Source organism: Glycine soja, chromosome 1 (assembly GCF_004193775.1).
Source record: "Glycine soja cultivar W05 chromosome 1, ASM419377v2, whole genome shotgun sequence".
Classification (NCBI taxonomy): Eukaryota; Viridiplantae; Streptophyta; class Magnoliopsida; order Fabales; family Fabaceae; genus Glycine; species Glycine soja.
In genome coordinates this window covers 23,575,586-23,647,674 of record NC_041002.1, presented here as the reverse complement: position 1 = coordinate 23,647,674, position 72,089 = coordinate 23,575,586, and the positions used below count along the sequence as shown (strand labels likewise).

Sequence of the window (72,089 nt, the reverse complement as noted above, 5' to 3'; positions counted from 1 at the left end):
GGGCATTTATGAAATGATTTCTTTTTCTCAAAAAGAAATTACCCTTATTTAGCCATTATCGTTCCCATTCATGAGCTTCTAGTCGGCTACTGTGAATGGATTTGTTTTCCCCTTTGACATGATGAGTCCAACTCTTTGGGATGTCCAATGAATCTTGGGACTTCTCGTTTGGGGAGAAGAGTTACCCACTTTAAATGATTTAGCTAAAGAAGAGCTCGACATCACTTACTCTCTGGCTGATAATGGGTTTGGCACCTTTATTAATGTTAATGTGAAAAAGGTTGGCCCTGTTACTAATGTCTAACATGTTGCATTCCTTATCTACTACTATAGTAGACATTTTGATTGCACATCTGTTAGAGCCATTGTAGGTGAGTATGCTTCATAAAGGTCTACATGAGATTCTAACAACATCATGGCATGCTCAATTATCTATTAACCTAACTATGTTAGGCTCTTCGATGAATGTTGTAGCTCATCACATGTATTCTATGCCCCTTTATCCATACCTAGCTATTGACTATGGTAAACAATTGTGATTGTTTACACATCATATGTGGATTGATGGATTTCTCATAATCGGTGTCGTTGCTCATGCAACTATTTTTATGGTAAGAGACTATGATCCGACTATTTGATACAACAATCTATTAGATCATGTCCTTAGACATCACGATGCAATCATATTACACTTTAACTAGGTATGTATATTTTTAGGCTTTCACATTTTGGTTTGTATATTCATAATGATACCATGAGCGCTTTAGGGTGTCCTCAAGATATGTTTTTAGATACTGCTATACAATTACAACCAGTCTTTGTTCAATGGATTCAAAATACCCATGCTTTAGCACTATGCACAACATGTTTGGCAAGAAAGTTGCCATAGGTCCCTATTTTCTTGCACCTTTTTACGATTCTCTTTTTGGCATGATTACCAAAATGAATACATGCCAAAACATTGGTCGGGGGGCAACCCTTTTTGGTTCCTTCAACTCTGGTTTGCTAGATATTTTCCTGAATTCACGGCTCTAACTAAAGAATTGACTAAGGTTGCTTAGGAGGACTGCAAAAATTGTTTCTTGTGTCATTTCTTGAACCATACTTCTTTCATCCGCAAGACTACAACTAAATATATTCAAAACATTTTGAATATGTGAACTTGACCAGTCATAAGCTTTGGCCCGCCTTTGGTCAATTTCAGGACTGAACGATAGGTAGTCATGAATGGCCAAAGGCCTAATACTGGTTCTGAACATCGAAAGGAAACTCTTGGTTGGGGAAGTTTCCTTTTGGCGAGGCACCTGCTATATGGCATCAAGCCTTCTTCCAAAAACAACATACCCAATATTGAAGCATACATACCTCAATGCTTTGCTCGCCAATTCTTACTTAATCAAAATATTCCCTAATCTTTTGTGATTATTACTATAGACAATTCTCGACCTACATTGGATGACGTTGAATTGCTTACTTAAGCTGTTGAAACAAGGGAATAAAATGCAATACATCACAATAGAAGGAGGATTGAATAATATATTAGATAAACTTAGTATTCTTTAAACAAGTTTTCAGAAAGCTGTCATTCAGTGACAAAACCTAAGTTTTCACAAAGATGCTATGGACTATTGTCCAATGTTTAATAAAATAGTAGTCCAAAATACAATTTAATATAAAACTTGTTTGCCAAGTTGTGTCAATAATAAATCTTAAGAAATACTCAGAAAAGTTAAAGGAGAGTAGTAAAAACATTCAATTTATACTGGTTCACTCAATTTAGAGTTATGTCCAATTTTCCCTTACAAAACTATAAAGGGTTCCACTAATCAATGTTTGATTACAATATGTATTATGACCTGTCACTCTTGACTTTACAAGTATTTTCTAGGCCATTACTGGCACAACCCTTAGACTCCCCTTGAATCTAAGAACACTCAAGTATTGTTTTATCACTAAGCCATTTTTGGCTTTCTCAAACAATAGTTTGTAGAATCACAGATTCTATCACTCAAAGAATGCGTTTACAATGAAGTAATCCTTAGTACAGTGACTTTGCTAAGCACAAGATAGATTCAATAAGCACTGTGTTTCACTTAGTAGTATTTCTATTTCAATTCTTTCTCACTTCTTCTTAATGTTTGAATATTATTCATCAACCTTGAGTGAGGCTTTGATGTGCTTTTTAAAGGAGAAGGATAGTTGAATCAAAGTGGAATCTTGTGCATTCAATTTCTGACCGTTGTTGAACTTGTTCTTTTGGTGCTAGCTAAGAATAAATGTAATTGCCAAAGTCATAACATGTATGATATGTTCTCCTCAACAAGAATGATTGTGAATCAATTCTTTCTAAATCTTTCCTTCGCATTCTAGTTTCAAATTTTAGCCATTTGTAAAAGGAAAAATAATATCATTTCACATATTATATTTTGTATAATCAAATCCTTACATAAAATGGAATGAATGGATCATTCTCAAATAATATATCAGATTCATTTTAAGAATTGAGAGTAGTTGAATGCTGAGAAACATTTAGTATAAAGCAAGTTCCAATGGACGATGATAAAGTCCACTTAAGACTTAGAAGGATCTTACCATATTGGCTTTAATTGATAATTCACGTTCACTTACAAATAAATCATTAGTCATCATAAAGTTATATCTTTTTCCATCAAAACCAAATAAGGAATTGCTAAGGTTAGTCAATTTGACTTTCTTGGTCTGCGTTTTGACATTATCAACACACATTTATTAATACTACTTCTGTAGAAAATCAAATCTATTCCTCCTTTATCCAAACTGAAATGAAGGAAAACCATTGCTTTGAAGGATAAAGATGATGCTGAAAAGGTACCTTTCTATTTCTATCAACTCCTCTCCTTATCTACAAACTTCTTATATTTATTCATTAAATTTTTAGAAGAACATTTATGTCAAGACTATAGCTTCAGATGTTACAAAAAATGAAGAAGAGAAGAATGATGATTTCATGCAAAATCTTCCTCATGTTGATTTTGAAGCCAGTGGCAAATCCACACCTTCTCTTCATATCCCCATTTCAACTGCACCCATTTCACAAGTTCCTCCTCAACCTTCAGCAACAATGACTCCCTCTTATTCGACTATTCCTGATACTTTTGATGAATAGGTAGTTCAATACTTCATGTCGCCACCTAGTACTCCCTTCGTGCCGATTGACACTTCACCAATTCAAGCCCACAGGGATCATTTTAAGCAAGCTCTAGAACAAGACATTCTCACTGCGAGGATGAAGTGAAATCTCTAAGGATGTCCCTTTTGAAAATTTCTCATTCTTCTAATCTTTTGGCATCTTAGAAGGATGTATTCTCTGTTATAGTAAGGAAGTTAACCGAATAGTTTTCAATCATGTTAAACATAAATGCAAACATAATTCAACTTCCTTTAACCTCAAACATCTCATAGGTCTTCAAAATTAGAAAAGTGAGTATTTTGCCACTTTCAAAAGGATGAACGAAGAAAGAACTCAATAGAAAAATGAACAAACTCGACTTAACCAAAGGGTTGTCGAATTAACTACCACTCTTGAACAAATTAAGAAGGAGTTGGCCAAAATCAATCCTCATATTTAAGAAATAAATGTTAAGCTCAATGCTTTAATTGATTAACACACCTATCTCTTCAAACAAATGACTTGTAGAAGCATACTTAATATGAGGTTTTGATGATGCCACAAGATAAACGCTTCTCAAGTTTAATCTAAGTCAAGGACTCGAAAATTCAAGATAAATGATGAAGTTAGTCCTTAGAGTCTTAGACAACATTCTTTACTTGATGATGCAAAAGGTTTGGCCAAAGGACATTTTTCAAAAAGCTTTTTGAAATTTCAAAAATATGGTATTTACTCTCTGGTAATCGATTACCAGTGGCCAAAGTAGTTTCTAAAATGTTCTTAAAATTTTGAATTTGATTTTAAAAGCCTGTAATCGATTACACAAGACTTGTAATCGATTACCAGAAATTTTAAATGTTTTATAACAGTCTTTGAAAATTTGAATTTAAATTTCAAAGCTTGTAATCGGTTACAACTTGTGTGTAAAGAGTCACAACTTAAAATTCAAATTTCAAGTCTAAAGAGTCACAACTCTTTAGAAAAATAATTTTGTAATCAATTACACCATTTTAATAATCAATTATCAGTAAGGAATTTTCAAAAATAACTCCCAACAGTCACATCTATTCAAATGTTTTTGAATGGCCATCAAAGGCTTATATATAGGTGACTTGGGACACAAAATTTCTCAAGAGTTTTTACTGCACAAAGAGTCTCATCCTCTCAAAAACTAAATTATCTTATCCTCTAAAACATTCTTTGGCCAAACACTTGCAAATTCAATAAGGAATCTTGAGTGATCTTCAATTGTTATATCTTTATCTTAAAAGAGAGAATTCTTCTTCTTCCTCTTCTTATTCAAAGAGATTGATTAAGGGACCGAGAGTCTCTTGAGTTGTAAAAAATTCTGAACACAAGAGAAGGGTTGTCCCTATGTGGTTCAAACTTTGTAAAAAACATTTTACAAGATAGTGGAAATCTCAAGCGGGTTGCTTAGGAACTGGACATAGGCACATGACGTGGCCGAACCAATATAAAAACTGAGTTTGCATTCTCTCTTCCCTTAAACTTCTTTTATTTATTATCATTTATCTTTTGCTTTAAAGAAGTTTACTTTGAATTATCTTTTGAGTAATTCATATTAAGGGTAAATTTTTAATTCAAGAAGAGAGTTAAAATTTTAATTGGGGAATAGTCGATATCTTAATTCAACCCCCCCTTCTTAAAGATATTTGAGACCACTTGTCTAACAAGTGGTATCAGAACTTCATTCTTGTATGAACTTTAGAAGCTTAAAAAATAATGGCCTCATCAAATTATTTATTTCCTGAAGGAAATTCTATAAATAGGCCTCCTATTTTTAATGGCGTCGGTTACCATAATTGGAAAACCTGCATGCAAATTTTTATAGAGACAATAGATCTGAATATCTGGGAAGCAATAGAAATTGGGCTCTACATTCCCACTATAGTGGTAGGAAATATAACCATAGAAAAACCTAGGGAAGAATGGAGTGAGGAAGAAAAGAGATTAGTTCAATATAATTTAAAAGCCAAAAATATAATTACATCTGCTTTAGGAATGAATGAGTACTTTAGGGTATCAAATTATAAAAGTGCAAAAGATATGTGGGATACCCTACAAGTAACACATGAAGGTACAACAGATGTAAAAAGATATAGGATAAATAAAATGATTCATGAATATGAATTATTTAGAATGAATCCAAATGAAACCATACAAGACATGCAAAAGAGGTTCACTCATATAATTAATCATCTTACATCTTTAGGAAAAATCTTTCCAAATGAAGATCTTATAAATAAAGTTTTGAGATGCTTAAGCAGGGAATGACAACCTAAGGTAACAATCATTACTGAATCACGAGATCTATCTAACATGTCTCTTGCCACTTTGTTTGGAAAGTTACAGGAACATGAAATGGAATTAATGAGATTGAATCAACATGAAGAAAATGATAAGAAGAAAGGAATCGCTCTTAAAGCTTCATCTTCAATCCAAAAAGAGAGTGATAAGGAGGACACAATTGAAATAGAAGAAGATGATGATCTTAGTCTATTTGTAAAAAGATTCAACAAATTGTTGAGAGTAAAAGGAAATCAAAGAAGATCAAACTTTAAACTAAAGAAAATGACAGAAGATTCATCCTCTACTCTAAGATGTTATGAATGCAATCAACCTGGACATCTGAGGGTTGATTGCCCAATCTTCAAGAAAAGAAAGCTTTTAATGAAAAGAAGGCAAAAAAGGCCTACATTACATGGGATGACAATGATATGGACTCATCTAAAGATTCAGAAAACGAAGTTGTAAACCTGAGTCTAATGGCCAAGAGTTATGAAAGCGATGAAAAGGTAACATCTTCTAATAACAACTTATCCATTTCATTTGATGAATTACAAGATACATTTGCTTATTTGCATAAAGAATCAATTAAACTTGCAAAACTAGTTTCATCTTCTAAGAAAATAATTTCATACTTAGAAAAAAAAGTTTTAAAATTAAATAAAGAATTAGAAAATCTCAAAACTGAAGTTATAACTTTAAGATCAAATGATACAATTCATTCTTCTACCATGCATGATAATATAAAAATATCTAATTCATGTAATTGTTGTAACAAGTACATAGAAGACATTAAAGATTTGAAAAACTCTCTTGCAAAATTTTCCATTGGTAAAAGTAACTTAGACGTTATATTAGGAAAGCAAAGATATGTCTTTAATAAGGCAGGATTAGGATATAAGCCTAATAAACAACAAAAATTTTATAAAAATTTCTTTGCATCCACACAAAAATATAGTTCTCCTTTCTTAACTTGTTTTTATTGTGGAAAGAAAGGTCATGGTACTTCTACATGCTACTTTAAGAAAAATAGTAACAATATTAAAATGATATGGGTCCCAAAAGGATCTCTTGTTAAAACTAACACACAAGGACCCAATAAAGTTTGGGTACCTAAGTCTCAAATATGATTATATAGGTATCCTTAAAGAAGAAATAATACATAGATAGTAGATGCTCTAAACATATGACGAGAGATGCATCAAAGTTCACTCATATCTCTCCCAAGAAAAGCGGACATATAACTTATGACGACAACAATAAAGGTAGAATTCTTGGAGTTGGAAAAATAGGCACAAAATCATCTTCCTCCATTGAGAATGTTCTACTTGTTGAAGGTCTTAAACACAGTTTACTTAGTGTCAGTCAATTATGTGATAAAGGCTATCTGGTATCACTTGATTCTAATAAATGTGTTATTGAAAATGAGCATGATAGGAATATAAAGCATATAGTTATAGAATAAATAATGTTTACATGATAGATTTAAATCAAAAACAAAATCATGATCAATGTTTTCTCAGTAAGGATGATGATCCATGGTTATGACATAGAAGGATTGCCCACATAAATATGGAACATTTAAATAAATTGATTTCAAAAGATTTAGTTATTGGTTTACCAAGACTCAAATTTGAAAAAGATAGATAATGTGATGCATGTCAGAAAGGAAAACAAGTAAGGGTTTCATTTAAATTTAATAATATTGTTTCAACAACTCAACCCTTACAATTGTTGCATATGGATCTATTTGGTCCTTCTAGAACTATGAGTTTTGGAGGGAATTATTATGCTCTTGTTATTGTTGATGATTACTCTAGATATACATGAACATTATTTATTACTTATAAAAGTGATGCATTTCATGCATTCAAGAAACTTGCCAAAGTTATTCAAAATAAGAAAAATCTTAAAATTGCATCTATTAGGAGTGATCATGGAGTGAATTTGAAAACAAAGATTTTGAATTATTTTGTGATAAACATGACATTGAGCATAATTTTTCTGTAACCAGAACTCTTCAACAAAATGGAGTTGTTGAGAGAAAAAATAGATCCTTAGAAGAAATTGCTAGAACTTTACTAAATTATACTTTTCTTCCAAAATATTTTTGGACTGAAACCGTAAATACTGCATGTTATATCATGAATAGAGCTTTAATAAGACCAATCTTGAAGAAAACACCATGAGTTATATAATGGAAGAAAACCTAACATTTCACATCTTAATGTTTTTGGATGTAAATGTTTTATGCTAAACAATGGTAAAGATAATCTAGAAAATTTTGATGCTAAATCTAATGAAGGTATTTTTCTTGGTTATTCATTGTAAAGTAAAACATTTAAAATATATAATAAAAGAATCATGATTATTGAAGAATCCATTCATGTTTCTTTTGATGAATCTAATGCTATTTTGCCAAGAAAAGATGTACTAGATGATATTTCAGAATCATTAGAAGAAATGCATATTCATGGAGAAAATCACAAAGGAAAAGGAGGATGGAAACAATGAAGATTCTCAAATTGATGAAATCAAAACAAATGATGATCTTCCAAGATAATGGAGAGCTTCTAGATATCATCCTCTTGACAATATCATTGGTGATATATCAAAAAGGATAATCACTTTTGTTTCTATGATTGAACCTAAAAATTTGAAAGAAGTCATAATTGATGAACATTGGATAATAGCTATGCAGGAAGAGTTAAACCAATTTGAAAGAAAAAATGTTTGGGAATTAGTTGAGAAACCTGGAAACTACCCAGTTATTGGAACAAAATGGGTGTTTAGAAATAAGTTAGATGAAAATGACATAGTTATTAGAAATAAGGCTAGGTTAGTAGCCAAAGGATATAATCAGGAAGAGGGGATAGACTATGAGGAAGCATATGCTCCAGTTTCTTTAGGGAGAGATTTTGTAAAGATATCAGCAAGCTGATTCTTTGTATCAATAAATTCTAGAACACAATCTCCCTTTTGAACATGGTCTCTTAAGAAATGATGTCTTATTTCTATATGTTTAGTTCTTGAGTGCTAAACAGGATTCTTGGATAGATTTATAGCACTCGTGGTATCACATCTTATAGGAATATGATCAAGTAATATTCCATAATCAGAAAGTTGTTACTTCATCCAAAGAATTTGAGAACAACAACTGCCAATAGAAATGTATTTCGCTTCCGCAGTAGATAAAACAACACTATTTTATTTCTTACTATGCCAAGAGACTAGAGCAGAACCAATGAAATGACAAGTTCCACTAATGCTCTTTCTATCAGTTTTAGAACCGGCAAAGTCAGAATTAGAATAACACTAAGATGGAATTTTTAGGATACCATAAACCTATATTCATAGTGTTTAACAAATATCTTATAATTTTCTTAACAACACTAAGATGTGATTGTTTGGGATTTGATTGAAATCTAGCACACATACACACTAAACATTATATCTGGTCTGCTAGCAGATAAATAAAGAAGTGATCCGATCATACCTCGATATTGCTTAATGTCTATTGACTGATCGGTTTCATCTTTATCCAAATAACAAGCAGTATTCATTGGTGTAGCCATATGCTTAGCATTCTCCATCCCAAATCTGTGAATCAATTCCTTGCAATACTTTGATTGATTAACAAATATTCCATTCTTGGTTTGCTTGATATGCAACCCAAGAAAAAATTTAGTTCTCTCATCATTGATATTTCAAATTCACTTTGCATGTCTTGAGAGAATTCTTTGCATAAAGATTCATCAGTAGATCCAAAGATAATATCATCAACGTAGATTTAAACTAATAAAATATCATTTAATTTCCTCTTAATGAAAAGAGTAGTATCCACTTTACCTCTAGAGAAATTCTTTTCTAAGAAGAACTTACTCAAACGCTCATACCAAGCCTTAGGGGCTTGTTTTAAGCCATATAAAGTCTTTTTTAATTTAAAAACATGGTTAGGTTTATCTTAGTTTTCAAATCCAGGGGGTTGATCTACATATACTTCCTCTTGGATAAAGTCATTTAAGAATGCACTCTATACATCTATTTGATAAAGCTTAAAATCCATTATGGATGCATAGGCTAATAGTATTCTAATGGATGCATAAGCCAATAGTATTCTAATGGCTCAAAATTTGTTCTATAATTAGTGTCTATTCTAGACCAATCTTAGTTCTGAAATTTCAATTGAAAAGTAGTGTGAAAACAAGTGCCAAAATTAGAGGTTTTTGAGTCTTTTTTTTTACTCTACTCTAGAGTCATTCTAGGTTTCTCTTTGAGTCCTAGCTTACTTTTATGTGTTTTTCATTGCTTTAATCGTTGAATAATCCTTGAAAATTTGTCTTGTTAAAACTTTATTGGTTTAGTTTTCATTTCATTTTTTTCTCTTTATTTATTATTTGTCTCTTTGTTTCCTTTTTTGTGAAATTGGAAATGAAAATCGGTTCCATCAATTGAAGAATTTGAGTCAAGAAGCAAGGAGTCAACCACCTTAAGAGCTATTGGACTAAGAAGTACTCCAAATTCAGTGAAACACCAAACAGAGAACAACCACCAAAACTAAGGACTTTATGTAATTTTGCAATTGATAATTTACTTGTAATTGGACACTTGTACATTTACCTTCATTGCTTTCAAAGTTTGTAACAAAAAAGTCTTTCATTGGAAGTGTGTTGGGAGCCTCCAATAGGTTACCTTACTTTCATTTGTATGTAATAATTTTAGACAATTTTTTCTTAAGATATGTTTTGTTGGGAACCTTAAATGTGATCATCCGAACACTCTTAGGATCCGTCTAGTTTACATTTCTTGCACTTTAATTTCTTGTTTACTTTCATAGCTTATTTTCTTTACTAGTCATGCCTAGTTTATCTTGTTATTGCATAATACTTTTTTCTTTCTTATCACGCTTATCTTGAATTCTTTTGAACCTTAGCTTTTACCTTTTGCAAACCCCGAACAAGAAAGAACCACAACTTAGGAACCAACATGAGTCATCATTCATCTAGCGTTAATGGTGAGATTACTAGTCATAAGGACCCTCTATCTAGAATATTAGATGAATTGAGTTCCCTCAAGTTATGGAAAGAAAAACTAGAAAGAAAAGAAAGGGTAAAAATAAGTCAAGATGAAAGGGAACAAATAAGGGAAGAAGAAAGAAGGAAAATACTAAGAGTTAAGAAAAAAAAACATGTCTCTTATAGTAGTCATGATTCATGCAAGAGCCTATGTGAAAAACTTGATAACTATTATGGAGGAAGGCATATGTCATCCTAGACCTTACTCTTATAGGAGAGAAAAGGAAAGAAAGCCTCAAGAGACTAACATTAACCTCCATACTTTCATGGAAATGACAATATAGAGACTTATTTAGATTGAAAAATAAAGATTGAACAACTCTTTGTTTGTGTCATATCCTAATTTCGTCCGGGGATAATTACTTGATGACATGCAACCTTTGGTTAGCCGCTTTGAGATACTTGGCGTCCTTTGTTGCACAATAAATGAAGTCCCGAGACGTGTCAGAAATCAAAAGGAAGCAGGCTCGCGCGATCCGTGAAGTTCCGTGATGTGGCGGAAATCGAAAAGATGTGTTTTTGCGTGATCCGTGAGTTTCCGTAACTTCTTCGAAAGCTAAAAAAGAGTAAATACATAATCCGTAAGGATTCGTAACCTTGCGGAAGGACAATAAGTATCGTTACGAAATTCGTAAAGTTTCGTAACGTTACGGAAAAAGAATTACCAAAAAAATAGAAGGGGGGTGCATTTAGTAAAAAGGGGGGTACAAATAACAATCTAACCCACTTGGGCCTTCCAGATCCTTCCTCCAGAAGGTTGTTGCTTCTGGAGGAAGCAACCTTGCTCGCCTGGGCGAGCTGGGTGGCAAGCTTCTCCCCTATTTTGCTATAAATAGGGGGAGAAGTGAAGAAGAAAAGGGTTCAGCCTTCTTGGCACTTCTCTCTCTCTCGAAATTGCTGAGGAAAATTATTTCCGTGAAGAAAATCCAAGCCGAGGCGCTTCCGTAATGTTTCCGTGAGTAATTACGCGAAGATTCTCGACCGTTCTTCAACATTCATCGTTCGTTCTTCGTTTTCTTCAGTCTTCAACGGGTAAGTACTTCAAACCGAGCTTTTCAATTCATTCTATGTACCCGTGGTGGTCCACATTTTGTTTCATGTATTTTTATTCTCGTTTTCATTTACTTTTTATACCCCCTTTTGTCATGCTTAAGCCATTTATTTAAGTCATTTCTCGCCTAATCTAAAAATAAAATAAATTTCCACCGATCGTTTGAATTGTATCATCCGTTAATTTCGGTTAAAATGAATTCTGACCGTTCGGTCGTGCTGTAACCACGTTGGAAATAAAAAAAGAGGTAAAATAATAATATAATAATCAAAAAATACATTTTTAAGTAAAGTAAAGCGAAAAATCAATCGGACGTTTTCTCTTTGGGATTTCTCATTCTTAAGTGAATTGACTAATAACTAAAGTGAAACTAAGGCTAAAATCAACTCGCCTAGTCAAGCTCGTCCACAAAAATAGAGTTTTGAAAGTTTATCATTTCAGTTTCTTAAAATGGATCATTTTTAAGGTCCTTTAAAATGGATCATTTTGTTTGGTATTTGTACCCCCCTTTTTACTAAATGCACCCCCCTTCTATTTTTTTGGTAATTGTTTTTCCATAACGTTACGAAACTTTACGAATTTCGTAATGATACTTATTTTCCTTCCGCAAGGTTACGAATCCTTACGGATTATGTATTTACTCTATTTTAGCTTTCAAAGAAGTTACGGAAACTCACGGATCGCGCAAAAACACATCTTTTCGATTTCCGCCACATCACGGAACTTCACGGATCGCGCGAGCCTGCTTCCTTTTGATTTCTGACACGTCTCGGGACTTCATTTATTGTGCAACAAAGGACGCCAAGTATCTCAAAGCAGCTAACCAAAGGTTGCATGTCATCAAGTAATTATCCCCGGACGAAATTAGGGTATGACAGTTGCCCCTCTTTACTTACCTCTCATCGGAGATAAGAGGAAAGCAAAGATAGGACACTGATTTCGTCCGTCCTGCCCTTTCCGTGATGACGACTCTCGTCTCTACTCCTTTTTTCTTCTGCACAAAACAAAATACAAACAACAACAAGAACAACAAACATAATATACATATACACATATTTGGCGACGGAACAGATCCGGAAAACAACAGAATAACGTGTTTCCCAGTCACCAGAGGCTTCGCGCTTGATAATGGAGGACACATGAACAGCGCTAGGCAATAACATTCATGGGGCTCCGAAAAAGGTGGAGAATGGAGGATTGCCTTGAGGGTCCGCACTTAGGCAATCATGAAACACAGCTCCAAACTCGAAAGTGGAGGACACATGAACAGCGCTAGGCAATAACATTCATGGGGCTCCGAAAAAGGGTGAGAATGGAGGATTGCCTTGAGGGTCCTCACTTAGACAATCATGAAACACAGCTCCAAACTCGAAAATGGAGGACACATGAACAGCGCTAGGCAATAACATTCATGGGGCTCCAAAAAAGGGTGAGAATGGAGGATTGCCTTGAGGGTCCTCACTTAGGCAATCATGAAACACAGCTCCAAACTCGAAAATGGAGGACACATGAACAGCGCTAGGCAATAACATTCATGGGGCTCCGAAAAAGGGTGAGAATGGAGGATTGCCTTGAGGGTCCTCACTTAGGCAATCATGAAACACAGCTCCAATCTCAAAAGTGGAGGACACATGAACAGCGCTAGGCAATAACATTCACGGGGCTCCGAAAAAGGGTGAGAATGGAAGATTGCCTTGAGGGTCCTCACTTGGGCAATCATGAAACACAGCTCCAAACTCGAAAGTGGAGGACACATGAACAGCGCTAGGCAATAACATTCACGGGGCTCCGAAAAAGGGTGAGAATGGAGGATTGCCTTGAAGGTCCTCACTTAGGCTATCATGAAACACAACTCCAAACTCGAAAATGGAGGACACATGAACAGTGCTAGGCAATAACATTCATGGGGCTCCGAAAAAGGGTGAGAATGGAGGATTGCCTTGAGGGTCCTCACTTAGGCAATCATGAAACACAGCTCCAAACTCGAAAGTGGAGGACACATGAACAACGCTAGGCAATAACATTCACGGGGCTCCGAAAAAGGGTGAGAATGGAGGATTGCCTTGAGGGTCCTCACTTAGGCAATCATGAAACATAGCTCCAAACTCGAAAGTGGAGGACACATGAACAGCGCTAGGCAATAACATTCATGGGGCTCCGAAAAAAGGTGAGAATCGAGGATTGCCTTGAGGGTCCTCACTTAGGCAATCATGAAACACAGCTCCAAACTCGAAAGTGGAGGACACATGAACAACGCTAGGCAATAACATTCACGGGGCTCCGAAAATGGGTGAGAATGGAGGATTGGCTTGAGGGTCCTCACTTGGGCAATCATGAAACACAGCTCCAAACTCGAAAATGGAGGACACATGAACAGCGCTAGGCAATAACATTCATAGGGCTCCAAAAAAGAGTGGGCAGGACCGAACAGTCCACTGGGTTTTTCCATCTAAAAGGAAAACATGCTTTTTGCAAAGAAAAATAAATCATTCGTGAGAGCACCACATCTTAGAGAAACAATATACTTGTGCCAAGGGTAATCTTCCTTGTAACCGAGAATGAAGGGCAGGATGTCAACTTTTAGCTTTTAAATGAACATGCGGAGGAAACATCGGACTAAGTTGAAAATAAATCACTCATAGTGTATAAAACTCACACAGGCAAGTGTTTTATCCTATTCCCAAACCATAACCGCACCATGACTTTATTTTGCAAACGACTTCCTATTGAATCAAAGATCAAACGTACGATCACGGACCAATAGGAATTTCTCGAGGGTAGTGTTTTTTGGAGAGGAAGCTGGGTGTTTCGGTCTTTTCCCCTTTGTTCATGTGAGGTGGGATATTGCCAGTCGAAAAATGATTTCGAGTGGCAATCTGACTTGAAGAATTCTTGCCCTCTTTCCTTCATTGATCGAGAATTGCTTCTTTTCCCTTTTCACTTCCTTTCGATCTTTGATCGGGAATCCTTCCTTTTCTTTCTTTTGTTCTTTTGTTCTATACACATTTTCCTTTTACATACATGTATAAATAAAAACATTTTTCTTTTCTTTATGAACATGACTTTTATTCACAACGCTTCTTTCTTTTTATTAGGATTTTTGGTTCATTTTGTTTTTAGGACGACGTTCCTAAATGAAAAACTACACGGTTCCGAAATTCCAACAAACACTATTGATAACGATGAAACAAGTACCGACGTAACAACTCAAACAATATGTATGTACAAAACAAAAGTCAACACATGAAACAAACATTAGTCCCTTAGTCAAACAAAAATATATAACAGGAAAAATAGAAACAAAAAGAAATATGGATCAAGGGATCTACCAATCATGTGGCCCCGCTCCCTCCTAAGAAATCAAGAAAATCAGTCATCTCCTCGTCCTCGCGGGCCTCATCTGCCTCGTCGGGAGCCTCTGCTGGTGCCTCCGCCGACGCCTCTCCTGCCCGGGCCTCAGGCCAATCTCCAGGCCATGCGACCTCTGCCCTGAACTGGTCTGGGGTAGTTTTACAAGATAACGCTTATCTTAACGCAAAAAGGTCAAGGTGATTCGGCCGGCAGTCTCCCGACATTATCTTGTAAAACTAACTTCTGAATGTTTGTTCTCGCAGGAGATGGCCCCGAGGAAACTGGCCTCAAAAAGATCCAGGAAGGATAAAGCGGCCGAAGGAACCAGTTCCGCTCCCGAGTATGACAGTCATCGCTTTAGGAGCGCTGAACACCAGCAGCGCTTCGAGGCCATCAAGGGATGGTCATTTCTCCGGGAGCGACGTGTCCAGCTCAGGGACGATGAGTATACAGATTTCCAGGAAGAGATAGTTCGTCGACGGTGGGCATCACTGGTCACCCCCATGGCCAAGTTCGATCCAGACATAGTCCTCCAACTTTATGCCAATGCTTGGCCTACAGAGGAGGGCGTGCGAGATATGAGGTCCTGGGTGTGGGGTCAGTGGATCCCGTTTGATGCAGATGCTATAGGCCAGTTCCTGGGATACCCTTTAGTGTTGGAAGAGGGCCAGGAGTGCGAGTATGGCCAGAGGAGGAACCGGTCCGATGGTTTCGAGGAGGAGGCCATCGTTCAGTTGCTATGTATACCGGGGCAGGATTTTGCCCGGACTGCTGCCGGGAGACTGGTGCGGATCATGCACACCAATATGACCACCCTGACTCAGATCTGGATGACTTTGCTGCTCAGCAACATTCAGCCCAACGACCATAATTCCGACCTCCCCCTGCCGAAGTGTCAGCTGGTGTACGCCATCCTGACGCGGATGAGCATTCACGTGGCTCAGTTAATCGCTGATGCCATCTATATATTTGCAGGTATGGCGCCTACCAGGCACCCTTTGGACCCGGATAAGTCCAACAGGGCCCTGGGATTTCCCGCCTTGATCACACGACTCTGCCAGTCGTTCGGAGTCCCTATCGCACCTAGCAAGGTGATTCGGCCGCCCATCACCTGAGCTTTTATTGAGAAGTATTGCACACAGAGATAGGCCCAGGGGGATGCTCCGCAGGCCGCAGACGCGCCGCCACCTCATCAGGCTGGTCCAGCCGGATCGTTTGATACGGAGCAGTATTTGTGGCATTTGGTTCGCCAGCAGGCGGCCAACCACTGAGCACATGTACAGACCCATGATTGTCTTTATCAGATGAGTCTCAGCCTGCAGAGCCAGGGCTTTACTTCTTTTCCGTGCCCTACTCCGGACCAGTTCAGGGCAGAGGTCGCATGGCCTGGAGATTGGCCTGAGGCCCGGGCAGGAGAGGCACCAGCAGAGGCTCCCGACGAGGCAGATGAGGCCCGCGAGGACGAGGAGATGACCGATTTACTGGATTTCTTAGGAGGGAGCGGGGCCACATGATTGGGAGATTCCTTGATCCATATTTCCATTTGTTTTTTCTGTTACATATCATCTTATTTTTGTTTGACTAAGGGACTAACGTTTGTTTCATGTTTTGACTTTTGTTTTGTACATACATATCGTTTGAGTTGTTACGTCAGTACTTGTTTCATTGTTGTCAATGGTGTTTGTTGAAATTCCGGAACGTGTAGAGTTTTTCATTTAGGAACGTCGTCCTAAAAATAAAATGAACCAAAAATCCTAATAAAAAGAAAGAAACGTTGTGAATAAAAGTCATGTTCATAAAGAAAAGAAAAAAGTTTTTTATCTATACATATATGTAAAAGGAAAATGTGTATAGAAGGTCTTTGTGTGTAAATGATACGTGGAAAGGAATTCTTGTGTGTGTGAGCAACGAGTGTATATGAAGAAACTTTTGTGTGAACTATAAGTGTGTGTTGGGAAAAATGAAAAATCTTTGAATGTAAATAGGGTTTGTATATAGACCGTGTGACGTAAAGAGAAGAGTTCTAATGCGTGTACAGAAAAAGTTTGTCATGTATAAAAATATAGATGTACAAAGAAATGTTTTCCTCATAAAGGACCACAGGTGTATAGTTTTAGTGAACATATATAAAAATAAAACAAAAAGTAAAGAGAAAGAAAGACCGCGAAGGTCGACATGTTATAGTTAAGAAGCATAAATCATTCGTAAATAGCAAACGTATCTTCTGGAAACAAGGGACTGATGCTAAGAGTTTATTTTCCGGAATGAACCGAGATAAGGATGGATGAATTCATTGAACTGATGAAAGAACATAACTTGGAAACGTTGGGTTTGTCTGTGTAAATTCCCAACCGTAGTATCACAATGCCATAAACGGGATGCTTGAGGGCCCACCTGGCTGTAGCCATGACTAATTTTGCACGTTGTTTTCAAATCATCATTGTCACGCGTGCCTTATGGAATAATAGGGGAGTTCGGCCCGAGACCGACACCTTGACACCCAAATTTGTTTTGCCCCAGATATCAAGATTGGGTTCCCACGATAAAAGACCCCATTGAAACACAACCTTAGACCTTTTTGAACCTTGGCCTGTAAAAAAGGAATCCTCATTCCTTCTCCCGAAGCAAAGGACAGCGGAATCTCCTCAAGGGAGAGCGAATAGAATGCTAAAACCCGATTTTCCAAAGAAAGGGATAGGGAAGGAGAAGTGAAAAGAAAGAAAAGGAGAAATAGAAAGAAAGAGAAAGAAAAGGATGAAAATAAAGAAAAGAACAATAAAAAGGGAAAGAAAGAGAAAGAAAAGGATGAAAATAAAGAAAAGAACAATAAAAAGGGAAAGAAAGAGAAGGATTCTCGATCAAAGGTCGAAAGGAAGTAAAAATGGAAAAGAAGCAATTCTCAATCAAAAAAAAAAAAAAGAAAGGGAATGGAAGATATTCAGACCAGATAAATTTTCGATAAGGTAAGTGATTGCCGGCAAAGGAAAACCCATTTTTGGTGTCTCTTCCTTTCAGATTGACATTCAAAGGTCATTCTTGACTGGCAATATCCCACCCCACATGAACAAAGAGGAAAAGACCGAAACACCCAGCTTCCTCTCCAAAAAACACTATCCTCAAGAAAATACTATTGGTCCGTGATCGTACGTTTGATCTTTGATTCTATAGGAAATCGTGTGCAAAATGAAGTCATGGTGCAGTTATGGTTTGGGAATAGGATAAAACACTTGCCTATGTGAGTTTTATACACTACGAGTGATTCATATTCAGCTTAGCCTGATGTTTCCACTGCATGTTCATTTAAAAGCTAAAAGTTGACATCCTGCCCTTCATTCTTGGTTACAAGGAAGATTACCCTTAGCACAAGTATATTGTTTCTCTAAGATGTGGTGCTCTCGCGAATGATTTATTTTTCTTTGCAAAAAGCATGTTTTCCTTTTAGGTGGAAAAACCCGATGGACCGTTCGGTCCTGCCCCTTTTTTCGGAGCCCCATGAATTGCGTTTTCGTTCATGCGTCCTCCACTTTCGAGTTTGGAGTTGTGTTTCATGATTGCCTAAGTGCGGACCCTCAGGGCAATCCTCCATTCTCCCCTTTTTTCGGAGCCCATGAATTGCGTTTTCGTTCATGTGTCCTCCACTTTCGAGTTTGGAGCTGTGTTTCATGATTGCCTACGTGCGGACCCTCAAGGCAATCCCCCATTCTCCCCTTTTTTCGGAGCCTATGAATTGCGTTTTCGTTCATGCATCCTCCACTTTCGAGTTTGGAGCTGTGTTTCATGATTGCCTAAGTGCGGACCCTCAAGGCAATCCTCCATTCTCCCCTTTTTTTCGGAGCCCCATGAATGTTATTGCCTAGCGTTGTTCATGTGTCCTCCATTTTCGAGTTTGGAGCTGTGTTTCATGATTGCCTAAGTACGGACCCTCAAGACAATCCTCCATTCTCCCCTTTTTTCGGAGCCCATGAATTGTGTTTTCGTTCATGTGTCCTCCACTTTCGAGTTTGGAGCTGTATTTCATGATTGCCTAAGTGCAGACCCTCAAGGTAATCCTCCATTCTCCCCTTTTTTCGGAGCCCATGAATTGCGTTTTCGTTCATGCGTCCTCCACTTTCGAGTTTGGACTTGTGTTTCATGATTGCCTAAGTGCAGACCCTCAAGGCAATCCTCCATTCTCACCCTTTTTCGGAGCCCCATGAATGTTATTGTCTAGCGCTGTTCATGTGTCCTCCATTTTCGAGTTTGGAGTTGTGTTTCATGATTTCCTAAGTGAGGACCCTCAAGGCAATCCTCCATTCTCACCCTTTTTTCGGAGCCCATGAATTGCGTTTTTGTTCATGTGTCCTCCACTTTCGAGTTTGGACCTGTGTTTCATGATTGCCTAAGTGCAAACCATCAAGGCAATCCTCCATTCTCCCCTTTTTTCGGAGCCCATGAATTGCGTTTTTGTTCATGCGTCCTCCACTTTTGAGTTTGGAGCTTTGTTTCATGATTGCCTAAGTGCGGACCCTCAAGGAAATCCTCCATTCTCCCCTTTTTTTCGGAGCCCCATGAATGTTATTGCCTAGAGCTGTTCACGTGTCCTCCATTTTCGAGTTTGGAGCTGTGTTTCATGATTGCCTAAGTACGGACCCTCAATGCAATCCTTCATTCTCCCCTTTTTTCGAAGCCCATGAATTGCGTTTTCGTTCATGCGTCCTCCACTTTCGAGTTTGGAGTTGTGTTTCATGATTGCCTAAGTGCGGACCCTCAAGGCAATCCTCCATTCTCTCCCTTTTTTTGGAGCCCATGAATTGCGTTTTCGTTCAAGTGTCCTCCACTTTCGATTTTGGAGTTGTGTTTCATGATTGCTTAAGTGCGGACCCTCAAAGCAATCCTCCATTCTCCCCCTTTTTTTTCGGAGCCCATGAATTGCATTTTCGTTCATGCGTCCTCCACTTTCGAGTTTGGAGCTGTGTTTCATGATTGCCTAAGTGAGGACCCTCAAGGAAATCCTCCATTCTCACCCTTTTTCGGAGCCCCATGAATGTTATTGTCTAGCGCTGTTCATGTGTCCTCCATTTTCGAGTTTGGAGCTGTGTTTCATGATTGCCTAAGTGAGGACCCTCAAGGCAATCCTCCATTCTCACCCTTTTTCGGAGCCCCATGAATGTTATTGTCTAGCGTTGTTCATGTGTCCTCCATTTTCGAGTTTGGAGCTGTGTTTCATGATTGCCTAAGTGAGGACCCTCAAGGCAATCCTCCATTCTCACCCTTTTTCGGAGCCCCATGAATGTTATTGCCTAGCGCTGTTCATGTGTCCTCCATTTTTGAGTTTGGAGCTGTGTTTCATGATTGCCTAAGTGAGGACCCTCAAGGCAATCCTCCATTGTCACCCTTTTTCGGAGCTGTTCATGTGTCCTCCACTTTCGAGTTTGGAGCTGTGTTTCATAATTGCCTAAGTGAGGACCCTCAAGGCAATCCTTCATTCTCACCCTTTTTCGGAGCCCCATGAATGTTATTGCCTTGCGCTGTTCATGTGTCCTCCACTTTCGAGTTTGGAGCTGTGTTTCATGATTGCCTAAGTGAGGACCCTCAAGGCAATCCTCCATTCTCACCCTTTTTCGGAGCCCCATGAATGTTATTGCCTAGCGCTGTTCATGTGTCCTCCACTTTCGAGTTTGGAGCTGTGTTTCATGATTTCCTAAGTGAGGACCCTCAAGGCAATCCTCCATTTTCCACCTTTTTCGGAGCCCCATGAATGTTATTGCCTAGCGCTGTTCATGTGTCCTCCACTTTCGAGTTTGGAGCTGTGTTTCATGATTGCCTAAGTGCGGACCCTCAAGGCAATCCTCCATTTTCCACCTTTTTCGGAGCCCCATGAATGTTATTGCCTAGCACTGTTCATGTGTCCTCCATTATCAAGCGCGAAGCCTCTGGTGACTGGGAAACACGTTATTCTGTTGTTTTCCGGATCAGTTCCTTCGCCAAATATGTATATATGTATATTATGTTTGTTGTTCTTGTTGTTGTTTGTATTTTGTTTTGTGCAGAAGAAAAAAGAAGGAGTAGAGACGAGAGTCGTCATCACGAAAAGGGCAGGACGGACGAAATCAGTGTCCTATCTTTGCTTTCCTCTTATCTCCGATGAGAGGTAAGTAAAGAGGGGCAACTGTCATACCCTAATTTCGTCCAGGGATAATTACTTGATGACATGCAACCTTTGGTTAGCCGCTTTGAGATACTTGGCGTCCTTTGTTGCACAATAAATGAAGTCCCGAGACGTGTCAGAAATCAAAAGGAAGCAGGCTCGCGCGATCCGTGAAGTTCCGTGATGTGGCGAAAATAAAAAAGATGTGTTTTTGCGCGATCCGTGAGTTTCCGTAACTTCTTCGAAAGCTAAAAAAGAGTAAATACATAATCCGTAAGGATTCGTAACCTTGCGGAAGGAAAATAAGTATCGTTACGAAATTCGTAAAGTTTCGTAATGTTACGAAAAAAGAATTACCGAAAAAATAGAAGGGGGTGCATTTAGTAAAAAGGGGGGTACAAATAGCAATCTGGCCCACTTGGGCCTTCCAGATCCTTCCTCTAGAAGGTTATTGCTTCTGGAGGAAGCAACCTTGCTCGCCTGGGCGAGCTGGGTGGCAAGCTTCTCCCCTATTTTGCTATAAATAGGGGGAGAAGTGAAGAAGAAAAGGGTTCAGCCTTCTTGGCACTTCTCTCTCTCTCGAAATTGCTGAGGAAAATTATTTCCGTGAAGAAAATCAAAGCCGAGGCGCTTCCGTAACGTTTCCGTGAGTAATTACGCGAAGATTTTCGACCGTTCTTCAACATTCATCATTCGTTCTTCATTTTCTTCAGTCTTCAACGGGTAAGTACTTCAAACCGAGCTTTTCAATTCATTCTATGTACCCGTGGTGGTCCACATTTTGTTTCATGTATTTTTATTCTCGTTTTCATTTACTTTTTATACCCCCTTTTGATGTGCTTAAACCATTTATTTAAGTCATTTCTCGCCTAATCTAAAAATAAAATAAATTTTCACCGATCGTTTGAATTGTATCATCCGTTAATTTCGGTTAAAATGAATTTCGATCGTTCGGTCGTGCCGTAACCACGTTAGAAATCAAAAAAGAGGTAAAATAATAATATAATAATAAAAAAAAATATCTTTTAGTAAAGTAAAGCGAAAAATCAATCAGACGTTTTCTCTTTGGAATTTCTCATTCTTAATTGAATTGACTAATAACTAAAGTGAAACTAAGGCTAATATCAAACTCGCCTAGTCAAGCTCGTCCATAAAAATAGGTTTTTGAAAGTTTATCATTTCAGTTTCTTACTAAGTAAAAAGGATCATTTTTAAGGTCCAACGCCTTAAAATGATCACCCCTCAAGTAAAAATCAATCACTTGATTCACGCATAAGAAAGAATTACGCAGGTCTGATTTCCTCTCCAAATGAGGGTACGTAGGAGCAAAAGTCTCGCTTTTGTCGACCTCAAAAATAAAAAAGAAATAAAATGCAAGATAACACAATTTCCCAATTCTGAAAAATAGGTTGTTGTCCTTTGAGACAAACGTGAGAGGTGCTAATACCTTTCTCAAACGTAAATACAACTCCCGAACTTAGAATTTTTATTTTGACCGATTTCCTTCGGTTTTTCCGACGTTTTCCACAAATAAACGTTGGTGGCAACTCCGCGCATCTTTCCTCCTTTGAAAATCGCACCCGTGAGCCTCGCCCTCGCTCGCCCGCGAAGGGCACGTTGCGACAGTTTGTCACCATACAAGTGAGAAAAGGAAGGTTCCTTTGGCTACCTTTAGCTTTCAAGGGTATGCCCTTTATTGGTGGACTTCCCTTGTTAAGGAAAGAAGGATTCATGGGAATCCTCTATTAGAGTATTGAAAAGACTTGAAAAGTGCCCTTAGGAAAAGACACATCCCCTCTTACTTTGAAAGAGAGTTTATGGATAAGCTTTAAAGACTTAGACAAGGGAGTATGAGTATTGAAGAGTATAGGCAACAAATGTAACTACTCCTTTTGAGAGTTAGACTTAGAGAGGAGGAAAGAACAAGTATTACTAGGTTCCTTAGTGAACTTAATATGAAAGTGAGGGACAAGATTGAGTGGTGCAACCTTCTTTTGTAAAATCACTCATGCATCTAACATCTTCATGATTCACATACATAGGAACTAATTAGGTAGGTTTGTTCTTAGTTTTTGTTTCCATACAAACCTAGGTGCTCATATGAAACACCTTAGGTTTGTCATACTTTTTTGTATGAGTAATCAACATTAAAATATAAAAAAAGATATGTTTTATTGTATTACTTTCTTTAATTTTTTAAATAGTGATCAAGGGGTTCCCACTGACCCTAAGAGAATAAAGGTCATTCCTGAATGGCTCACTCCACCAAGTATAAGAGAAATTTGGAACTTAACAAACTTTTAGAAAAGATTTGTCTCATTTTTCAATACTTGTAGCACCACTCATTGATTTGGTGAAGAACCATGTTCCCTCATGGGAAGATGCCCACGAAAGGAGTTTTCCGACATTACCCTACTCTAACATACCCAATACCATTAATATATATGTTTTTATTCTTTTTACAGGTGTCAAGGGAAGAAGTCTTGAGTTTCAAGAACCTTTGGATTTGAGGTCAAATCCTTTTCAAGGGAGAGGGGATGATAAAATCCTATCCACAAGGACATTGGATAGAAGACTCCAAGAAGATTGGATCAGAGATGCAAGAGAAGACCTTAAGTTTTCATGAGCCTTAGGATATATTTTAGACTCATGGGTTAAATATGAACCCACTTTTCTTTGTAAATATAAGAATAGATTTTTCTTCTTTTAGGTCTTATATTTTGGTTATTTTAGGTTTGTAGGATACCCTACAAATTAAGGGCATCCTACCTTACAAGTTAAGGGTACCCTAGTAGTATATGATTTAAGCCTTGTATTTCATGGCATTTTGAGTAGTCTTTGTAATAGAGACTTTTTTTGTATTTTCATGTATTTGGCGGGGGGTGAGCTTAGCTATTGAAGGGCTGTGTGTTTTCATGGGATAAGCTTAGCTATTGAAGGGGTGTAACACTTGCTCCCCAAGGAAGCTTCACAAGGAAGTTTTCTTTCTTCATGTATTTTGGCATGTGGGTGAACTTTGGAAAAGTGTAACACTAGTTTCTCAAAGAAACTATTTAGGCTATAAATAGAAGCATGTGTAATACTTGTGGGAACTTTGATGAATAAGTCTTATGAGACACTTCAATGTTCAACTTCTCTCCCTATCTTTCCTTCATTCCCACACCATTTTTTTTCTCTCTCTCTCTCATTCTCTTTCTCCATTGAAGTTTCTTCTCTAAGCTACTTAATCAAAACACTCTCTTGGTGGTGAAATTTCTTCTTCCATGGCTTATTCCCTAGTGGATGGTGTCTCCTCTCACCTCTTCTCCTTTATCTTCCACTGCAACTCCATGATCATGGTTGAAAATCACCATTGAAGGACCTCATTTGAAGTTCAAAGATCCAGGTGCCATAAAAACTTCTTGAACAAGCTTCCATCAGTAGCTGACCTCTAACTTCTCAAGGAAACTTTCTTCCTTGCTTCCCAAGGAAGCTACCTTCCTTGCTTCTCAAGGAAGCTTCTCATGTGCTAGAGTCACACCTTCCATGCTTCTGGCATCTAAAGGGAATATACTAAGATGCTTTTAACATATTCTTGAAATATTCCTTTTAGATTCACATGAAATGAAAATTATATTTACCAAGTGAAATTTCATTAAGTTAGTGACCTAGGCTGTAAATAGAAACAAGTGTAATATTTGTCACAACTTAAATGAAAGAGAAACTTGTGAGACACACTTCAAAGTTCAACTTCTCTCTCTATTCTCCTTCAAAATCCACGCCACACTCTCTCTCTCTCTTTCTCTCATTCTCTTTCTCCATTAAAACTTCATCTCTAAGCTTCTTATCCAAGACACTCTCTTGGTGGTGAAATTTCTCTTTTCATGGCTTATTCTCTAGTGGATAGTATCTCTTCTCACTTCTTTATCTTCCGCTGCATCTCCATGACTGAAAATCATCATTGAAGGACCTTATAGAAGCTCAAAGATCCAACCTCCATAAAAGTTTCTATTTGTTGCCTATACTCTTCAACACTCATACTCCCTTGTCGAAGCCTTTGAAGCTTGTCCATAAGCTCCCTTTCATAGTAGGAGGGGATGTGCCTCTTTTTAAGGGCACTTTTTAAGTCATTTCAATACTCTAAGATGACTTGACTTTGATCTTTCTTTGGATAAGAGTGAAAGCCCTAAGATTTTGAAGTACGCTTCGTTGCTCTACCCTTATGTAAAGTTGGACTAGGTCATCTAGGTCCCTATATGAAAGGAGCTTAACTTTGTCCCTCACTTCCATATTAAATTCACTAAGGAACCTAGCAATACTTGTTTTTTTTTGTTCTCCCTAAATCCAGCTCACAAAAAGAGTAATTCCATTTGTTTCCTATATCTTCGACACTAGTACTCTTTTGTCTAAACCTTTGGAGCTTGTCCATAAGTTCCCTTTCAAGTCATTCCAATACTCTACTGGAGGATTCTCATGAATCTTTTTTTTTTCCTAACAAGGAAAGTCCACCAATAGAGGACATACCCTTGGAAGCTAAAGGTCATCAAAGGAACCTTCCTTTCCTCACTTGTATGATGGCAAATAAAGAGTTGTTCAACCTTGATTTTCCAATCTAAATAAGTCTCTACATTATTTTTCACATGGAAGTATGAGAGGTTAAAGTTAGCCTCTTGAAACTTTCTTTCCTTTTCTCTCCTATATGAGTGAGATCTAGGATGTGACCTATGTCTTCCTCCATAATAGTCACTAAGTTTTTCACTTAGGCTCTTACAGGAGTCATGACTATTATAGGAGACATGTTTTTCTTTTCTTAACTCTTTTAATATTTTCCTTCCTTCTTCTTTTCTTACTTGTTTCTTCTCATCTTGATTTATTTTTATCCTCTCTTTTCCTTTTTCTTTTCTTTTTAGTTTTTCTTTTCATAACTTGAGGGAACTCAACTAATCTAATATTTTAGATAGAGGGTCCTTATGACTAGTATCCTCACCATTAACACTAGATGAATCATGACTCATGTTAGTTCTTAAGTTATGATTCTTTCTTATTGGGGATTTGTAAAAGTAGGATAACATATTGGAGACTTCCAACACACTTCCTAAAATTATTACACACTAATGAAAGTAGGGTAACCTATTGGAGACTTCCAACACACTTCCAATGAAAGGTTTTTTTGTTATAAAATTTGAAAGCAATAAAGGTAAACGTACAAGTGTCCAATTACAAGTAAATTGTCAATTACAAAATTACAAAAAGTCCTCAAGTTTGATGGTTGTTCTCTCTTTGGTATTTCACTCAATTTAAAGTATTTCTATAGCAAATTTAATCGATGGAAATTCTAAAAAAACATGTTAACAACATTCAGCACAAGACATGTGAGGAAATACATGGAAAAAAAAATGAAAAAATAACAATGGAGGAAAAGGTAAAGCTGAAAACTAATGAAAATTTAAGGAGCGCCTACTTGAAGCTCTTGTACTCTGATACTACTTGATGGAAGCTTGCTTGAAAAGCTTCTATGGAGGTTGGATCTTTGAGGTTCAATAAGATCATTTAATGGTGATTTTCAGTCATGGAGTTGCAGCGGAAGATAAAGGAGAAGAAGTAAGAGGAGATGTCATCCACTTGAGAATAAATCATGGAAGAAGAAATTTCACCACCAAAAAAGTGTCTTGGATAAGAAGCTTAAAAAGGAAGCTTCAATAGAGGTAGAAAATGAGAGAAAAGTGGCGTGGAAAATGAAGGAGAATAAGAAGAAAAGTTGAACTTTGATGAATGAGAAACTTGTGAGGCACACTTCAAAGTTCAACTTCTCTTCCTATTCTCCTTTAATTTCCACGCCACACACTCTCTTTCATTCTCTTCCTCCATTGAAGCTTCCTCTTTAAGTTTTTTATCCAAGGCAATCTCTTGGTGCCAAAATTTCTTCTTCCATGACTTATTCTGTAGTGGATAGTGTCTCCTTTCACCTCTTCTTCTTTATCTTACGCTGTAACTCCATGACTGAAAATCACAATTGAAGAACCTTATTGAAGCTCAAAGATCCAGCTTTCATAGAAGCTTCTCAAGCAAGCTTTCATCAAGAGTTCAACTTCTCTTCCTATTCTCCTTCAATTTCCACGCCACTCTCCATTCTCTCTCTCTCTCATTCTCTTCTCGAGCAAGCTTGTTTGATCTACTCAAAAGCCTCTTGACATTCTATCTCCCATTTGAATGTATCAGAATCTTTCAGCTTCAACAATGGAGAAAAAGCTTTCAACTTTCCTATTGAATTAGCTATAAACCTTTGCGTGAAATTGATCTTCCCAATCCGACTTTGAAGCTCCTTCCTATTCTGAGGTGGCCTTGCTTCCAACAATGCTTTAGCTTTATTTTTATCTACCTCAATTCCTCTTTGATGGACAAGGAAACCCAAAAATTTTCCTACTAATACTCCAAAAGCACATTTCTCATGATTCATTTTAAGCGTATGAAACCTCATCCTTAACAAAGAATCTTTTAGATCGCCCAAGGGCTCCTCAAAATCGATTGACTTTGCAACCACATCATTAATGTAAACCTCCACCAATTTACCAACCAATTCATGGAAAATAGCATTCATAGCCCATTGATAAATGGCTCCTATGTTCTTTAAACCAAATGACATTACCAACCATTCATAGATCCCAAGCGTTTGTGGACATCGAAAAACAATTTTTGCTACATCCTCTTCTACTAAATATATTTGATTATACCCAAAATGACCATCCATGAACGTAAGGATCCCATGGTTGGCTACTGAGTCAACCATCATATTTGCAATCAACATTACATACTTATCTTTCGGCATGGCCAAATTCACATCACTTAAATCAGTATATACCCCAAGCTTTCCATTCTTTTTCTCCATTGGAAATTTATTAGATAACCATTCAAGATATCTTATTATCTTGATGAACCCTGCCTTCAACTGTCTTTCCACTTTAACTTTAATTTGAGGAATCAACTATGGGTTAAACCTCCTTGGTGATTGTTTGGAAGATTTAAAACCCAGTTTAAGTTCCTATGCGAAAGAATCTTGATATTTTTTATATGTTCCACTAATTTCTTCCTTTGTTCCTCATTTAACAAACCATTCACTTTTGTCATTCGAGGTTCCTTACTAGTGTCGAGATTTACTTCTATCAGCAGATCTTGAGCTTCAAATGGAGGAATCTTCCTTCGAATCAGTTGACCCGCTAGTGCATTATTTGGGCAGCATGCCCACCAAGGCTTTCCATTTCAAAGCCTTTCGTAGTTAAGTTACAGGCCTTCCATGATCCTTCTTTAAATGATTTAGGCACTTGTATTGGCTTTATATAAGGGGAATAATAAATAGGCTCAACCATATGTACCTCAACTTTAAATGGTCTTTTATTAGCATGGACCTTTTCTACTTGATCTTCATCCCAAAACATCAAGAACTAATGAATAGTTGATGTGACACACTTACTCCTATGGATCCAATCACGTCCCAATAGCAAGGTATACGCTGGTTTAGCGTCCACCACAAACAACACTATTTTTTTGGTTTTGGTCCCAACTGTAATATCAACTACTAACACACGCCAAGCATAAGTTCCACCACAAGTAAATTTTATCATTTTCATGTTGGTTGTTAAATCTTCCACTCCTTTGCCAATTTTCTTCATAGTATTAATTGGTATCACATTTAACACAACTCCACCGTCTACAATCACTCGACTTAATGTTTTGTCGTTGATGTGGGCTCTGATATACAATGGCTTCAAATGTCTCCCCATTTCTTCTATAGGCTTTTCGAATATCATTGCTTTCCCTTGTTGATTTGGGTCTATAATCAACGATGCACATTCTACGTCTTCAACAAACACATCACCATCTAGTTTATTTGATTGCTTTGCATAAGCCCAAAATTCACTTGGTATAAGGATGACCATATTGACTTCTACTGATAGAAAGTTATCCTCTTCTCCCAACATTCAATCCAATAATGATTCCTCAAATTGTTGGTCTAAGATTGGATTGGTCAATTGTGACAAATTATCTATGGAATGAATTGTTTTATCTGTCGAATTGGCATACAATTCTTCTTCTTTATCCTCTTGATACACTTTACTGAGCTCTTCCCCAATTTGTCACTCTTCATTACCTTAGAAGAAGATACCTCATTAGAACCTTTATCATCTACTTCAGCAATCAAAGAAATGGCTTGCTTCATCTTATCAATTGCCTTCTTCCTTGAAATCTCCTTTTATGTGTCCTAGTAAACATTTTAAGTGGTATCAACCTTTCCTTCTACTGATTAACTATCCATTCTCCTTCTTTAACACTAGCAAAAGGTTTAATCATTCGACCACTTGGATAATCACCTTTTTTCATGGAAATCTTCAAAGTTCTCATGTCTTTTTCCACTTTAAATTCCACCATTCGTTTACCCCCATCAGGAATAGGTTCGTCATCAATGACCGACATCCTTGCCTCATTATGACGTCTATGATTATGTTGTTGACACATGACCATTACCTTATTTTAGAAGTTTTAGGGCCTACAAATCGTCTCTTTTTCATTGTAGCAACCAAACCTAATTAACACAATCATTTGGTTGGACTATGCCCTTTAACCATCTTATGCGGTGTCCAAATTGGCACCAAGAATTTCGGCCTCCCTAACCACTTAAATACACTGGTCCTAGGTTGGTCAATCAATCTTTGTGCCTGTTTTTCTTTCAATTGTCAAACAGATTGCTCTTTTTGCCAATTGGGGTTGCATGAAACCATGTTGATATCAATGTTAGGGAAAAATTAGTATTGACTTTAATCTCCTCAGTGCTCTTGTTGGCTAGCTTAAATCTTCTTTGATAGATCTATAAATAGCCTATCGAAATTCCAAAACAGATGGCAATGTTGTGATTATATTAGTTATTCCATTTGCAATATATCTATCTTTTATCTCATCAGCTGAAGGAATTTTGTGCCCATGCATCAATTGTATTTGTTGATCTTTGAGAAGATAATAAAAAATTTGATAATCTTTCGAAATATCAAATGCTTACTCAAATTTACCACTGGTAGTATTGGAGTTTATGGTCTTGGAAGTCTTCAACGTTGGACAAAAGTAAGGTTTGACCCTAATGATTATGGTTGCCATGACCTCATCCCTTTCTCATTTTTGTTCCTTATATCTAACGAAGTGTTATATTCTGGTAGCCCTTGAAGCTAGTTGATTCATATCACTACATGCTTGAGCCACCGACATTTCTCTCAATTGAGAATGCATATTACTTATGACAGTAACCATATATTTGGCTTCAAGAAATTGTATCGAACATTGACCAGTCGTGGCTCTGAATCTCTCTAAGAATTCCACTACCGATTCATTGACCTATTGTTTCAAACTCAACAAATCATTGATATTGACATCTGGCTGAGGAAAGTATGCATGCTTAAATTTAATGATGTAAATGATTTACCTCTAGAATGAATACATCCATTGATATTGAATGGGACCTCCTATTCTTGCTTCCTAAGGCAAATGAATAGGTAAGTGTTCCATCGAATTGAAGAATGTAGGTGGAAATAATCATTCCAATTTAAATAATGTAACGACAATGTTTTGTCCCATTAGTAACAAATCATCCACGCAAAACTATTAAGCATAGATCCTTGAAGAATTTACTTAACTCACTTATAGGTTTCTAAACCTGATTTGGCAATGCACTAAATGCAATAGGCAATAACTACTCCATAAATACATGACAATCATGACTTTTCATTCCAACCATTCTTCCTTGCTCTATGTCTACACATCTATGCAAATTTGAGACATAGTCATCGAGCATTCTCAACTCAGTAATCCATTTAAACACAACACTTTTTGCTCCTTAGACAAAGCAAAATTTGCCTTAGGTTTTACATCTTTTCCATTACATAACTTTTGCAATTCCAATTCTCTTCTGCGACAATACTTTGTTAAATACATTCTTTCATCAACATCATCTTTGGTCTTATCTTTGATGTCCATCATTGTGCTAAGAACTTGGTCAAACATTTTTCTCAATATGCATTACATCAAGATTGTGCCTTAATAAGTTGGTATTTCAATACAGTAACTCCCAAAAAATGCTTTGTTTTATCCAATTATGAGTTACACCACAACCATCACATGTAAATTCTACTTTCTCAGTTATTTTGGGAAAATAAGCAACTTGTTCTCACACATCATCCCTAGATAACATCAATGGAGGTCAAGACTTTTCAATTCGATTCTTGAAGAATGCATTCTTATTTCTTGGATATGCATGATCCATAGGTAAAAATTGACAATGGCAATCAAACCAAGAAAACTTACCACCACTATATAACCAAAAAATCTTTGAATTATTCATGCAATATGGACATGTCAATCTTCTTGATGTACTCCAACCAAACAACATACTATACGCGGGAAAATCATTGATAGTTCACATTAATGCAACTTTCATTATAAAATTCTATTTTTTTTTATATATCATATGTCAGCAAACCTTCATTCCAAAATAATTTTAACACATCTATCAATGGTTGCAAATACACATATATTCTATCCTTTAGAATTTTTGGCCCAAGGATAATTAAAGTTAAAAACATATAGGGAGTTGTCATGCATAGTTTTGGATGCAGATTGTAAGGAGTTACAATTATTGGCCCACAAGAATAAGATTTTCCTAATTGATCATATGGTGTGAAACCATCAACACATAAGTCTAATCTAACATTTCTTGGTTCAACTGCAAAACCAGAAACATTTGATCAAAGTGTTTCAATGCTTCTCCATCTGATGAATGACACAAAACTCCTTCCTCTCTTCTATTTTTAAAATACCACCTCATTTGTGAAATAGAACTCATTTAGGCATATAATCTCTTAAAACTAGGAATGAGGGGTAAATAATGCATTCTCTCCACAAGGACATTTTTATGTTTACCCCTACCCACCTTGCCTTATAACGAGGTTTGTGACAAAACTTAAATTCTATTAATTGTCTATCTTCATCAGTGTAGAACAACATACAACCATCAACAAAACAATCAATTTTTTTATTTTTTTTTTGCAGATAGACTAAGTTTTGAAACTAGTTTTAAGGTCCTATAGTAATCTTTAGGTATAAAATTATCTACACGATGTGTCTCTTTCAAAAGAGCCAATGCTTGATTAAAAGATCGTTGGAAATGTTTCCCTCCGATTTAGGACGCTAATCATTTTGTTGATCATAATGCCCCCCAAACTCTACTTTAACAACTTCAATAGTTATGCTCTCAAATCTATCGAAATGTTCATTATGACCCTCTTGTGCTTTGCTAGCTAAATTTGGATGAGCATTATACAAATTTGGATCACTTTCTCTATGACATGTCCAATACCAATTATCAGGTGTAAAACCCTTCTTGTAAAGATGAACTTTAACATCTTTAGAATCTAAGAAGTTGAGATTTTTTTCATTTAGAACAAGGACATCTAATTTTACCATTTGACAAGTTTTGTTGGCATGCAAAAGATACAAATTCAACTACCCCATTTAAAAATCCTTTAGTGTACCCCTTTCGGTTAGGCAAAAGTTTATTATACATCTAACTATGATTTTCATGGATATCCATATTTTGTCATATAATTAAGCAAAACCAAATTTCAATGACTAATCAATGTTGTTAATGGCGGATGGCGTAGCAGAAAATGGCGGATATCATGGCAGACAAAAAAAAATATACATATATATAATTATAAATAACCAAGTACTAACACCAAATAAACTCATTGAAATTGAAAAAAACAATGGATTGCATTCAAATAAACTAAAAAAGTTAAAAAAGTTTCATGAGTTCATACAATAACCAAGTACCAACACCAAATAAACTCATTAAAGAGTTCAAAATAAGAAAAGGATAAAAACATAATGCAAAGTGCAAAGTGCAAAGTGCCATTTAAAAGAGAACTAAACAGAAAAAAAACATGGTGTCAAATAGAAAAATAAAATAAAAATGGGTGTAAAAAAAAATAAGGGTGTCAAATAGAAAAATGAAAAAAAAGTTGCAGACATCAAAAACGGGTGTCAAACAGCAAAAAAAAGAAAAAAAAAAACAAAATCCAAAAGCGCACATTGAAGTTGTGTCGTCGACATTCGTTGTTTGTGCGGGTGCGGGATGCGAGGTCATATGCGTACTGCGTTGCCTTCACGGGATGGTGGTCGTGTGTCAGTGTGTGTCACCTTTGTGGGGTCGTGCAGGTGCGGGTTCGTCGCTGCTGCGTGCGGGGTCGTCGCCGCTGGTCGTTGCTGGGTGCGGGGTGGTGCGTGTGGGTCGTGTTGTTGTGTTATGTGTTGTGCGTCCTCCCGCCGCGCTTTTGCACTTCAATTTCGGGTAAGGTTGGGTCGGGTCAGCCTAACACCTACCGCGCAAAAAACCAAAAAAATATCTGCTATTCCGCCATGACCACCATCCCAACCCGCCATGCCACCTCTATTCGGTGGCATTTTTTCAAATTTCCACCACGCTTTTCCACCATGGCCGCTATTTGATAACACTGTGACTAATACATTTTGTAGAAATAATTAGAACTTTCGACATGCATAATACCAATTCAATCAACAAATAGAATTTAAACAACCAGAAAGTTTGAAAGCAACCATAGTGTTGTATAACAAACCAAAATTCTAACAAGAAACACAATTATAGAAGCAAAATATTGGCACTATGCAAAAATTGTTGTAGCAAAGCTAAAAGAATAAGCAAATTACCTCTACTCCAAATGCAAATAAGACTCAACAAGCTATGGTCAAGCAAATTATAAGTATCACATTTTGGCTGTGCCTTAATTATATTTATAAGTATGATAAAGTTAAAATATAAGTTAAGATGAGTAATTTAGTCCTTATAATTTTGTTATATTCTTACTATTCTTTGACGCAATTGTTGTTTTTGGCATAAGATATGTTGTTTGGCTCAATGGATACTTCTGCTACAACAATTGAGTAGACACTTTCGAAGCTGCTAAAGAATGAAGAGTGATGAAGAAAGTCTAAATGGAGTTGGAAACTGTGGTGGGTACGAAGAGGAAGGTGGAGGAATCAGACTTGAACAAGTTGGAGTATTTGGATATGGTTATAAAAGAAAGCATGAGGCCCCATCCAATGGTACCATTGCTAATACCACACCAATCAATAGAAGATTGAACGGTTGGAGATTTTTTCGTACCCAAAAAATCAAGGGTGATAATACATGCATGAGCAATTGTGAGAGACCCAAGTGCTTGGGATGAGGCAGAACAGTTTTGGCCAAAGATTTGAAGGAAGCATCATAGATGTGTGAAGGTGTGACTTCTAGCTGATACCATTTGGGTTTGGCAGAAGGACCTATCCAGGAATGCAATTTTGGTCTCACGTTTCTTGGATTCGATTTGTTAATATCACTTAATTTACAGCAACAATAGCAATGTCTAAGGCTCATCTTTTGAATGGCCATGGCCTAATCCTCTCGAGACAATGTTTGTTACAGCTGGGGAGGGTATATGGGACAGTGGTATGATAACAATAGGCAATGAAAACATTAGAAATATAACCTAAATATACAAACTGTAACATTACAAGAACAATGATATATCCCCTTTCCAGCACATTATTTATGTGAAATGTGATCTATACTAATATAACATGGAGGCAAGTAATGTGTCTAAGCATACCCCATCTTTTAAGAATAATACCAGCATCACAATTTACAATCCTTGGGTAGTAAGAGACCGGTATAGCTTTTTGAGTAGTAACATAAAAAGTATCAGATTATACAAACAGCAAGTTAGACTAGAAAGCAACAAGAACTTGGGATAAATACAAAACTAAGTAATTTATTCAGAATAGGCAATATTATCTATATATTGAAGCATGATAGATCATGTGAGCTATGTATCATTTAAACAAAATAGAAACACTATTTTTCTCTTAATAATATTATACAGCCAGATCAAAATAAAAGGCTTTTATTTTTCTATTACTATATATATATCACGTATATTAGTAGATAATTTGAGACATTTGAAAGAAGAAAAAACATGTGATAACAGAAGAACTAAGGTTTCATTAACAAAGTTTTAATAAAAACATCAACAAAAAAAGTGTTCGGGAGAGCATTAGTAGGTCAGATGTGACATAAAGTGAAGAATTTTGATTAGAGGAACATGAAAATGCATGATTTATCACCTTGATCTCTTCTGCCATTCTCTCACTTATTTCCCACTATTTAATCTAATCATAGATACAACTAATCCTTGAAGGTGTCTGTTTTTAGCTTTACATCATGATTAACCAGAATAAAATTCCAAACTTCACATGTACAATAACTTGTCTACTTCATGTTCATAATTGATTTTTCTTTATTGTCATTTGTAGAATCCAAATCATGTACCAAAGGAACCTCGTATCGTATTCGTAGCTCACAACTCTATATCGAAGAATGGGTGGAGCTGGCGAGTGGGTACAAGACCCATAATCACATTGACATGAGGATTTCATATCATCACTCAATACAATTAGTTCTAAACTAAAATACAAAGAAGCACGATAAGAACACTCACCAGAGGATTTCGTTCTCACGCATGGTGCCCTTGACCACACCAAAATCGAGCAATGTCCCTTGATCGCACAAACAGAGTGAGAAAGTGAGAACGTCGCTCGTAGAAAGGTTCTGCAGAGAGTGTACAAAACAAAGATGTTCACCTAACAAATTGAAATTGAGAGAGATGAGCCATCAATGCCAGACGAGAGAGACTGAAACAGATACCCCAACCCCTCTACACAACCCGAGAAACCCTTCACCCCAACCCCTCTGCACAACCCCTCTATGCCATACCCCAACCCCATTTTTGCACAACACGAACCTCTCCTCGTAACATTGTGTGCAACACCCTCCTCAACCCCGTAACCCCGCCTTAGCCACGCCAACCCCAGCACCGGTAACAACATCGCAGGTTTTCATCACCACCGGCCAACCCCAACCCCATCACCACGTAACCCTCAAAGAGAGACATACCTTCTGCAAGGTTCGTTGAGAGAGACGCCAGAGAAGGAGGACAAAGAGAACTGTTAGCGATTTAGGGATTTAGAGAGGGGGAAATGGAAAAAAAAAATGGTTATTTGAGCGCTTTTAAGGAGGGTGAAAGGATTAAAAATATTTTTAAATAATAAATTATCGCATAGGGTGACTGATTATCAATTGCCTTAACAAAATCAATTGCAAGGCAGTCGCCCTCAACATTTACTACATAATCAGTCATTGATAATAAAATATTAAAGAAAATTAAACTTTGTAGAATAATATGGGTTTCTTACCTCCAAATCTTTCAAGTCAATTTTTTCATAAAAGGAAAGGTTTTTTTGGCAAAAATGTTGGATCAAGTCCGCTTTGATATTTGTCTTGCATTTCTCTTCAAAAGTTATATGAAATGGATATATTATACACTAAAATTGGACATATAAGAGTCAAAAGTTAAGTTGTGTCAAACAAATATCAACAAAAATACAATTTTATTTTAAAAGTATGAAAGGAAATTGTGTTTCTGTTGCATATATATTCAGGGTGAAAATAATACAATGGAATCATTATATACTTTTATAATGAGTAGAACTTGCTTAGCCATTAGTATTGTTATACTTGGATCCCGTCACAAATTTAGAAAATTTTTGTTATGAGAGCAATATTCATATACATAATCAATATTTTAGTTTATGAATAGTAGATAAATGTTTAATTTATATTTTTCCAAAAAATGTTTAACTTAGATAATTCAAATTTAAATAAATAAATAATTTGTAACATATAAATTACGTTATGATTAAAGTTCATAATAAAAAATATAATTAAATATATAATTTCTATTTTGAATTTACAATGAAAAATTAATTGTGGTTTAAGATTATTTTTAACTATTGATAATTTATTTTAAAAAATAAACTATTGAAATTTAATTGAAAGATGAAGATAAAAGAAGGTACATTTTAAATGATAGACAATTAAAAAATCAAATATTTTATATGTGTGAGTAAAGATAAAAGAAATGAAATTTAAAATAAATGAGAGGGAATTTTTTTATTAATTACAAATATAGTATGTAAAATACACATAAAAATGAAAACAAATAATAGTATAAATGATTAATTGAGAGAATAAAAAGAATGAGACTAAAAAAATTTGTGGGGGTAATATTTAAACTTATTTTATTATATTTTAAATTATAAGAATAAATAATAATCATACATACCTACTGATAAGAATCCTAAAACTATCCAAATACAGGAATCTATGATTAGGAGTAGGACCAAACAGTCAGTGGATACCCTCCAACAAATGGTAGCAAACATACTTTGCAAGGTCCAAGGGGAGAAGAACAAAGGCTCCAGTGGAGAAGGACGAAGGCCCAAGTGGATAAGGATGAAGGCCCAAGTGGAAAAGGACGAAAGGCCCAAGTGGAGAAGGATGAAGGCCCAGAAGCAGATGCATTATTAAGCATATTAATCGTTGCTTCCTATCTTATCCAATTTTTTTTCTTTGTATCAGAGGCTCCAGTGGAGAAGGACGAAAGGCCTAAGTGGAAAAGGATGAAGGTCCTAGTCAAGATCACATCATCTGGTATCAGAGCTTCGGCTCTTGATACAGGTCCTATCTTATCCAATTTTTTTTCTTTGTAATCTGTCCAGGTTCATGTTTTGTCCTTGTTTTGTTATTTGTGTTCTTGTTTGCGTCTTGTTTCGTTCTTGTTTACATCTTGTTTCGTTCTTGTTTGCTTCCTATTGCGTTCTTGTTTTTTCTTGTTCTGTTATTTGTGTTCTTGTTCTTGTCACATTCTTGTTCTTGTTTCTTGTGTCTTTCAGACTTTGTGTCAAAAAAAATTTGTTTGAACTTTGTTTCAAATTCTGTTACAAATTTTGTTTGGGGATAATTTGGCTTACCGGAAGAATTTAGGGATTGAGTGGATTCTTGAGTCTATGTGCCTATTTTCCTATTGAACAAGTCGCCAAAATTATCATAGACAAATTTGAAAAGAAAGCATTAAAAAAAAGTTACAGAAATTTTGAAATAAAAGAAGAAAGAAAGTGGGTGTTTGATCTTTGAACACAAAATTGAGGTAGTTAGAGGTGTTTCTTTTGGCAATAAAATCATAGACCAAATCCCCTTATCTGGATTCTCCTCTGAATACTGAGCATTTTGATATGTAGTGGGCCTCAAACGGATAACCGTAGCAAAAGTTATGACCATTTGAAGTTTACATGTCATCTTCGTTAATTTTGTTCTCTTCTTCTGTGTGATTAAATAGCTTCTTTGTTTATTCTATTTGTTATTCAAATCTATTCTATTATCCAAATCAAGTCAAATCTAATCTATTATCCAAATCAAATCTAATCTGCAATCCAAATCAAATATAATCCTTTATCCAAATTAAATCCAATATGCTATCCAAATCAAGTCTAATATGTTATCCAAATCAAATCTAAATTCAAATCAAGTCTAATATGTTATCCAAATCATATCTGATATGTTATCCAAATCAAATTTGTTACTCAATCTGTGATAATTAAATTGTCTTTCATGTTATATACCTTGTGTGTCTAATTTGATTCATCCAGGAACTTAAGAGGGAGTGAGTGGTAAAAGGCAAGAGTGAAAACATCACACAAAAGCCTATATTGAGAGCCTCAAACATGAGTGAACTACCATCAAAGAGAGAAACACGTGAGTAGAGTGTGGTGAGGTCCTGAAACTTTTTTAAAAAAAATTACTGCAAAATATTTTCTTCTCTATTTATTATGGCAGGAGCTGGTGATGGTGGTGGTGATTATCATCAACTGGATGGATCTCAGCGTTTGTTATTGGACGCAATGACTACACAGATGCGACGATTGTTGAACCGTAACAATAAAGAGCTTTATGGAAGAATAGAAGATCTAGAGAACCAACTGAATCAGAATACTGGGAGACATTATGGTGGTAACAGAGTGGGCAATGTTGGACCCAAGCAACACAAAATGGAGGGGCAGAACAAAATTGAGGGAGTAAAACTCAATGTACCCTCTTTCAAAGGTAGGAGTGACCCAGACGCCTATCTTGACTGAGAGATGAAGATTCAACATGCATTCTCTTGCAATGATTACCCTGAAGAGCAGAAGGTAAAGTTAGCAGCATCTACATTCTCAGACTATGCCATTGTTTGGTGGAAGAAAAATCAAAGAAAGATGAAGTGAGAAGAAGAGTAGGAGATAGATACATGGACTGAGATGAGAAAGGTTATGCGAAAGAGGTATGTTCCAACTAGCTACAATAGAACCATGCGACAGAAACCCCAAAGGTTGTCCCAAGAAAGTTTGACTGTGGAAGAGTACTGTAAGGAGATGAAGATGGCACTAGTGAGGGCCAACATTGAAGAGGACACCAAAGCAACGCATGATGGCTTCACCAACAAGATTTCTTTCTAGCACCATGACCAAAAAATTATTCTTACACCTCTATCCCCTAGAGAAGTGTGTGATGACCAAATCAGAATGAGAGAGAAGGGAGAACAAGAGACAGAAAAGAGTGAAGCACCATAGAGGAATAAGAAAAAGAAGAGTGATACACCTGAGAGAAAGAGTGACACACATGAGACAGAGAGAGAGAGTGATACACATGAGAGAAAATCTAATTGTTTTGTAGAGGCGAGTGAAGTGAGGAAAATGTTACTTGCCAGTAAAATCTCTACTGATAATTCTAATGAGTTAACTATTTATGTTTCTCCTAGTGTTTAACCCTTATTGTAGGAATTTAAAGATGTCTTTCCCAAGGTGATTCCTCATGGACTGCCACCTTCAAGAGGCATAGAACATCAAGTTGATCTCTTTACAAGAGCTTCATTGCCCAACAGGCCACCTTACAAAAGCGATCCCCAAGAGACTTAGCATAAGGATGCACATGCCAAAGTTGAGTATGTGAAAACATGGTATGAGCAAGTGAAGGTGCAAATTGAAAAGAAGAATGAAAGTTATGCCAAGCAAGCCAACAAGAACAGGAAGGAAGTGGCACTTGAACCCGATGATGATCCTGGACATTTGAGGGCAAATGTTTTCCAAGAAGGAGGGAATGATAAGAATCCTAAAACTATCCAAATACAGGGACCTAAGACCAGGAGTATGACCAAACAGTCAGTGGATACCCTCCAACAAATGGTAGCAGACATAACTAGCAAGGCCCAAGGGGAGAAGGACAAAGGCCCAAGTGGAGAAGGATGAAGGCTCAAGTGGAGAAGGACGAAGGCCCAAGTGGAAAAGGACGAAAGGCCCAAGTGGAGAAGGATGAAGGCCCAGAAGCAGATGCATTATTAAGCATATTAATCGTTGCTGAAGGCCAAGACTAATTTGAAGGCCCATACCAAATATTTTCTATTTTTTATTTATAATTTTTTGGCCCAAACTGTTTAGAAGACCCATGTTTATTTCTATCTTTTTGTTCAGATACACTATATATATTGTTTTCAGTTTTCAATAAAAAAATCTTTTTGGCATTTGATAAAAATTTGGTGAGAGCTTCTCTCTGGGTTCCTTGTTGAACCAACCTCAGACTTATCAAGGTAATCTTTGTGGTGTCACAGAGGCTTTTGGGAACTTTGTTTGGGCTCTTTCAACATGTGCTTGTAGTTGTTTGAATTCGGCCGACATTTTCAGCATTTAGTCAACCGCATTTAGAGACTATTACAACACATGTTTCTATAAATGTAACAACCATGAAATAAAATGGAAATATTTTTGTATATTAATATTTTAGTCGAAATTTCTGACTTACTTTGTAAGGATATCTTTTGTATGTTACTTCCAACTTAACCTTTTTTGTATATGGTATATAGGTCTTAGGTCTTTGAGAAATGTTTTCATACCTTTGTTCTTTGTAAGCCCTTTACCTTTTTTCCTCAAGTTGGGATCTGATTCCTTAAGCCGACCTTTCTATCGCTATAACTTGTGTTTATGTTTTGGTTTTCATTCTATAACTTTGCCCAACTTTTTATTACCCTGGTTTGGGAACCTATTTCTTAGGGTACCAACAGATTTTGTAGGTCATGTTAAAACCTCAACCCGACCTCGAGTCTAGTCTATGCTTTTTGTTGCGTATTTCATGTTGAGCATGCCTTTGAAACACGTATTGCTTTACCTTTTAAACTTCCACGCCATTTATTGCACTGGTGTGCTCTTTCACATTTTCCCTGGTTCTCTCATCGTTTTCATAACTAACACAATTCTTTGTACCCATTCTTTTTTTTTATTATTTTGACTCTTTTATTCTTTTATAAATGTCATATTCCTTTTTCTCTCTACGTAAAAACATTCTCTTCAAATTTCCTCTACTCATAAACCTTTATGTGTATTTATTTTCCCTTTTGATGTTCAGCCTTTGTTTCTTTCCATTCGCCACTCACTATAGGAAAATTGCCAATTCGCGGTGCTAGGTTTGCGATGGTTCTACTTAAATCGTCGTCGCTTGATTATTACGGCAAATGTGGTGGTTTCTTAAAAGTATCGTATGTTGCTCTTTGATTGTGGAGGTTCAAGTGAGCACTGCGGAAATTTTAATTAAATTTCATAATTTTGAGTAGTGTTTGCGGCAGGTATAAGAAACTATCGTAGAGTTAGGAATTATATTTTAAAAAATAAAAAATAAATCAATTTTAATTTCCCTAAATCCGTCTAAAATTTTGTCAAACCAATGCGCCCAACATATTTTCCTTTGCCTCTCAAAATGAAACACTTTCTCTTCTCCCAAAGGCAAACTCGTACACTCAACACAGTGCTGTCTCACTGCCTTGGTCGTCTCTTCTTGCTCTTTGATGTCACGTCCAATGTTTGGTGGGTTCTCTAGGGCAAACCAATTCCAGTGGAGAACCCTTTGACGTCGCAGCTATTGTCCTGCGTGAAATAGAGGATCAAGCTTGGTGCCTTTGACATTGCATCTGGCCTCACACACCGTTTCCACTAAAATCCAATTTTCAGTGAGTTTTTTCTTTTTTTTTTCTAATTTGTTTTTCATTTTAAAATTTTTACTCGATTCAAGTTTGAAAACTTTGTTGAGGATTTTAAAATTGTGGTTTTGTGATATCAATTGATGATTCTGATGGGTTTGGGTATGTGTTTCAGTGCTTTCAATTGGTTGCCTTTTTTTTCTAATTCTTGTGACATGCAACTCATTAGGGGATATTCAATTAATGTTTTTTTTACGTTTTAGTTTGATCTTGAATTTAGATCTTCTCGGTTAAAAATGTGAGTTCTCTGTAGTGTTTTCTTGCAAAAATAAAAGGAGATTAGGATTCGTTAATTCATCTGAAGTAGAAAAATAATGTTGTGTTTTTAACTCCGTTAGTTGAAGAATTTTAACGACAAAGACCTTTTGGGAATTAAAATGTAAACTTCAAGGACTAAAAAATCCACTTATTAACTATAGGAACTAAAAGGGATAAGCTTGAAAACTATTGGGACTAAATGGGTAATTAAACCTATGTTTAATTTGATGGTGCATAATCAATTATTCTTTGATAGATAAGGTGCACATGTTAAGTTTGCTTTCCTCTACAAATTTTATAGTAATTATTTTGAGAAGTGACAACTAATAATAATAATCAAAGAATTGGATCATGTGAAGGGGTTTAGAAGTAGTATGGGTTTGATTCCATAGAGGGAGGATGAACTTGTGGTAAAAGAGAAGGGTTACTAGTGAATAATATTTGATTCTTAAACATTAAAGTAGCATGCTAGCATAGGCATTCTATAATTCCTAATGGCTTAATTAAGTTTTTCATATCTGGAATATAGGTCATTTTCAAAAAACTACCTAACATCCATTTTTTTTCCTAGATACCTGGAAAATTTTTGCATTTCATTTTAGTATCTGTCATTAGTCGTCTTTCATTAAGTGATGATGTGACAGAAAAAGTGACACATCATCACACCTAGTTACAGACACCTTATTGTCACGTCACCCCCTTCAATGACATGTTAGTGACAAGGCATGATGACGTGACACTCAATCTGCCATGTCATCACTTAATGGAATGTGACTAATAGCATGTAGCAAACTGAAACTAATTTTTTTTAGGTACTTGTTTGAAAAAAAATAAATTTTTAGGTAGTAATATGAAAACTGTCTATTTTTCAAGTATGTGAAACTTAATTAAGTCGATTTGAAAAACAATTTTTTAGTTAACAAATGATAAGGAAGAGTTTTATCAAAATAAATAATTTAATTTTAGATAAAATGATAAGTGAAAAATTTTATTATCTTATTGAAAATAAAAATAAAAATGGTAATCTTAAATGTAAGTTATGTTTAAAAGCAAATCTTATAAGTCAATAAGAAAAAATCATTTCTCAAACACTTTTATTTGACCAATTATTTGTAAACTTGTCAAAAAACTAAAAATTAATTAAAATAACTTGATGAACATATATGTAATTTACTTTATCCTATTTATTTTTTTAAGATAATTTCTCATTCAAAATAAGAATATACATTAAATTAATAAGATATTTTTTATTAGTAGGAATGAAAAAAACACTATTATTTACAATAACTCACCTATCAATTTATCATGTTTAATCAACTGAACTAGATTAATAAGATAGTATTCAAGGTGAAACTAAAGAGTTAAGATGTGTACATTTAATATTTGGATAAAACTAAAAGAGAATCCAAAGAATAGTGAAGGAAGAGTAAGGGAAGACATAACATGTTACATGTGTACATTGATCATAGATCGCAAAATACTAATTATATATGATTTAAATAAGTTTTTCATACTTGAAAAATAGACAGTTTTCAGATTACTACCTAAAAATTCATTTTATTGAAACCAAGTACTTAAAAAAATTAGTTTCATTTTACTACCTACCGTTAGTCATCTTCCGTTAAGCAATGACGTGACAAATTAAGTGCCACATCATCATGCCTTATCATCGACACGCCATTGTCACGCCATTGAAGGGATGACATGTCAATGAGGTGTCCGTGACTAGGTGTGATGATGTGACACTCCATTTGTCACGTCATTACTTAATAGAAGATGATTAACGACAAGTACTAAAATGAAATGCAAATTTTTTTCAGGTATTTGGAGAAAAAATGAATGTTAGGTAGTTTTTTAAAAACGGCCTATATTTCAGATATGAAAAACTTAATCAAGCCATTCGCAATTACACAAACACATGCAATATGAAAATTGACATTGCATGGACATGCATGCTAGCTAGAATACTAGCTTATTATAATTTATTTAATTGTGAGGTTAGAGTGACAGATATTTGTTCTAATCTTGGGATTGGTACTTCTAGTACCTTGTATTCTCTTTATGTACTCTTGTTTCTCCTTCTTATATATATATATATATATATATATATATATATATATATATATATATATATATATATATGTATGTATGTATGTATGTATGTATGTACGTATATATAAATGGTTGGGAGGGGTAATACTCATTTTTCCTATATTTTTTGTTGGTGCACCTCTATTTCCTTTTCAATGATATTTCATCTTTTAGTTGTTTCAAAAAAAATTAGAGTACCAAGAAGAGGGCCAACAGACCCAAGTGCCTCATCACTAGCAAAAGGATTCTCTTCTTCCATTGTCTAACTTTATCAGCATCAACACAGTGTCACATCCATAATCGGTGAGCTTCTCCTTCTCTCTCTTTCTCTTGTGAATAGGTTGAAAGTTGTGCTTCATTGTGAAATCTTCTTATGTATGTTAAACTAAGGCAAGGTTTTAAAGTTATGGTGTGATTTTGGCAATGGCAACTATCCTTGTTATTCTTTAAGAATTTAGTCTTTAAGTTGGCTAGTAGATGGTATAGTTGTTGATATGTTCCCTATTGTTGTTACTGTTGTTTTCATTCTTGTTCCTAATGCCAATCTAGTGAGGCATTTTTCTTTTTTCAATTTCTTTTATTCTAAAACAGTGAATGGTATGGAGTTTGAACCTTTGTGCTTATGAATTCTTGCTAGAGATGAGGAAAATCCTGTTAATGCTCAGTTTTTAGACTGATAGAATTGGTAAATTTGAAAGGAAAAGTTGTTCAGAAATATAAATTTTCATTTTTTTCCTTGTGGTTTTAATCTGGACAAAATTTTGATAAAGATGTTATAATTTAGATGTGTGTGATAATGTTCTTTGACAAAAGCATGACATACATGTTATTTTTCATGGTTAATGTATTGTTGTATATAATTAAATTAGACAATAGCTATTACTGTGCAATTTATTCTTTGTCATCCCTACTTGCCAAAGTGTGATTTTGATAATTACATAGCTCTCTTAATTTGATACTTACATAGCTCTCTTAATTTATGTTATTTGACACACTACCTTATGGTTGCCAGTTTCAAACTAAATTAAGTTTGTGTCCTTTTTACAAATTCGTGAAGCCCTTTCTTTGCAATCTTAAATTTCTTCCTCTATTGCACATTATCCCTTCTTTTCCACTTTTGGCATTGCTTCTAGTGAGTGCTACTTTGTTCTTTTACTTTTCAGTTCTAAGACTTAATTCCATAAGAAAATATTGTTTTCTAATTTTTGAATCATGACTTACTTTTTAGGACTTGTTGCTAACTTGTTGCAGTGCTACAATTTAGTTTCTTTGTAAACACAATTGAGGTAGGCTTTCCACCATATTCTTTTAATCTCAAGTTGCAACCAACAAGAATGTTACATTGACTTTTTTTGTACATGTCATGTATGCTTTTTGTTTGATGCTTATTATATAGGTCACTTCTTGTATTTCAAAAGTAATTTACATATTTTTAGAAGTATTGTAGATTTATTAGTTTATGAAATGATGTGTTTTATTGTAATGTAGAATAATAATTAAGGAATGGATAAGTCATAAATTATGAAGCCACAAAACTCAATCGAGTATGTACAAGGGATTATGGGATTCCTTGATTTTGCATTTCAACATTGTTTAGTTAATGGCAAAACAATATCCCCTTGCAAACGACGAGGTTTCAAAAAAGGCAATGTAGGGATGTGATTTATGATCACCTAATCTGTACACCATTTCCGGTAGGGTACACATTTTGGTTGTACCATGGGGAGTCTAGAAGTGAAGAAACTCGAAATGTCTCACATACAAATGTAGTTCAAGACAACATTATTAAAAATCCTATCCAAAATATGATTAATGATGCTTTTAGAGTTGATAGGCAGCATACGAATGAAGTGCCCATTGCTTCAATGTAGAGGTTGATAGGGATGAAGATATGGTTCCAAAAAACACTCAAGAAAGGAATGAAGCCGAAGAGTTTTATGAATTACCAAAAGATGCAGAACAACCCTTGTATGAAGGTTCAAAATATTCAAGGTTGTCTTTTTTGTTGAAATTGTATCATATTAAATGCATGTGTGGGATGAATGACAAAGCCATGGCAATGATTTTGTAACTCTTGCAAGATGCATTTGAACATGGAAAGCTTCCAAGTTCATTTTATGAGGCAAAGAAAATGATTATCAAGCTTGGCTTGAACTTTGAAAAGATACTTGTGTGTTCAAATGATTGAATGCTTTTTTGGGGGAGTACGGAAGATGAAGAGAGTGAGACTTGCAAAGTTTGTCACACTTCCAAATGGAAATCTAGGATAAAAGTTGGGCAGGTGTCTACTAATGACAATAGTATGAAGAAAGTGCCTGCAAAAGTTCTTCGTTATTTTCCATTGAAACCCCAATTACAAAGATTGTTTCTTTTCTATCTACAAAGATAGTTGAGAATATAAGATGGCAGGCTATGGATAGTAACAGTGACAGAATGATGGGACACCTAGAGATTCTGAATCTTGAAAATAGTTTGACTTAACACACCCTTGGTTTGCATCCGATTCATAAAATGTTCTTCTTGGATTAGCTATTGATGATTTTAATCATTTTGGTCTCATGACTCCAAATCATAGTATCTAGCCAATTGTTCATATTCCATTCAATAATTCTCCATGGGTGTGCATGAAGCAAACATCTTTTATTATTTCAATGATAATTCCTGGAAAAAATACCAGGAAATGATATAGATGTTTACTTGCAGCCTCTAATAAGGGAGTTAATAGAGTTATGGACAATAAGAGTGGATGCTTATGATTCTTTCAAGTAAGAGATGTTCAAATTACATGCAACATTGTTGTGGAATATTAGTGATTTCCTTGGGCTAGGATCACTTTCAGGGTGGAACACTTACACTAAACTTCCTTACCCATCCTGTAACTTTGACTTCATTCCTCTTCGCCTTCCTATTAGTTACAAATATTGTTTTGTGGTTTTTAATGTCATCATGATCGAAAACACACATTTAGATTGAACCAGATTTGCTTTAATTGTGAGTAAGATATGCGTAGTCCTCCAAGAAGATTGTCCGGTGTTGAAATTCTTGAGCAAGCTCAAAATATTAAAGTCACATTTGGTAAAAAAAAAAAAGGAAATAGTCCAACAAAAAAAGAATATGTGCTCAACAATGTGCATAGGAGGAAATATCACTTCACTGTTGGAATAGTTGTTCTATTATTTGTTATACAACTTTGTAAACCTGACTTTTGTTATATCTATCATTGTGTTAGTGTCATTCCGTAGCCTTTTTTTTCTTAATTTGTTCTTCTGTCTCCGACCTATATGTTTCTTTAATTGTTATTATCTATAATTGTTGACCCATATTTACTCATCTCAAACTTTAATTGTTATTGTCTATATGTGTTTTTTTCTTTACTTTTATTGTAGGTATGGGTCAAAGAAAACATGTTTCACATAAGACTTCATCCACACAAAATAAACCTGGATCTTCTACAAGCAACCCCCAAAGTGCAGCAATGCCACAAACAAATCCTATGCCTCAAATCACAACATCTTTTGAAGATGAGATTGTTGAGTTACAAAATGTGTCACTGACAACAATTGAACCTGAATCTAGAAGTGAAGCACATAATGAACCTGGACCTGATGAAGATGAAGCTGAACCACATGTGTTTCAAAATTCATCAACAGTCCATAGCAAGACTAATGCACATTGGAGCGTAGATGTTATTGGTATATCGTTAATAACTATAATTTAATTATTTTTGTTATTATATCTTCATATACTAATATTTTGGTTTGTATAACATGTTAGATGAGAATTAGAATGTAAGCCAAACACATTTAAGAGTGAGGGATGTATTTCAAAACCAAATGGGATTTAAGGTATTGACAAGTTGGAATGCAAAAAATCAACCAATAGGAAATGGGTGGGGATTGTTGGTCGAACATTTGGGGTCTTTAGTGAGCAACTTTCATGCATTCCCCATAATGTATGAGAATTGACATAAAGTTCCTACTACTTACCAAGATAATGCATATGATCACTCAATAAAGGTATCCACTATAATTAAGTTAGTTCATTTGATTTGTATTGATTTCATTTGCTTACAATATTTTTCTTTATGTTCATGTTGAAGACAAAATTTGTTGTTGGTGATGGAGTACACAAGAAACATTTTTTAAAAAATCTGGCAAAGAAATTGTGAGACAATCAATGTAGGTTATTTTGTTGGACAAGTGGCTTCAATAACTTAAGAGGGGGGTGAATTAAGTTTCAATATTTTCCCACTAACAAACTTTAACCCATTTTAAATGATATATGATAGGATCATAATGCAGAAGAAGAAGAAACAATTAATTTAATAATGTTCTTTCAATTGCACAAGACAAAGTAATCTGCAATAAAATAACTGAGATAAGGAAAGAGAGAAATGAAAACTCAATTTATACTGGTTCGGCCACTTCCCATGCCTACATCCAGCCCTCGAGCAACCCATTTGAGATTTTTCACTATCTCTGTAATTCCTTTACAGACTTTGAACACACCTTGGGATCCCTCACCCTTGTGTTCAATATTATCACAATCCAAGAGACAACCAGTCTCTTGATTACAACTGAGTTTATGAGATGAACATAAAGTTTTCTCTCCTTTAGAATAGATGATACAAATTGAAGATCTTAGATGAATTCTTAATAGATTTTCAAGTGTTTGGCCAATAGTTGTTTAGAGAGCATTTGACAATTAAGTTCTCTTAGAACATCTCTCTCTTGCTTTTCGAAGTTAAACACACATATATAGGCCCATTGTGCCTTTTCAAAATGGTTTGAAGAGATGTGTCTTTTCAAAAAGCTTTTCTGAAAATTTCTCACTGGTAATCAATTACAAGATTTTGGTAATCGATTACACTGTTATATTTTGAAGGGTCATGACTTTTCAAAGTGTTTTCTGAAGTGTCGTTATTGGTAATTGATTACAAACAACTGGTAATCGATTACAATATTCAAAATTCAAATTTCAAAACCTTTTTTGAAAAGCCCATTTGCAATCTATCTCTGGTAATCGATTTCCAGTGCCTTGAGTTGTTGAAAATAATTTGTTTGAGGCCAAAACTTATCAACCAGTGAGATTCTCTTAACAAATAAACTAAGGCCTTATCTTTTTCTTAATCTTGTTTGCTTGACCTTGAATTAATCTTGAAGCAATCTTTGTTTGCTTAATCCTTGAATGTTTCTTGAAGCAATCTTATTTGATTATACTTTGGCATCATCAAAACCTGTATTCATACATTTACATTCTCCCCCTTTTTTATGATGACAACCATTATCAAGTAAATTCTTCCTGGCATCATCAAAACTTGCATGATTCACATATTTAAGAATTATTATGATTGAGCTTACCCTTGAACAAAATATTGCTAACTTGCCGCCTGGAATTAACCCAAACCATTAGGCTATATTTTTGTATTAGAGAAGGAGTAACTATGGTAATACACATGAATTAATATATATATATATATATATATATATATATATATATATATATATATATATATATATATTTAAATCTTTTAGTTGGTCCATTGAGTTTTAAATGGAAACATGAAGTAGCAGAACAAAATACTGAGAATCGCCAAAAATGAGTGATTGTTCATATATTAGGGTCCATGTCATTATCACGAAAGACAGATTTGATGATAAGTTAGATTTTAAGGGTGTACAAAACTGGTATAGTTAGATAACTAATATTTATATTGTGCAAAATTTTAGAAACCCGAACATGGGAGACCCTTCAATAGAGCAAAAATGTATCAAATTGCAAACAAGAAAAGGGATGGTAGTTTTATTAATGATGAGGCCAGAGAAAAAGATGTAAATCAAATGTATACCATATGTTATTTTTTGTTCATAGGGAGGTTGTGATATGCTATTTTGTGTATGTTGATTATATATGGACAATAGTAATTGATGCACCCTGATTGATAGTTGTAAGGCATGTTACAATAGGGACAAAACAATATTTAGTAGGATGATGTTTTCTCACGTGCAAGTTAAATTTCTAGCATTTGGTACTAAAGTAGAATTGTTGATGTCTCTTAGACATGTGTGCTCATGGCTCATGTTGTTTTGAATGCTTTTACTAAATATCACCCCCCCCTTATGGCAATGAGAGTGGGAGAATAATGAGTTCTTATTAATGCTACTACTGAAATGAGTTGGTTCATCTGCCTTTATTTTGTTACTTTGGTTAAAAATTAGTTTCTGGTTTAGAAATTGGGAAATGTTGGTCATCGCAAACTTGTTTTTAATGCTTTTAATATCAGACCCCCCTCCCTTATGGCCATGAGAGTGAGGGAATAATGAGCTCTTATTAATGTTGATACTAAAATAAATTAGTTCAACTGCCCGTATTTTGTTACTTTGGTTTAAAATTGGTTTCTGGTTTAGAAGTTGATAAATGTTGGTTGTTGCAAACCAGATTTTTTGAAAATGGTACAATTACAATTACAAAAATGCTAGTGCATGATGCCTTTTGACTAATATATGCAAGAACAATTACAAAAAGAAATTCAAGAGTGTTGTAATGAAAATGAAGCGTTTATAAAAGCTTTTGGGAAGGACCATCCAGGGTATGTTAGGGGTTTGGGTCTTGGAGTAACATCATCTCAAATCATTGGAAGTTGTTCTCGCCCTTTAATGTTGATGTCTATCTTAGAGGCTAATGTCAAGATAGCTAAGATAGAACTTGAAATTGTTGCCTTAAAGGGTCAAGTTGCTCAAGTTGATGCTCTAAAGGCACAAGTTGCTGAAGTTGATGTACTAAAGCAACAACTAGTTTTCCTTATGCAAACTATTAAGGGAAACCAAGTAAAGTAATTGTAAATTAATTACTTGTTAGACATTAACAATGTTTTAATGTGTAATTTGTGGTTCTTATTTAATTTGTTTTTTTATTATTTCTGCATGTTGAGTTTAGAGTCACCGCATGGAGTAAGACATTTTTTTTAGTCTAGTCATGTTCCCAAGATGATCAAGCAACATTGGCTTGTCAGACCACTTAGAGACCTTTGATTTCACTATTTTGTTATAAACCAAGAGATCTTTCATTTCCATTTATTTTTCCTATGAACTAGGATCTTTGATTTCACTATTTTGTTAAGAACTCAATGACCTTTGTCTTATGCATTTATTTAGTGCTACTTTACTAGGTGACTATGAATTTATGGAGTTATTTTACATGTGGTTTAATTTATTATTTCTTTTTAATCATTTTATGAAGTTTCATATTTAAAATTAAATACCAATCATGTTTAAAATATTAAAAATTACAAAATACAATGCACAATTTATAAATATTTTTATAAATTGTCGCAGTTGTAATTGATGTTATTAACTAGATTTGTTTCTAAAAATATAAGATTGCGGTAGTTCAAAACTGTTGTTATAATAAATGAACAGTTTTTGGAAATGTTATTGCGCTAGTTAAAAACTGTCATTATATTTTGTTCCATATTTACAAATATTCATTTTGCGGTAGTTTTGGAACTGCCATTATAATAAATGGACAATTTTTGGAAATGTTATTGTGACAATTTGAAACCACTGTTATATATTATTATGTATTTGAAAACATTAATTTAGTGGCGGTTCCAGAATTGCCATTATCAGGGGGCAGTTTCGCAAATGTCATTGAGTAAACAAAAAAAATTACTATGCTTTTGTTAATATAATGTGGGCGATTTTAACTATCACTAAATGTGTTTCGGCGGTATGTAAGGTGGTTGTTAAAAACACCGCAAAAATAGTTGTCGATGCTCCATTTTGCAGCGGTTTTAGAACCGTCGCGGGTGTTAAATAGCAATTGTTACCATTGTTGCAACTAGCAAAATAAACAACCCTTACTTAATAGTCTTCTTGTAGGGACTTTAGCCATTTTGATGCATATGTTTGTTGCTTTCAGAATGTTAGAGTGGCTAATGGATTGTAGGTTGTTTGCTTGATCCTTTTTCTAAATGGCTTGAGTGACTAAAAGTTTAAACACCAACAAGTCTTTTCGCTTGGTTTTGGTGTTTGGAAATTATCCCAAGAGCACTCCTTCAATGTCAGTCTTGTGCTTACTTGGTTCTTTTGCACTCACTCCACCTAGACTACAAAAGGGACCAAGGCATCATAAGGCTTTCTACTTCTAGCCCACCCGAATGGTTTGAATCATGTGGATGATGGCGTTGGTGGCTTTGTTTTGCCTTTCTCCCATCAGGAAAAGTTTGTTTGGATTATGGGATGCTTTTGGGATGGTCTTCATTCCCTCTATATTCTTCTTTACCTTTGTGAATTTGAATGTTATCTCTAGGTAGGTGTTTTAGTCATCTTCACTATAATGTAGGTGTTTTAGTCATCTGTAGGTGTTTTTGTAACCACTGTAATTTTTTCAATGATGAATGAATTAGAAATTTTCCATCACACTTCATTGTTTTGGCAACTTTAAATATTATTCTGACATACACATCTTTCTTGTTTCCGCTTTTCGCTTATAGGCGCTCATTCTTTTGTTCGAATCTCTTTAGGGTAGTTTTCGCTGATTTACGAATGTGCCTATCATAGTGTTATTTGATTTTGTAGGCCATCTTTGTATTTGCAATACTTATCAAGGTTTGGAGTTCCATTTTCCGGTGTACCTAAAAATTTCATTAAGTAGCACTTTTAAAGATTTTACCTACAGTTTTTGTAAATCTCTTTTAGATTTTACCCCAGTTTGGAAACCATTTCCCAGGGTGCCTACTTGTAACATAACAAGTAGGACTTTGTGTAAGATTTTACACCGATTTTGAAACCCATTTCCCGAGGTGAATACTTGTAGCTAATGATGCAATCCTACCCCCAAGAGCATTGGATAGAAAACTACAAGAAGATTGGGCCAAAGATACAAGAGAAGACCCTAGGATTCTCATGAGCCTTAGGGTAGATTTCGGGCCCATGGGCTAAGTATGAGCCCACTTATCTTTGTACATATTAGATTAAGGTTTCATCATTTTTGGGCCTTGTATTTAGGGCTCCATAATGTAGGTAGGGTACCCTAGAAATGTACGATTATTCAACTCTTGTATTTTAGGGCACCTAGACTAGTTTTGTATTAGGGGTAGTTTTGTAATTTCACATGCATTAAGTGAATATTTGATGTGTGTGTTGGAAAATAAATTTAATTGAATTGGGAAAAGCTTAATCCAATTAAATTTTAGAGGGGGAGGTGAGCATTTGCTTGCTACACCTCATTGTCACATCATATAGTCACGCTTTATGCATGTCTTTCATGTTTCACATGCCTCATAACACCTAAGCACACTTAGTGGAGAATCTTGGACTTGATCTTGGATTAGTGGGCTGAACCATAGCTAAAATTCACTAATCATAATTAGTGAAATTTTGGCTCCACAAATTCAATTTCAAATTCAAGTAAAATTTGAATAGAAATTCAAATTTCCCTCCAATTTTGTGTGGCACTTAGGCTATAAGTAGAGGCCATGTGTGTGCATATTTTGAACTTTTATCATTTGAGAATTATAATTCAAAGTTCAGACCTCTTTTGAGACACAAAATTTCGTGCTCATTCTCTCCTTCTCCCTCCACTCATTTCTCCTATCTTCAAGCTCTTATCCATGGCTTCCTAGGGTGGTGAGCTTCTTCTTGACTCATCTTCTTCTTGAAGTGGCGTCTCCAATCATCTTTCTTCCTTCTTTCCGCTGTCATTAATCTTCAAGAAGCAAAGAACTCCATTGATGAAGAAGATCCAAGGCCTACAAGCTCCATATGGAGCTACATCATGTGGTATTAAGAGCATCTTCGTCTAGGTGATGTTCTTTTGCTTCCTGTATCTTTTTGTTCGGTCAATTCACTTTAATTCCTTGTTCATAATCTTATTCTCCATGTATATCCTCCATTGTCTTGTGGTTTGGTTCTTTTTAGAGTAGTTTTAAAAAAATAAACCGATTAAATCTTAGATCTACACTTTTTCTTGCATTTCTATGGTTCAAATTTTATAGATCTACTCTTGAATCATGTTTTTGTGTTGATATTAGGTTCTATCATTTTTCAGTCATAATCTTGTTCTGTTGAACCTTTAGATCTAAATTTTCTTCCAAAATATTGATTAGAAAAAAAAACACAAAAATCTAAGTGCAAATCACTTAATCCATGTTGTCTTAGAGTCATGTTTAGTCATAATAATTGTCACATTATGTTCTAAGTTTGTGTGGAATTTTGATTTTGTTGATTGAACTCTAGATACATTTGTTCATGTATTCTTCTCATTCTTAGCCTATCTTTTGAATTTTGAGTCTAATTCATGCATGTTATTTAGTTCATAACATGTTCTAAATCAATTCCTAGAAGTAGTCTTGTTGAACTTTGTTTTATTTTCTTAGTTTCCTATATGATGCCTATGAAGAAATTGAGTTATGGTGCTGAGTTGTGAATCAAAATAAGTCTTAAGCTCTCTTGAATTATTTTATTCAAGACATTTGAGCATAAGCAAACACAAATTGTAATTATCCAAGCCTTAAGCAACATAAACACTACTCTTGATTTCTAGGTTGAAATTGTTGGTGCTGACAGCTTGAACATACGAACTTGTAAAAATTACTTGGAATTGGTAACTACGAATTTTGAGCTTAAATTTTTACTTAATTTACTAGACATCTGGACCAAAATTAAAAAAAAAAGAACCAAGTGAGTTGGATAAAAGGAAAAAATAAGAAAAATCACACAAACTGACAGGAAAATCAGTGTCCAGGAAAAGAAAAAAAATGTCAAAAGAAAGTGTGTTTGTTGTTTACGCTCAAAATTTGTTCTATAATTGGTGCCTATTTTATACCAATATTAGTTCTAAAATGAAGTTGAAAATTAGTGTGAAAACAAGTGCCAAAACTAGATTTCTTGAGTCTTTTTTTATAGTTTTTTTTAATCTACTCTAGAGCCATTCTAGGTTTCTCTTTGAGTCCTAGCTTGCTTTTATGTGCCTTTCATTACTTTAATTGTTGAATAATCCTTGAAAATTTGTCTTGTTAAAACTCTATTGGTTTAGCTTTAATTTCATTTTTTGGTCTTTGGTTATTGCTTGTTTCTTTGTTTCCTTGTTTGTGAGTTGTCATATAGGAAATTGCAAAGGAGGATTGGTGCCATCCCTTGAAGAATTTGAGTTAAGAAGCAAGGGGCCAATCACCTTAAGAGCTATCAGACTGAGAAGCACTCCAATTGAGTGAATTACCAAAGAGACCACAACCATCAAAATTAAGGATTGTTTTGTAGTTGACAATTTACTTACCTTTATTGCTTTCAAATTTTGTAACCAAAAGGCCTTTCATTGTAAGTGTGTTAGTAGCCTCCAGTAAGTTACCAAACTTCCATTTGTGTGTAATAATTTTAGGCAATATTCCCTTAGGATAGTGAGTGTTTTGTTGGGAACCTTAAATGTAGTCATCCATACACTCTTAGGATTCGCCTAATTTACATTTCTTGCACTTTAATTTCTTGTTTACTTTCATAGCTTATTTTCTTTACGAGTCACACCTAGCTTATCTTGTTATTGCATAATACTTTCTTCTTGCTTATCACGCTTATCTTGAGTTCTTTTGGAACCCTAGCTTTTACCTTTTTTCAAACCCCCAACAAGAAAGAACCACAACTTAGGAACCAACATGAGTCATCATTCATCTAGTGTTAATGGCGAGGGTACTAGTCATAAGGACCATTTATCTAGAATCTTAGATGAGTTGAGTTCCCTCAAGTTATGGAAAGAAAAACTAGAAAGAAAAGAAAAAGGAAAAGAGAGGGTAGAAATAAATCAAAATGAGAGATAACAAATAAGAAAGGAAGAAAGAAGAAAAATAATGAAAGAAGTGAAAAGAGAAAAACATGTCTCCTATAGTAGTCATGACTCTTGCAAAAGTTTAAGTGAAGAACTTAGCAACTATTATAGAAGGCGCCATAGTTCACATACTAAACATCATTCCCAAAGAAAAGAAAAGGATAGAAAGCCTCAAGAGGTTAATATTAGCCTCCCATATTTCTATGGAAAAGATAATGTTGAGGCTTACTTAGATTGGGAAATGAAGGTTGAACAACTCTTTGTTTGCCATCATATTAGCGAAGAGAGAAAAGTTTCATTGGCTACCCTTAGCTTTCAAGGGTATGCCCTCTATTGGTGGACTTCCCTTGTTAGGGAACGAAGGATTCGTGGGGATCCTCCAGTAGAGTATTGGAATGATCTTAAGAGTGCCCTTAGGAAGAGGCACATTCCCTTCTACTATGAAAGGGAGCTTATGGACAAGCTCCAAAGGCTTAGACAAGGGAGTATGAGTGTTGAAGAATATAGACAACAAATGGAACTACTCCTTTTAAGAGCTAGACTTAGGGAAGAGGAAATAACAAGCATAGCTAGGTTCCTTAGTGGGCTTAATATGGAAGTGAGGGATAAGGTTGAACTCCTTCCATATAGGGATCTAAATGAGCTAGTTAACCTTTGTATAAGAGTGGAGCAACAACTTAAAAGAAAGCCTTCTTCAAAATCTTATGGCTTTCACTCTTATCCAAGGAAGGACCAAGCCCAAGGAATTTTGGGGGCTACACCTTCAAAACCCAAGGAAGATAAGGGTAAGACCATAGAGAAATCCACCCCTAAGACTAGTTCCCAAGAAAGGACTAGCAACATTAAATGCTTCAAATGTCTTGGGAGAGGTCACATTGCCTCTCAATGCCCCACAAAGAAAACCATGATTATGAGGGGTCAAGACATTTATAGTAGTCAAAAGGAGACTACTTCTTCCCCTTCCTCTAGTGAAAGTGAAGATGAAATAAGGGGTGAAGAGTCTATTAAGGAAGTCTACCCCCATGAAGAAGGTGACCTCCTAATGGTTAGAAGGCTCCTTGGAGGTCAATCTTGTGATCTATCTCAATCCCAAAGAGAGAACATCTTTCATACAAGATGCAAAATTTTAGATATAACTTGTTCTCTCATTGTGGATAGTGGATCTTGTTGCAATTGTTATAGCACAAGATTAGTTTCCAAGTTGAACCTCACTATCATTCCCCACCCAAAACCTTATAAACTTCAATGGCTCAATGAACAAGGGGAAATGATAGTTAACCAACAAGTGAAGGTACCTTTCTCCATTGGGACATATAAGGATGAAGTTAATTGTGATATAGTTCCCACAGAGGCAGGGCATATTCTTTTTGGAAGGCTGTGACAATTTGATAGGAAGATCATTTACAATGGCCTAAGTAATGAGATTACCCTCACCCATCTTGGCACTAAATTTGTGTTGCATCCTCAAACACCTTCACAGGTGGCCAAAGATCAACTAACTATGAAAGACTAGGGATGAGGAAGAATAACTAGAACACCAAAAGAAAAAGAAGGATAGTAAGGCCTTGTCTTCAAAGGCCAAAGGGAAGGAAAAAGAGGAAAAAGATTCCTCCAAGAAGATTGTTAAGAAGGAAAATAATTTTGCAACAAAATGTGATATCAAAAGAGCACCCCTTCTTAAACAATCTTTCTACCTTCTCCTGTCAAGGGAAACATCCCTTAGCACCGCCATACCTCTCTAGCTTGAGGTTATTCCTCAAGTAAAGGAGTTGTTGGAATGGGTTTGGTTCGTAAGAGCTTAAATCCTTGTGCTTTGTTGGTGCCCAAAATAGGTATTATGAGGCACCAAATTCCTATGATAGGTGGTATGATGAATGTGTTGAGTGGTGCAACCCTCTTTTGTAAAATCACTCATGCACCCAACATCTTCATGATTTGTGTACATAGGGACTCATAGGGTAGGTTTGTTCTTTTTTTTTTTTCAATACAAACCTAGGTGCTCATATGGGACACCTTAGGTTTGTCGTAATTTTTTGTAGGAATAATCAACATGAAAATAAAGAAAAAGGTATGTTTTATTCCATTACTTTTCTTAACTTTTTAAATAGTGATCAAGGGCTTCTCATGGACCCTAAGAGAATAAAGGTCATTCTTGAGTGGCCTACTCCACCAAGTATAAGGGAAATTTAGGGCTTCAATGACTTAACAAACTTTTACAAAAGGTTTGTCCCATATTTTTCTATACTTGTAGCACCACTCATTGAGTTGATGAGGAACTATGTTCTCTCATGGGAAGATGGTCAGGAAAGGAGTTTTCAGTCCTTACCCTACTCTAACATACCCAACATCACTAATACATATGTTTTTATTCTTTTTACAGGTGTTGAGGAAAGCATCCCTAAGTTTAAAGAACCTCTGGATTTGAGGTCAAATCCTTTTCAAGGCGGAGCGAATGATGCAATCCTACCCCTCAAGGACATTGGATAGAAAACTCCAAGAAGATTGGGCCAGAGATGCAAGAGAAGGCCCTAGGGTTCTCATGAGCCTTAGGGTAGATTGCGGGCCCATGAGCTAAGTATGAGCGCACTTATCTTTGTACATATTAGATTGAGGTTTTATCATTTTTGGGCTTTGTATTTAGGGCTCCATAATGTCGGTACGGTATCCTATAAATGTAGGATTTTTCAGTCCTTGTATTTTAGGACACCTAGACTAGTTTTTGTATTAGGGGTAGTTTTGTAATTTCACATGCATTAAGTGAATATTTGATGTGTGCGTTGGAAAATAAATTTAATTGAATTGGGACAAGTCTAATCCAATTAAATTTTAGAGGGGGAGGTGAGCATTTACTTGCTACACCTCATTGCCACATCATATAGTCACACTTTGTACATATCCTTCATGTTTTACATGCCTCATGACATCGAAGCACACTTAGTGGAGAATCTTGGACTTGATCTTGGATTAGTGAGCTGAACCATAGCTAAAATTCACTAATCATAATTAGTAAAATTTTGGCTCTAAAATTTGGCTCGACAAATTCAATTTCAAATTCAATTTCAAATTCAAGTGAAAAATTCAAATTTCGCTCCAATTTTGTGTGACACTTAGGCTATAAGTAGAGGCCATGTGTGTGCATATTTTGAACTTTGATCATTTGAGAATTACACTTCAAAATTCAGACCTCTTTTGAGGCACAAAATTTTGTGCTCCTTCTCTCCTTCTCCCTCCACTCATCTTCTCTTACCTTCAAGCTCTTATCCATGGCTTCCTATGGTGGTGAACTTCTTCTTGACTCATCTTCTCCTTGAAGTGGCATCTTCAATCATCTTTCTTCCTTCTTCATTCCACTGCCATTAATCTTCAAGACGCAAAGGACTCCATTGATGATGAAGATCCAAGGCCTACAAGCTCCGCATGGAGCTACATCACTAAACAAGTAGGACTTTGTAAGATTTTACACCAGTTTCAAAACCCATTTCTCGGGTGCCTACTTGTAGCAGAACAAGCAGGACTTTGTAACATTTTGCCCTGATTTTCTTTGGGTTCCTACTTATATCTGAACAAGTAGAAATTTGCGTGATTTTATCCCAATTTAGGAACCCATTTCCCAGGGTATGTACCTGTAGCTGAACAAGTAGGACTTCGTAAGATTTTACCCCGATTTGGGAACCCATTTCCTTGGGTGGCTACTTGTAGTTGAAAAAGTAGAAGTTTGTCCCATTATTGCTTTTGAGATGATGTTGGGGGAACTTTTTTTCACTTTATTGATGTCTTTCTGTAAAATGACTAACAAGAATTGTATGTGTTGCCCTATTTTCCTACATGATTAGAATATATCCAAGAGTATGTGTCTTTATGACCTCTTACTTTTACCATTTTCCTATTCTAGCTGAAGTATTTCCGCAGGTTGGAGGTGTTCCAAGTGCGAGGAATTCTTTCTCCAGAGAACATTTCCAAAACATAAGCTTCTTTCCTTGATGGTTATTTTTTTCCTCCAACACTAGCTTTCCATAGGACCAAGTCACCCTCTTCAAATGCGTAAGGGATGATCTTTTTGTTGTACCTAGTCACTATTTTCCTTTTTAATGTTGCATCTCTTATGGAGGCTACCTCTCTTCTTTGTTTGATGAGGTCATGCTCGGTTATGGGGTTCCCTTCATTCTGGTTTAGATTCAAATTTACAATCCTGAAGGTTGGTTCTCCTATTTCCACATGAATGACCGCTTTAGTCTTATATGTCATCTTGAATGGGGTTTCTCCTTTGGCAGAATAGGGGTTGTTCGATATGCCCATAGGATGTGTGGCAGTTATGCTACACAGGTTCATTTGGCCTCTTTTACTCTTCTCCTCAATCCTCATAAAATAACCTGATTTGCTTCATTGACTTGGCCATTTTTCTGAGGATGCTCTACAGAAGTGAAACTTTGCTTAATGTTCATTCCTGATAATAGTTGGCGGAATTGTCTATTAGTGAACTAGGTGCCATTGTCGGTCACTACGACATTGAGAATCCTAAACCTGCAAATTATTTTCCTAAACACAAAGTTCTCAATATTTTCAGTAGTTATGGTGGCAAGTGTTTCTGCTATAACCCATTTGGTGAAGTAGCCAATGGCTACCACTAGATATTTGACCTGTCCTGGGGCCCTTGGAAAAGGTCCTAGTGTGTCAATCCCTCACCAGAGAAATGTCCATGTAGACATCAGACTGTACAACTCATTTGCTGGTGTGTGTGGTATGTTGGCACATCTTTGGCACCTTTTCACATCTTCGCACATAGTCGACTGTGTCGATTTCAATGATCGATCAATAGTAGTCAACTCTTAGTATTTTACTTGTCAAAGTTTTGTGCCCAGAATGTTGACCACAACATCTTTCATATATTTCAGCCATCACATATGCTACCTCTACCGCTCTTAAACATTTAAAGAGCAATTGAGTGAATCCTCTTCTGTAAAGATTATTATCTATTATACAAAATTTGGCATCCCGTCTTTGTAATTTTCTCCTTTCCTTTTGATCTTTTGGAATGACGCCATTCAATATGTATTCCAAGACCAGCTTCATCCAATTTTCTTATCTTTCTATCATCATGACAAACCTCAGAGCATGTATCGTTTGACGGACAACATTCTCCATCCTATCATGCTCTCCCATGAAGACACACTTGTTGGCAAGACAAGACTTATGATCATCACATCCAGACGATCATCATGGAAAAATTTGGCACCTTCTAGGAAGTACGTGATTGATTCATAAGTACGAAAACTACTTGCGTAGGTTTTGACTTCGCCATAAACCCAGGAGTAACCAGGAAGGATTTTGGGAGGGTACTCCTTTTTAGGTTTTTGGGCTTTTGGGGAGGAAGAGAAAAAAGAAGAATGATTAGATGAGGGGCTATAACTTGCATAGTAATAGCCTTCAAGTCCAAATCAATGACATTTTAAGGAGGATTTGGCAAAGGCAACTTGGGCTCTTCCCCCTCAATGTTTGGATAAATATTGGCAACAACATTAGCGTTAAGGCATACCATGCCATGGCAGCGACGATGCCAACAACAGGGACGCTTGACTCATTGTCAATGGTGTCACAGCCTGCCCTCCGGCGAGGGTGCAAAAAGGCCTCTCGGATGAACCTAAAGGTGCATCTTCCATCGAAGGAAAACGCGTGGAGTTGCCACCAACGTTTATTTGAGGAAAACGTTAGAAAAACCAAAAGCGAGTCTACGAATTTTAAGAAATAAAGGATTGGGATTCATTTACGCACGGGGAAGGTATTAGCACCCCACGCGCCCGTCACAAGGGACAACAACCTCTAATCAGGTGTGCAAATCATGACTTCAATATTATTTATTTTCCCTTTTATATTTATGTTTTTTTTATGTATTTTTCCTTTTTATATTTTTTACTTTTTTGGGGTCGACAAGGGTGTTTCCCTCGCTCCTACATATCCTCGAGTGCGATGAGGAAATTAGACCTACGTAGTTCTTTAAGTTTGAAATTTTGTTGGTTAAATCGTTTTTATCTTTTTTGAAAGATTGATTTTAACTAGACAAAAGGTTGTTTTAAGGCGTTGGACCTTTGAAACGATATTTTGATTTTTGAAAAGAGGAGAGTCGTTAAGGCGTTTGACCTTGAAAAACGACCTCTTGATTTTGAAAGGAGAGAATCGTTAAGGCGTTAGACCTTGAAACGACCTTTTTTATATTTTTGATGAAATGAAGAAGTTTATGAGTTGGTTTTATTTGGTTTTGGCTCACTAATCTTGAATCCCATTTTTAAGATAACTTGCAGCGTTAATGACCAGTTAACACTTATTTTACATTGATCAAAAGAGTTTATGACACAAACGATCGGTTGAATTTTATTTTAACGGTGATTAAACGAGATTACGGTATGAACGATCGGTCAAAACTCGCTTTAAACAAAGAAAAAGATCACTGATGATCGAAGAAGGAGATGAAGATGCACAAACAATAAAGGGGACCCTTAAGGGTCCATAAATAAAATTCAAATCCTTAAAGCAAGCACTAACGGGATGAAGAACGAAGAACGAACGATGAATGAACAAAGAACGAACAACGAACGGTGTAGGAATCGATCACTGATGCGATTCGGAAGCGTTTCGGCCTTGTTTTCTCTTCTTTCTTCTTCCTTTCTCTTCTTTCTTCTTCTTTATGGACCTCTGGACCTCAGGGAACTCAGGGATCCTTTACTTCAGCCTTCCCACGTCTATTTATAGCAAACCAAGGCATTTGGGATGAAGGTAGCTCGCCCAGGCGAGCTGGTTACTTCATTATGAAGTTATCTAGGTGGCTCAGGGGCTGAAAAATGCCCCAAAAGTGCCCTTTTACCCTCCTTTTGAGTATTTTGCACATTTCCTTCCGAAACGTAGAAAAATCTTATGGATTGCACGACAATTGGTGTTAAGCAGCTCAATTCGGCTGGCAAGAATCCAAATGTTTGCAAATGATCGTCCCTGGACGAAATTAGGGTATGACAAATGGCAACGTTAGAACCATCGTGATGATGAGAATGTTCATCATTGGAACTTTCTCCAATAGGATGAACTTTCGGAAAAAGCATTCTACCTCTACCAGACCACCTAGAATCCCTACTAGAAGGAGACATGAAGAATAAATGGAAGGGGAATAAAAGGTGATTGGAGAAAACAAAAGACGACAGGAAAAATGAAGAAGAAGAATAAAGAATGTTTGACGAAGGATAAACTCAAAAGCAAAGATGAAAATGGAGAGAAAAAAGTTTCCCCCCTTTATAGACTTTTGGAAGTCTTTGAGAATCAAGAGACGCACCCGCTTGAGTTGTCAGATCTCTTCTCCTCTTCAAAAATCAATGTTTCCCCTAGAGCATTGTGAAACTTAAAGTTGTAATCATTGCACCTTTTTCGAAAACATGCGACAACATTTAATGTGTCTAAAAAACAAAACAATTGACAAGATGTCTCTTTGAATACTCAACCACTCGGATTCAGTAGAAGACAACTACTCGTCTATTTTCCTTTGACACTAAGGTAATACTTGGCTGAAGAGGAAATCAAGATTCCTCTTAAACTCGACTACTTACAGATCAGAGAATACTACTTGAACTCAGTCGATTGGAAGCAACATCAAAGTAGAGGACTAAGAAGATTTTTTACAAAGCTCCTATAGCCATCTTCAGAGCTAGGGGGCATGTATACTACTCGGACTTAGCAAGTCTCTGTACTTAGTGGTCAACCGGGTAGTCTACTTGGTATCCAGAGAATATAGCATATATAATTAAGGTAAGAGGGAAACTCTATCTTCTACTAGAAAGATAGAGATATCCCTTAAAATTGGAAGTTATCTATTATTAAAGGAAAGATAAGATAAAATCATATATTTTCTTATTTACATTATCTTTTGAGGGAAATTGAGATTCTATTATCTTATTTCACCTCTATAAAAGGGGACATCAAGGTTTAGGTAAACAAACTCTAATCAAACATACTTTAAGATACCCACTCTTACCTCTCAATGCTAACTTGAGTGTCAAAATATCTTCGCAGGTACATTCCACCACTGTCGTATAGGAGCTCATAGAGGAACAACACTGTGAGAAGATTTTGCCGAATTCGGTAAGAACAAGATCCATATATTTTTCAATCTTGGCAAAAATGTAAATAAAGTGGAAAGAAAGAGGTTGATATTCTTTTTCTTTGTTCATTTGTATCCTTATACATAAATTATAAGTAAAAAAGTAGTAGGAACTAGAATAAACACACAATGAAGTAGCAATAAATGCGAGAATATTTACTTCCATAATATTTATTATGTTTTATTTCTCTTAAAAAATTTGAGATTTAATCTCATAGAGATGAGAAATCTTTCATCAATAATTAATTCAACAATGATATTCTAGATTCGATTATTACAAGATCATACCTTGAGTAGAGGGTAGCTGAAAGAGTGCTTGTCGATTTAGTAAAAAAAAATGTAATCAAATAAATGGGGAGAAAAAATAATTTTATTTATTTACAATTTTTTTTCTTTCAAATAAATTAATTTTTTATCACAATTTTTTTTCTTTCTTAGATTAAATGAAGTGTAATAGCATTTCCAACCTCCACATTAAGAAAAGTTGTTTAAACAAGTCTCATTATAACACATCACTTTTTTTATATATATTTTACAACATAATAATTATTTCCCAATTATTCTAAAAGGATTTACTAGTAAATCACCAAATTTATCCTAAAAGTGAGACACAATTCTTGGAAGATCCTTGAAACCACATTTCGTTACACCAATTAATCCTTTTGTTAGCCTTCACCATGAAATGAAAAATATCCATGTTAAGTGCATGTTGGACATTTGTCTCTCTTCTAGATGTCACTCCTTGTGACATCCACTTAGTGGGGATAAAATAAAATATAAAAAATTGAAATGTAATATTTTTTTTAAAAAAAATATTATTATGTCCAACTCAGTAAGGACCAAAATAAAAAATAAATTTTTTAATTTTCTCTAAGACTTTGTAACATCAATTTCTACCCATTTCTATTTATGAATTATTAAGAAATTTATATTTAAAAATATAAAGAATATTCAAGAATTTTGACATACACCTTGTTTTTAAATTATCAAGTACTATTCGAATTTCGAATATGACTTTTAAATAATTTTTTAAACTGGAGCACAAAAAATAACTAAATCTGAAATATATTCCATAAATAATATTTCAATAATTTTGAAAAATTATTTTATGTGTTAATTATACTAAAGTCAAAATATCTATCATATATTAGCTTTTATTATCTATCTCAGTAATAAACCAATGTACAACCAAAATCACTTTATTACCTTCATCTAAAATTTTGACCGCTGTCCAATAATAAGGGTATATTAGTCATTCAATTTTTTGTTTTTTCCTTTTATTTCACACAATTTTTCTCTCTCTCCTTGGACCCTTCTTCCCCCTTTCCTCTCTCCTTCGTCCCACTCCCTCTTTCTATTCTCTCTCACTTTTTTTTTTTTTTTTACTTTCTCTCTCCTATAGCAGCCCTTTGTATTTTCTATCTCTCATTTTTATTTTTTATTTTTTTCCTTTTATTTTATAAACAATTTTATCTATCTTTTTTCCACTTTTTTGATTTTTTATTTACTATAAATATTTATTTACTTATATTATATTAATGTTTTATGTAAAATATGTTATTATTATATTGATTAAATAAATGATAAATTTGTATAATTAGTTATTGCTGATTAATTTTTAAAATACTTTATCTACAATATCATATTTATTACGAAATAAAAATTTGACTCTGTGCTTTTAATATATTCATCTACAAAAATTTGTTGATTAATATTTATATCACATAATTTTAAATTGATGGAACTTGGAAAAATTTTAAATTTATTTACTTATATTATATTAATATTTTATGTAAAATATGCTATTATCGTGTTAATTGAATGATACATTTGTATAATTATTCATTGTGTATTAATTTTTAAAATACTTTGTCTACAATATCATATTTTTTTACAAAATAAACATTTGACTCTGTGTTTAATAATTTTATATACAAAAATTTGTTCATTAATATTTATATCACATAATTTTAAATTGATGGATTAATAATATTATAAATTAAATTATTTTTAATTTTGTTATGATAGATATCAAAAATATTTTCAACAAAAAACCATTTTGTTTGAGTCAAATCATAAAAAACATCATTGATTTTATTTTTATTTTTATTTAGAATTGAAAAATTTAGATGAATTGAGTCCTAAAGCTCTAAGTAGGCCTCGAGACTCAATCAATGCTTATAAAAGTATAAGAATTATCTACAAACAAAATTCTTACTTCAGCCGTGAGAATCAACCCACATTCTTTATATATATATATATATATATATATATATATATATATATATATACCATAATATAAATAATTATTTTGTTAATTATTATTTATTAATTTAAATATATTTTAATTACAATAATTTTAAAATACTTACTCAATAATATTATAAATTAAATTAATTCTAAAAAAAATTATAGTAAATACCACAAATATCCTTAACGTAAGATAATCATACTAAAAATTATTATGTATAACAAAATGTGCATTATTTAAGCTTGTTTGATCTATATTTATTGAAAATCATTATGTGCAATAAAGTAGTATACATCATTTACATGAATTTGATCTGTATTTTTAATTTTTATAGTAAAAATTACAAAATAAACTAGTACAACCCATTTTTCTCATTTGATCCAGGAGACTCGATTGGACTGGACCGATCCACCCATTTTGTCACCCTTAATAGAAATCAATGCTCATTCTCCAAATAGTTCAAACATCCGCATATCAACAACTAAACAATATTATTTCTACTTTAAAATCTTATGAAACTAATTTTAATTAAAAATAAATTTTACATAAATATATATTAAAATTAATTAGTTAAATATATTTTATTACAAAACAATTTTAAATATTTACTTAATATAAACATAAATTAAATTAATTTTAATTTTTTTATGATAGAGACCACAAGTATTATTCATGGAAAATAATTTTTCTTATTGGCAAACTATTATGGAAATAAGACTCTTTTTGCAAGTAATTAATGCAATTGCCTATGAAAGTCTCAAAGATATTTATTTTTAATTTTACATCATATAAATTATTTTTACTTACCTCTCAGTTAAATTTCAGATTAGTAAGGGTGTTTTTTTCTCAAATGAACCAGAACGTTAATGCCGAAATATAAAATTATTTTTACTTAAAAAATTAATAGAATCAAATTAAGTAATTTTTAAATAAATATTTTGTTGATTAATATTTTAGTTATTTGTGGTTCACGGGACACCATCCATCTCAAGAATATTTTGGACAACAAATTTCTTTATCCCAAATTCACAGAACTCTATATGCAAAACTCAATACATAGTAATATTCATTTTAATTTATTAAATATATTTTATTATAAAATAATTTTAAATTACTTTCTTAATAAAATCTGTATTCAAGTATTTCACACAAGTGCATATCAAATACTTAATAATATCATAAACTAAAATAATTATAATTATGATATAAAAACCTCAAACACATTTTTATTACCAAATAATTTTATCAATAATATAACAAATTAAATTAGTTATAGTTTTTTATTGTAAAAATCACAAATATCATTCATGAGAGTTAATCATACTCATGACCATTATATACAACAAAACTCTTATTTCTCACAAGTACATACCAAAGACTCAATATCTTAAATCAAAATAGTTTTAGTTATTTGTGGTTCAAGAGACTCAATTATAATCAAGATTATTTTAGACAACAAATTTCTTTATTTGAGTAGCTAACACAACAGCATATTCAAAACTTATTATGAAATAATATTTCTTTTAATTTATGAAATATATTTTATTATAAAATATTCTTAAATTACTTTTTCAATAACACACAAATGTGTATCAAATACTTATTAATAATATCATAAACTAAAATAATTTTAATTATGATAAAAAAAACCTTAAATATCATACTCGACAGACAATCCTGCTCAAAATAAGTATGGATGACATTTTCCCCCACTTTTTAGATTATAAAAAAGGCTAATTATATTTGTTTTAATATACAATAGCTCACACGTCCTATTCAATAAACTAAACCAAATTTCTTGGATAAGAAAATCGATTTATAATATTTCTGTCTGGTAACATTTGATAAAAAAAAAAGTAATTACATTTATATATATATATATATATATATATATATATATATATATATATATATTATGCTTGTGTATCAGTGTGTGTATTATTTTTTAAATAATTTTAACCAAAATATTTGATTATGTTTTATTATTTAATTTTAAGTAATAATAAATTATTTAAAAAATGCATAAGACGAATGTGACCCGTGCTTATGCACTAAAGTCAAACTATTATTATCGACTAAATTATAAGCTCAGCGAGTATTTTCTAATACTGAACTTATTTAACTTCCTTTAGATTTTTAAGTATGATTCTGAAGAAATATTCTAATATTGAAATATATTTTATTCTTCTATTACTACCACTAAAGGCTTCCCTTCAGTGCCACATGTCACTATTGTAGCAAAATGTTCTCTCCTTTTTTCAATCCCATCCTAACCATTGATTTGTTTTTTAGTTAACAAATATCTTTGTTAAAAATTTCTATAATGAATCTGATGTGGATTATATATTACTTGATCTCTTATTATAATTGTTACCTAATACTTATATTGTATATTAAAAATATAAATATTAATATAGAGGCTAAATATTATTTTTTCCTTTATCTTATTTATTTTGATTTTTCATATTTAAAAAATTCAATTTAATTAGTCCTTTACGTTTTTCATTTTAATTCCTCCATCAATATAGATTTAACACTGTTAATATTGTTAAGATATTGGTGATTATTATCTAAAAAAAGATATCAGTGAATTAAAACCACCACAAAATATAATTTTTTCTTAAAACACAACTACTCCCCTCAGAACAACTATCTTATGTGACAACATAAGATCAACTAATGACAATCATTGGATCAAGATTAAAAATGATAGATAGTTAAAATTAAAATATTTAAAATTTTAAATTAAAACCAAATAAATTATCAAATTTCTAAAAGATTAATCTAACAACAAATAAATTTATGAAGATCTTAATTATTATTTCCTAAAATATCTCAATCAACCATCAATATCACCATAATCGTTATTGTTGATAGTTACATAGAAGTGTTTCTAACACTTGTAACAGAAAATTATGATCTATTTTGCATTAAAAAATATACAACAATAATAAATAGAAAAAATAAGTTTGTGTAACCGGATGTGTGTTCTCAAAGTAAAATTTTTTTTTTTCAATAGTGTGAAGACTCTAGGTATCCATAGAGATCTGCGGTCAACTCTTTCATGGGCTGGGAGCTCTAGAGAGCAAATCCTCTTTCTACTTTTCAGGTCTAACACTAGACTTAAAATTTTATAGTAGTTTGTGTCTGTTGCACTTTTCTTCAGCTATATGCTTCTTCTATTTATAATGTTAAAGAGATAGATTTAAACCATTTTTCAAAGAAAAAAGAAAATATTTTATTTAAAATAATTTCATATCTCTTTATTTTTATAAAAATAAAAATTATCTCATATCTTTTATTTTAACGAGCTTCCTATAAGACAAAGATATTTCATAATTAATCACATGACTAATTAGGATACTTAATAACACGATCTAATCTTGATATATAGCAACATAATATTATTCTTATTTTATGGAAAACTTTCACATTCATAAAATAATACTCCTTTTTTATATTAATTATATTCTTGGTGTTAGCAAAAAATATAATAATATTCTACTAAAATATTTATTTGATTAAATTAAATTCTTTAATTTAATTATCAAATAAATTATTTTCTTTTACAAAAATTGAATCGTTTGTGTGTGATCACGTAGGTTTAATACTAAATCGATATTAAATTAATAATAATTTATTTACTAATCAAGGTAGGCGTCTAACAACACTTTTTAACGTCTGGATAGTATTGTCATACCCTAATTTCGTCCGGGGATTATTACTTGATGACATGCAATCTTTGGTTAGCCGCTTTGAGATACTTGGCGTCCTTTGTTGCACAATAAATGAAGTCCCGAGACGTCTCAGAAATCTAAAGGAAGCAGGCTTGCACGATCCGTGAAATTTCGTAATGTGGCGGAAGTCGAAAAGAGATGTTTTTGCGCAATCCGTAAGTTTCCGTAACTTCTTCGAAAGCTAAAAAAGAGTAAATACGTAATTCGTAAGGGTTCGTAACCTTGCGGAAGAAAAAATAAGTATCGTTACGAAATTCGTAAAGTTTCATAACGTTACGGAAAAAGAATTACAAAAAAATAGAAAAGGGGGGTGCATTTAGTAAAAAGGGGGGTGTAAATAGCAACTAGGCCCACTTGGGCCTTCCAGAAGATTCCTCCAGAAGGCTGTTGCTTCTGGAGGAAGCAACCTGGCTCGCTTGGGCGAGCTGAGCGGCAAGCTTCTCCCCTATTTTGCTATAAATAGGGGAAGAAGTGAAGAAGAAAAGGGTTCAGCCCCTTAGGCACTTCTCTCTCTTTCGAATTTGCTTAGGAAAATTGTTTCCGTGAAGAAAATCCAAGCCGAGGCGCTTCCGTAACGTTTCCGTGAGAAATTACGCGAAGATTCTCGACCGTTCTTCAAGATTCATCGTTCATTCTTCGTTTTCTTCAGTCTTCAACGGGTAAGTACCTCAAACCAAGCTTTTCAATTCATTATATGTACCCGTGGTGGTCCACATTTTGTTTCATATATTTTCATTCTCGTTTTCATTTACTTTTTATACCCCATTTTGACATGCTTAAGCCATTTATTTAAGTCATTTCTCGCTTAATCTAAAAATAAAATAAATTTCCACCGATCGTTTGAATTGTATCATCCGTCATTTTCGTTTGAAATGAATTCTGACCATTCGGTCGTGCCGTAACCACGTTGGAAATCAAAAAAGAGGTAAAATAATAATATAATAATAAAAAATACCTTTTAGTAAAGTAAAGCGAAAAATCAATCGGACATTTCCTCTTTGGGATTTCTCATTCTTGAATTGAATTGACTAATAACTAAAGTGAAACTAAGGCTAAAATCAACTCGCCTAGTCAAGCTCGTCCACAAAAATAGGGTTTTGAAAGTTTATCATTTCAGTTTCTTACTAAGTAAAATGGATCATTTTTTAAGGTCCAACGCCTTAAAATGATCACCCTTCAAGTAAAAAGGAATCACTTGATTCACGTATAAGGAAGAACTACGTAGGTCTGATTTCCTCTCCAAAGGAGGGTACGTAGGAGCAAAAGCCCCGCTTTTGTCGACCTCAAAAAATAAAAAGAAATAAAAGTTAAGATAACACAATTCCACAATTCTAAAAAATAGGCTGTTGTCTTTCGAGACAAACGTAAGAGGTGCTAATACCTTCCTCAAGCGTAAATACAACTCCCGAACTTAGAATTTTCATTTTGACCGGTTTCCTTCGGTTTTTTCGACGTTTTCCACAAATAAACGTTGGTGGCGACTCCGCGCATCTTTCCTCCTTTGGAAAGCGCACCCGTGAGCCTCGCCCTCGCTCGCCCGCGAAGGGCACGTTGCGACAAGTATGAATTAACATCTTTTACCTTCAAGAACCAATAGAAGAGTAATGTAATATTTCCTTCCATCATTTATAGCTCAAGGTTAACTCTAGAGTATAATATTATTGTCAAACTCTAATAAGCTAACACATTTAATCAACTAATGAC

At 34.7% G+C, this 72,089-nt stretch overlaps 1 long non-coding RNA gene across 1 annotated transcript; it reads right to left on the bottom strand.

The window, feature by feature from the left end:
• Nucleotides 1-33,485: 33,485 nt before the first annotated feature.
• Nucleotides 33,486-36,189, bottom strand: LOC114413479. Its single transcript, XR_003666916.1, has 3 exons — nt 36,088-36,189; nt 35,633-35,774; nt 33,486-33,595 (listed from the first exon to the last, which is right to left on the bottom strand). It is a non-coding gene; the product is annotated as an uncharacterized LOC114413479 (long non-coding RNA).
• Between the last annotated feature and the right edge of the window lie 35,900 nt (nt 36,190-72,089).